This window comes from Rhinolophus ferrumequinum, chromosome 17 (genome assembly GCF_004115265.2).
Source record: "Rhinolophus ferrumequinum isolate MPI-CBG mRhiFer1 chromosome 17, mRhiFer1_v1.p, whole genome shotgun sequence".
NCBI lineage: Eukaryota > Metazoa > Chordata > Mammalia > Chiroptera > Rhinolophidae > Rhinolophus > Rhinolophus ferrumequinum.
Window position 1 is genome coordinate 12,801,904 of NC_046300.1, and position 71,312 is coordinate 12,873,215.

The 71,312-nt window shown below is 43.8% G+C and overlaps 2 protein-coding genes and 2 long non-coding RNA genes across 6 annotated transcripts; all 4 read right to left on the bottom strand.

The window, feature by feature from the left end:
- Positions 1-3,082: 3,082 nt before the first annotated feature.
- ENTPD3 (ectonucleoside triphosphate diphosphohydrolase 3) lies at positions 3,083-31,470 on the bottom strand. Of its 2 annotated transcripts, none has more exons than XM_033133231.1 (11): positions 31,387-31,470; positions 30,555-30,606; positions 26,865-26,992; positions 20,919-21,036; positions 13,977-14,127; positions 11,676-11,835; positions 10,406-10,639; positions 7,673-7,945; positions 7,391-7,501; positions 6,824-6,952; positions 3,083-4,412 (listed from the first exon to the last, which is right to left on the bottom strand). In XM_033133231.1, the coding sequence occupies exons 2-11, from the start codon at positions 30,592-30,594 to the stop codon at positions 4,176-4,178; spliced, it is 1,581 nt and encodes a 526-aa protein (XP_032989122.1). In that variant the 5' UTR covers positions 30,595-30,606; positions 31,387-31,470; the 3' UTR covers positions 3,083-4,175. The 2 variants fall into 2 exon arrangements, with proteins under 2 accessions (XP_032989122.1, XP_032989123.1); XM_033133232.1 differs by lacking the exon at positions 31,387-31,470 and adding an exon at positions 31,285-31,379.
- A 24,477-nt stretch (positions 31,471-55,947) lies between these two features.
- LOC117037243 (uncharacterized) lies at positions 55,948-57,757 on the bottom strand. 2 transcript variants are annotated; one of them, XR_004425479.1, is made up of 3 exons: positions 57,653-57,757; positions 56,299-56,468; positions 55,948-55,993 (listed from the first exon to the last, which is right to left on the bottom strand). It is a non-coding gene; the product is annotated as an uncharacterized LOC117037243 (long non-coding RNA). The 2 variants fall into 2 exon arrangements; XR_004425478.1 differs by having other exon boundaries at positions 56,299-56,506; positions 57,653-57,755.
- Positions 57,758-59,059: 1,302 nt separating this feature from the next.
- On the bottom strand, positions 59,060-63,158 carry LOC117037244 (uncharacterized). Its single transcript, XR_004425480.1, has 3 exons — positions 62,818-63,158; positions 61,947-62,085; positions 59,060-61,563 (listed from the first exon to the last, which is right to left on the bottom strand). It is a non-coding gene; the product is annotated as an uncharacterized LOC117037244 (long non-coding RNA).
- A 2,017-nt stretch (positions 63,159-65,175) lies between these two features.
- On the bottom strand, positions 65,176-68,009 carry EIF1B (eukaryotic translation initiation factor 1B). Its single transcript, XM_033133096.1, has 4 exons — positions 67,722-68,009; positions 66,559-66,722; positions 66,043-66,144; positions 65,176-65,640 (listed from the first exon to the last, which is right to left on the bottom strand). The coding sequence occupies exons 1-4, from the start codon at positions 67,750-67,752 to the stop codon at positions 65,596-65,598; spliced, it is 342 nt and encodes a 113-aa protein (XP_032988987.1). The 5' UTR covers positions 67,753-68,009; the 3' UTR covers positions 65,176-65,595.
- Between the last annotated feature and the right edge of the window lie 3,303 nt (positions 68,010-71,312).

Here is a 71,312-nt window from a genome sequence, read left to right on the forward strand (position 1 = left end):
CTTCCCTCCAATTTAAGAGTAATAATTTCCTTGCTTTCCTTTGGAGTTTACCTTCTGTGTTTAGTTTTGCCTGCTTTTAGACTTTATGTGAATGGAGTTATACTATACAAGTGTGTGTGTGTGTGTGTGTGTGTGTGTGTGTGTGTGTGTGTGTGAGACTTGCTTTTTACCCTCAACATTATATTCATAAGATCCATCCATATCGAACATATATTTGTAGTTCTTCTGTTTTCATGTTGTATGGTATTTTCTAGTACAGAGGTATCACTATTTACTCTTCCATTTTATGGGATGGGCATCTTGGTTACTGGTAAGAACATTCTTAGGCATGTATCCTGAAGTACATTAGAACACATATTTCTAAGGTATATACCTTGGACTGGAATTTCTGGGTCATTTGGTATGTATATCTTCAGCTTTTCTAGAGGATACCACAGTTTCCCACAATGGTTGCATTAAATGTACGTTCCACCAGCAGTGATGAGAGTTCCACTTTTTCTACATTCTCACTAACACTTGGTATTGTCAGACTTCTTGACTTTTGCCAAAACAGTGGGTATATTGTGTTACCTCACTGTAGTTTTCATTTGTATTGCCCTGACCTATTTGATGAGATTGAGTGCCTTTTCATATTTATTGGACATTTAGATTTCTCCTTTTGTACAGTGTCTTTTCAAGCCTTTTGCCCATTTAGAAAAATTGAATCGGCTGCTTTTTTTCTCACTGATTTGTAGGAATTCTTCATGTAATTTGGAAACTAGTCCTTAGTCATACATGTTGCAAATATCTTCTTCCACTCTGTGTCTTGTCTTTTCACTCTTTTAGTGGTGTTTTCTGACGAACAGAAGTTCTTAATTTTAATGTAGTCAGGTACATCAAGTATTCTCTTATGGTTAATGCTATTTAGTGTAGTGTTTAAGAAACCCTTTCCTTATTCAAGACCCTAAAACTTTTCTCAAATGTTCTATTCCAGAACCTTTATAGGTTTATCATTCACACGGAGGTCTTTAACCTACGTGGACATGATTTTTGAAAATGGCATGAGGAAGAGGTCAAATTTCCTTTTTCCTCCATATGGAAAAAAATTGCCCCACATTTTTTTCCCACTGCTCTGATGTGACACCTCCGTCATAAATCAAGTGACTCTATATGAGTGGATATGTTGGACTACACAATTCTAAAGACAAACTCTTAACTGCCACGATACTGCTTTTCCCTGTGAAAGGAAATAAGGTGGATATAATGGGTTTTAGACTCAACCAGGCCAGAATCTCAACTCACAATCTCCATCTCCAAAAATGCTTACTTAGTGGCACAAAGTTAGTGGCCTACAATAACACCCATTTATGACCTTGAAATTTTAAACCTCGGAGTCCCGGTGCGCTCACCTGGGTTCTCTGCTTAGGGCCTCACAAAGCTGAAATCAACGTGTTAACTGGGTCAAGCTCGCATCTGCAGGTTCTGGGAAGATCTGCTTTCCAAATTCATTCAGGTTGTGGGCTGAGCCCCGTTCCTTGCAGGTGTAGAATTGAGGTTCCCTGTTTCCTGCTGGCTGTCAGCCAGGAGTTCCTTTTCGTTCCTAGGAAATGCTCTCAGGCCCTTTCCACCTGGCCTTCTCCATCTTCAAGCTGGCAACAGTCAAATCCTTCTCACGCTCTGCATATGACTTCCTCTTCTGGAGAAAATGCTCTGCCTTTAAAGAGCTCATGTGATGAGATAGGCCTACCTAGACAATCTCTCCATTTTAAGGTCAAGTGATTCGTAATTACATCTGCAAATCCCTGTGCCATGTAACAGCAATAATCTGGGGAGTAACAGCAGAGGATGAAGGTCATGGGGACCACCTTAGACTTCTGCCAGCAGTACTAGATACGTAGATTTCATGATGGTCCATCTGTTAAGAATTCTTTGATAAATATCAGAAAACCCCAAATACTTCATTGGCTTATTTCAAATTCCCAGTAGGCTAGAAACGCTGACTACGACTTGCCTTCAGGAGCTTTGGCCTTCTTTCCTGCACAGACAGATCCTTTTTTTTTCTTGCAGACCCTTGGTGATTTAGATGCTATTTTTATCTGGTATCTCTATCATTTATTGCCCACCCCTCAGTCATTTATGGAAGCATCAAACAACAAATATGTTGAGTATACATAACACATTCATAGCACTCAACCAAAACCAAGGTCACACCTGGCAAGGTGTTAAGCCCACAGGTGTTTCTTAGATGTCCGTTGAATGAGAGAGTGAGAGATGAATGACAAGTGTTGTCCTTAAATGGCCTACCGTGTTTCCCCGAAAATAAGACCTAACCGGAAAATAAGCCCTAGCATGATTTTTCAGGATGACACCCCCTGAACATAAGCCCTAATGCATCTTTTGGAGCAAAAGTTAATACAAGACCTGGTCTTATTTTTGGGGAAACACGGTACTACCTAGTTTAGAAATAAGCCATAGGCACACACAAAGATAAATAACAACGTAAGAAGTTATGATGCAATTAGTTTTTGGAAGGTAGTCCAGGAGATAGACTGTAGTGTGTGTGTGTGTGTGTGTGTGTGTGTGTGTGTGTGTGTGTGTGTGATTAAGGAAAGCTCTGTGGAAGTAGAGCTAGAAATGGGCCTTCACGTTCCAACCAACTGAGCCACCAGGCTGCCCCCAAGAAATGGGCCTTCAGAAAGATGCATTATTTGGATAGATGGGTGGATGACCCACAGTCTAGAAAGGGAGAACTGTGTGAGAAAAGGTGCATTTTGGGATGGAAGCAGCTATTCTGGGTGGGAATCAGATCTGAGTGGCAGGGTTTAGTCTCACAGAAGCTTTGAATGTCAAATAAGGTAAAGAAATATTCAACTCAATTATCTCAAGGCACCAAACGTTTATCAAAGCGAAGCCCTTTGAACTCTCTGGAATAAAGGTGATATTCATGCATGATTTTCTTAATTCACTAGGAAAGTTTTCTCAAGAAGATGTTCTGAATTTTTAAAATTTCCTCTCATAAATACCACCTTGGGTCCCTAGCAGAAAGAGTACCACATGCAAGGGAACAAACACCACACTGCAAGTCAAAATAAAATAAGAGTCCTTTATTCTGTCTTCAGCTAACAAAATCTGAAATAACGTTGATTTTTAGTGTGTAGCCGTTGGACTTGCTGGAGTTCTTTCCCATCCCCCTTTGGAGTGAAATGTCCCTGCAGCTTCCTTTTCTTTCCCCAAAGTCAAGATCAATGACTGCTGTGCAGAGAAGCCTACCACCTAGGAAAGTAATTGGTAAGCATATCGTAGAACAGGATGTCTTGCAACAGCATGTACCTGTGAGAACGGTGGGCAGAATGTACACACCATGCTAAGAATGGAAAGACAGCCCTACGCAAAATCCTAGCAAAGGCAAAACGATCGAGAACACAACAGCCTTGCTAGGAGTACATGTTTTATAGAGGACAAGAGCAAGATGAACGGGAGGTGACAGTGATGGTACCACTGGCTGTAATCTAACAACCAGAGCCCTGAGCAAGAATCCTGTTTGGGGAACAGCCAGCAGTTTTCTGGGAAACTTTCTGTGTATCTCTGTCCTTCAGGTTCTGCCTGCACGACAGAAGCCTGACTGTGGCCACTCTCCTTGGGGGTAAAAGGGTCTTCTCCCCCAACTACTGTCTTCCACCAATCTGAGGGAGCTCAGTGGTTATGGGATTGCTAAAGGAAAGTCTTAAAGTTAAGGGTCAAAGGGAGGAAGCCATAAATGAGACAGCTGATGGGGCCAAATGCTTAATGGGCACCCGCCAGCTTCCATACTTGCCAGGGGGAATAGGGCATTTCAGAGGGAGGAAAAACGCAAACCGGGCCCTGAGGTCAACTCTTCAATGTTAACCTGTCGTATCCTCAGCTTCTTCCTCCTCTAGGACACTTGGAATAAAGAGCCTCACCTTGATGGCCTGTCTCTCCTCTGTTCCCCAAGAGGTCAGCAAGTGGGTCGTGGGGTCTCTGGAGGAGCAGTGTGCACAGAACAGCCGAGAGACTCCCCAAGAAGGGCTTTGGCATAAATCAGTATCTGAGAGGCACACGCCTAGGTATTTGACTTCAGTTGTGTTTCCCGAAGATGGGCATTTCTCTTGCATTGTCTGGTGCCACCCAGACTGGATCTGGACAGCCCTCGGGCCCCAGGAGCTGCTTTGCAAGGCTCAGTCAGAATCCACTGTGTGGTCCAGGGTATGCCGGGAGCGCCTCAGGTTCCTGGATGACACACATAGGTACACAAGAAACGCCAGACACAGCAAGGCCATTCCCGCGAAGAAGGCGAGGGTGCCTATAAAGGTAGGTGGCTTCATGGGCAGGCGGATCAGGGGAATTTCTGCTGGGATCTGGTTGGTCAGGCTGAGCATGTAGCCAAGAGACCAGGCTATGCTGCTATTTTCCACCTGTGGAGTAGAGGAGATGGCTCAGTTCTCAGGACAGGGCTGAGGTGTCGGTTATATGCCCGGGGCACACCACTGTCATTCTCGTGAAACACCTATAGGAAACTGTGCCCTAAGGAGGTCAAACAACTTGCCCAGGTTCAGACACTGCAGAGACTGGGCTAGAATCGAGGTCACTGGGACCCAAAGGCTTGAGAGCTCCACCTCCAGCGCTGCAGATCAAAATCAGAAGAAGAATCCTCACAACCTCGCCAGAGCCAAGTGTGAAGAGGGCAGTTAATAACAGTGAACATCTTTCTCTTGTCTTGGCTAACGAGGGGAATGAGTGCTTTACCGAATCCAGGACCAGTTTCTAAAAAAAGGGCTCAGTCCAAATGGGAAAAAGATTGTCAATTTCTTCTGGTTGAGTCGTCCATTTTTGTTTACGTGTTTTTAGATGTACAGATGTTTTGAATTTGCAATCTTTATAATGCATTGACCTTTTAATGATTATGTTGTAATCCTCTCTATCTTGAATGATGCTCTTTATCTTAAAGACTATTTTGTCACATATTAAATAGCTACACCACTTTTCTTTTGGGTGATGTTTGCCTGATAGTTCAAAATTTGTTTTTAACTTTCAATCTTTCCAGGTCCTTATGCATAAATCCTAAGTGTTTCTTTAAAGTGTTTCTCTTAGGAACAATATATACTTCATTTTTAAAAATTCAATCTGAGAATGTCTGTCTTCTAACTGGTAGGTTGAGTCCATTTATGATTATTGTGATTATTGATATATTTGGACTTCTTCCTAATCTCTTAGTTTTAAATTTGCAATTAATGTTATTTTCTTATGTTTATATTTTTTACTTTCTCACCTTGAAATCATATATATACAGAGGATGTCAAAAAAAATACACACATTTTAAGAAAGGAAAAAAAACTGTATTAATATTGTAATACTCAACATATACCGATAACAAAAGATGAATACAAGTCATGTTTGACTTCTGCAATTACAAGAGGTGCTCAAAGTGGTTACCATCAGAGTAATTTTAACACAGTTTTTTCCTTTCTTAAAATGTATATACATTTTTTTGTCACCCTCTGTATATATGGTCCCATTTACAAAATGAACATTTTAGGCCACTCTTACATCCCTGTATACTATGGCCTTCTACCCTATCCCTTCATAGTAGATATTAACTATACTTGAATTCTGGGTTGTTATGGATGAATTCTTTTCTTTGTCTTAGTTTTCTTTTTTAATATAATTTTTAAGCCACAACATTATTTACTTTTACTTTCTATATTTTTAGAACATATCCTGGATTTATTTCTCTTCTTATTTGATTACCTCCTCCAAAAATATTTTTTGATGTAAGTCTCTGTTTGGCAAATCTTCTGAAATCTTTTATGCCCTCATAGTTGAGTACGAATTTGGCTGGATGTAAAATTCTTTATGAATAAAGGAAAGGAAACTCGAAACCTAGAATTCTGTATCCATCCAAGCTGGTATTCAACGGAAAGTCATTCTCCGGTCTCATAATGTACTCTCCTGTAATTAGATTCATTAGAAGCAAAGCCTAGAGAGTACATGCTACCAATAGTCCTTATATGTCTCCAGACATCCTTATTTTGTATAGATGATTTAATTTTATTTATGTAAAAGTAGATAGTCACTGGCCTCATATCAGATGTTGATTGGTTTAATCTAATTATTGCCAAAGCTAATAGTGAACACACTGACGCCAGACATACTTCAGGCTTTACACCAGCTAGTCCTGAAATGAGAAAACCCTCCCAGAACCCAGGGAACATAGTGTTGGATGAACTCAGCAAGGCTGAGTCCTGCCTGAAACAAGGTCCAGTGGCCCCTTCACCAAACAGTCCCCTAGTGACAGCTGTTAGTGCAGCTTTGGACCATTCTGGACACTTGACAGTAAATGTAGTGCCTCAGGCTCATTCCAAGAAAAAACTCGCATTTAATGCTGCTTCTAACTGAATCCCCCATGCTCTGAAGCCTGTATCTCACTCTGACATCTGTGTTAAATGGAGAGCAATTACTTACTACCCGCTTTTTAAAAATTATTATATTTGAAGCTTCTTTTCAGGAGGAGAGGTCTCAAATCCTTAACATATTTATTTATTCATTCAACAAACATTTAGTAAGCATCTTCCACGGTCTCGCCCCTGCGCTGGATGCTGGGAATACAAGGATGATAAAACAAGCCCTGCCCTTGTGGAGCTCACATGGAAGGGTCCAAGGTGAATGCCTCTTCTGCATTCTCCATCATCTCCCAAGAGACAGGCTTCCATTCAGCAAATTTAAATCACCAACACACTTTTAGCTTCTACATTTCTTACACACATACACACACACACACCCTCTATTTTGAGAGGAAGAAGAGAAAACAATTTGTACTCTGACTTACTTCTTTTTTAAAATGTATTTGGGGCCAGGTCTCCTCGGTGAATTTGTACCCACCTACAAGCAAGTGGTAGATATAGTGGGCTGAAAAGCAGTAGGAGCGGGCGTACACCTCCTCAAACTGGGGAAGCAGCTGTGGCAGATGAAAAGGAAATTCAAAACAGGTAAGAGGCAGGCCAGACAGGCATGTTTTAAAATGCACATTTCGGAACACCTTAGATCAACAGTCCTATTTAAGGAAGCTCATCACCCAGAATTTCATAATAAAATTACTATAAAATAATACAATAATATAATATAATATTGAAAACACCCCCATACAGCATCACATAAGAACAAAGTCTAAGTTTATAGAATCCTTAGTACGTGTCAAACACTGTTCTAACCACTGTGCTTGTGGTTATAATATCAATCCATAAAGGGGGTATGAGGTGGGTTTCCTTATACCCCCATTTTTATAGGGGTGAAAGCAGAACAGTATAAAGGCCAAATTTGGAACATACACACATATGAACAAATGGAATATACTCTGTTTTGTACTGATATTGATCCTTTCTCTCTAAATACTGACCTGACTCCAATTCTGTGAGCAGAAATTCCAGGTGTTGGAGTTGAAGTTGTTCAGGGAAAAGCTCCCTGAAAGATTTAAAGCAGTGGCTGTGTAGTAGAATCCTGCAAAAGCCTGTAAGGACGCAACACAAAAGGAAATTTATTCTCAGAACGGGCTATGCCATGGAGGTTTCAGGGTAGGGAATGAGAGACTGAGAAACAGGTCAGCAGAAGAGAAACAGAAAGGTGAGAAATAAATATCCAACAGGGAAAAGAGGAATCAGTCAGTGGTTTTTGCTCTTACCACAAATGACCCTTTAACTTTTGGCTGATAAATCCCATCAAAGCAGCAGACTTCTTGGTCATGGCAAGCTTTGAAGGTAAATAGGGAAGCCACCTTTTCCCTACACAGCGATGGGTCCCCAGTTCCTTCAAAAGTGATGATGTCATCAGAGTTATAAATTCGAGGCCTCAGATCTTCCGTGCACAGGCTGTCGAATATGTGGCCCCCAGGGAAGCTGGTGATATAATTCCGAGGGTAGCAGGGATTGGTGAGATTGGTTCCGGTGGTAGAATTCTGTAGGTACAAGAGTGAGCTGTTAGAAATCACTCTTTTGTAGAGGACCCAATATTTCCCTTTTGCAAATTCTCACAATCTCTACCCTCTACTGCCAAGAGGCAAATGGGAAAAATGCCACTCTTTGTCAGTGTGGACTTGAAGACACCGTCCAGGTTGTCTGGATAACTCCAGTGGTGGTGCAGGGACAGTTAGCCCGCACCAGGCACAATGCTAGGTTCTCGCTCACGTTACCTGGTCGAGCCCTTACGATAGCCTGTGAAGCACGTGTTATGAACTCCATTTTGATAAGAAAACAAGATATGTTTAGATTAATTGACCATTTTGAATAGAATATTATCTATCCACCTAATAAAATAATCCAAAAGGTACAAATAAACAGGAAAATTAATTCTCCCTCCCACCCCCCAGATCCCCTTCCTGGAAGTGACCGCTACTGCCAGTTTTGGGGTATTCTACCAAAGATTTGTACGTACTTTGTGTGTGTGTGTGTACCGTGTTTCCCCGAAAATAAGACCTAGCCGGACCATCAGCTCTAATGCATCTTTTGGAGCAAAAATTAATATAAGACCAGGCATTATATTATATTATATTATATAAGACCCAGTATTATGTTATATTATATTATATGTGGTATTATATTATATTATATTATATTACATTATATTATATTATATAAGACCCGGTCTTATATTAAAATAAGACCGGGTCTTATATTAATTTTTTTTTCTTATATTAATTTTTGCTCCAAAAGATGCATTAGAGCTGATGGTCCGGCTAGGTCTTATTTTCGGGGAAACACGGTACTTCTTGTATGCCTATGCAAATATATTTTCCTTTCTCTTTTTTTACTCGTTCTTTAACACACATATTCCTCAGGGCCAGCCAAATTTAAGAGTTTAGACTTTCTGACCCCCATTCACCCTGGGAAAAGGATGACTTCATCCCCCCTTCTCCTGTCAGAAGTTCAGAAGAGCCCCCCGCCCTCTACCCCCGCCAGGGCCAGAGCTGGAGAAAGGAGCATTAAGCATTGCTAGAGAAAAGAGGATTTTCAGAGCTTCTCTCCAGGAAAGAGGCATGTTAGCTGAAATACTTTAACGAGCAAGTGTGGAGGAGTGGTGGTTATGGAGACCTTGCTAGGGAGAGTTGATCAGGTTCCTTGTGGGGTTTGGTTTGGCTGAGAAGGGTAGACAAGCATATCGGGTGGAAACTGAGTCTCCTGAGCCATGAAGAGTAGCTGAAGGCTGTCTGCAGGTTCTCCAGGAGGAGTGGTGGTTATGGAGACCTTGCTAGGGAGAGTTGATCAGGTTCCTTGTGGGGTTTGGTTTGGCTGAGAAGGGTAGACAAGCATATCGGATGGAAACTGAGTCTCCTGAGCCATGAAGAGTAGCTGAAGGCTGTCTGCAGGTTCTCCAGCTCTGCCCTCCCCAGGCATTGTCAATTTCTCTCGACAATATATGTCACATGCAAGTGTACTGAAGCTCCAGCCTTTCCTGTGAGGCTGGAAGAGATTTATCGGCAATGGGCCAGAACCAGAAGGTCAATTCTTATAACTGGCCCGGCATGACTACTTAGCAAATGCAGGGGTCCGAAGATATGAGTTCTGTCGGTGACACGTTTGTGAGCCAGTCCAGTTTTCCTGCAGGCTGGTGTCTGGGGAATGCTGCTTCCTTCCTCAGTTACCCAGGTAGGTTGGAGGGGTGCGGATAATTCTAATGATCCCGTGTCCACTATGTTCGCAGGCTGGTCCAGCCCTTGTCCCCAGTCCCTGGGTCTGTGGCCTCTGGGTGGCCTCACGTCGCTCTAGGTGGTCAAGGCCCCTCCCCTTCTCGGCCATGGCTGAGATGGACGTCCCCTGAGCACTGGCGTTTGGCTCTGGGGTGTCATCCATGGAGCTAGTACTCTCTGACATACTGCACTAACATCGAGTTTATATTAGTGACAGCCTTACAGCTGATGCCTGAAGCAGCCGTCTGTGCCATGGAACAGTTACCGTGTGAATTACTGACCGCTGGGATGGAATTCGATTGCTCTAAAATCCCACCATATAAAGGGCATCAGGCCTGCCTAATAAAGGCCTATCTACAAGGAGGCTGAGCCTGGGAGAGCTCTGTCCTCTCCCCTGTCAGCGAGCATTTCTCCTGTGGCCACTTCTGTTATTTTGTCTGCACACAGGGGAGTCTGTAAATTCTTGGGCTTATTTAGCTACTGGTTTAAAACAGTTTGTGTCCATAAAGGGACCCCAGGATGTGAATCATTTATAAAACATCTGGAGCTCTGGAATTTCCCTGGACTTCTGATTCAAGTATACTGGAAGTGGTCAACACAACGTGGGGGTGGGAGGCTTGGACCCCCACATGTAAACCGGAAAATGCTGTGGTTTTCATCCATCTTCTAATTGGAAAGGACAGACCCAGAAGGCAAGGCACCAGCTCTCCTCCAAGCCCCCCACTCAGGTACCTGAAGGAGCATTGCCAGAAACCTCTTCTCAGCCTCGTTCCGGCCATAGCACTGGAAACTACGCGTGTAGAGCGTGTACACGTAGCCATAGAGGGACACCTTCGTGATGTCACTGGTGTTCAGCTCCACCTTCTCTCCCACCGCAAAGGATATTTGGGTGGAGGCGCCGCCCAAATCCAGGGCACCGGTCGTCTGCACTCCATTTGGATGCACCCACATATGCCACAGGTCCTTCTGCACAGTGGGAAAAGGAAGCAGGAAAAAGGCCAAAGTCGCCATTTCTGTTTGCCCGGGGCTCTCCACCCAAGCCCCATCTCTTACTGCTAAGAACTAGGACATCTGGGGAGCATTCAGGACCACACCTCTCCATTATGTCAGGGGTGGAGAACTCAAATGCCTATAGGGGCTGGGCAGGCAACATCCATGACTGAAATAGATTAGGTGTAGACAACAGGGAACAGTGGGAGTGCGGCAAACTGGGGAGTGCATGCGCTGCTGCTCACTGTTCCAGCTGGCTGTGGCCATGAATGGAAGTCCACGGTGACCAGCACTTCCAGCTTTTGTGGGGTAAGGGTCAGGAGAAGCTCAAAGTGTGAATTTTTTATGTGAAATTTCTAAAATATTAACTGTTGGCAATGTATTAAAACAATTTAAATATATTTGAGGAGGAACAGAAAAGGTGTTGGGCTGGATATGGGATGGGTAGCCTCCGTTTATGCCCTTTGTACCACAGTGATTGTCTCCTAGAGTCAGCTTTTCTCTGCACCAAAGGAGCAGCGAGTGTGGGGTTGGGGTGTAAAGAGACCTGGAGACACAGAATGAGTTGGGAAGCAGACTTCCTGCAGGCTCTGTAAATTCCAGATGGCTGTGGAACAGCTTGGAAAGGTCATTCTCCAGTTGCCCTTCACATGACCCATAGCCCCGTGTTAGATTTTGGTCCCCCCTGCCTCCAATATCTCATTAGGTAGTAAAGTGATGTTATGCCCTCTCCCCTGTGCATTTGGTCCTGTTTACGATCCAAGGTTTTGCCCCAGCTATACGTGTCTCTTCTTAGCTATTGTCTCACAGGTGTTTCCCTCATGCATTACACAACAGGAATGACACAGGACAGATGCTTAGCTATTGTCTCAGAGGTGTTTCCCTCATGCATTACACAATAGGAATGACACAGGACAGATGTCCCTGTTGGCATGCACCTCTGCTTAATCTACTACCCACAAGGGACGGGATAAATAGCAAGATTAAAAACCATGCATTTGTTTTCACACACCTCCAGGAAATTTCCCATTAAATAGTTGGCTGTAATCCATCCATATATCCCTTCCTCTTGCCCAGAAATGATTTGAGCACCCCTAAAATCAAAGGGCTGAAACTTGAAGTAGTTTTGGATGCTTGCAAGGACTTCATTAGCTGTTGTTTCATTTTGCAACCTATGCAAGGCACAGAACACAAAAGGCTGAGTGCCCCGACAACAGAGCCTTAACATAATCTCCCTTAGGTGAAAATATAACCTCCCCCACCCTGCTGGCAGGAACGGCTTTCCAGATGTGTGCAATACACGGCAACCTCTTCTGTAAGCTGAAACCTCCCGGGCAACCGTGATGGCAGGATGCACTGGCTATCTGTCAAACTGCCGAGCAGGAAAACAGCTTCCAGGAAAAATACCACTTGTTCTCTCCTCCCCGACCTGTTCCTGTCCCACTCTCTAGCAACCAGCTAATCAAAAGAGCCTCTTGCTTAATCACTACTGCTCAGCCTCAGCTCAGCAGAGCAAAGGTGATTGGTGCAGGCATAAAAGTGGTGTAAGTAATCTCTTGGAGACATCAATTAAAAGAGCCCCTCATCAGGCCAGAAGGAAGGGGTGCTTAGGAGGAGAGGGGGAAAGGAAGAGGGGTGAGTTTTCCACTGTCCTTGCTTCGCTTTTGGGAGGGCTTCATCCTGAGGGGATATGATGGCTATCATGGCTGTCATTGGTTTGAATCAATCAGTGTGCTGACCCATGGAGGGGTGACAACATCACATTCTCGTGTCACCCATGACATAGTGTTATTACATCATTCATCTGCTGCCATTTTACCCTGTGGAAGAAAGCTTACTTGGGAGATTATTTTCCCTTTCATCACTGGGTTAAGAAAGCCAGGGGCATTGGCTCACTCTTGGTTCAAGAAGAAGAAAGAGTGATGCTCCAAGCAGAAGGCCATTCCCAGTCAACAGCAAATTATCAACACTTGGAAAATAATTCAGTTTTCCTAGTTTTAGCAGTTCTCATCCCAGGTGATTCTCATTGACTTTTTTTTTTTTTAACATTTGACTTTTCTAGCGATAGAAATGTCAGCTGGTTGCTCAGATGAAACAGATCCCCATCAGAAAGTCTTACGAGTAGAAGTTAACATTTGATTTATTCAAATAGAACATTCATTCACTTCTTTCCCAAGCGGCTATAAATTACAGAGCCTTTTTAATTATTTCTCACTCAGAGAGGCCTGGGGAAGAAAAAAGCAACTAAGGAAAAGCTGGGTTCTTTGTTTCCGTAGGAAAGAAAGGGCAGAAGGAAGGACTTTCTGTATCATTTCTATTTCACTTAAAGTCGGTAATTTTGAAACACGCTGCAGATTCCAAGCGTGAGCAAAGAAATCCAACTTTCTTCCATATTCCACTTGGTCAACCAGGACATAGGAACAGGAACAAGCACAGGAAAACTGCAAGGAAAGGGCCCAATCCAGCTGATGTGCTTCGTGATTTCTTTGTGACGATCATGTAAAAGTGGCCGTTTGTTTGTTCCTTTGTGTTTTCTTCATGCCCACGCATATAATTTGACATTACTGGGATCACTGACAAAATGGTTTTGAAGCAGAAGGAGTGTGTCATCTTTTCAGGATAAAGCCTTATTTTTAAAGTTGGAAGCAGCCTCTACCCTAGGTAGATTTAAGTCTGATGTGTTTTTTTAAACTTTTTTTTTTTTAATTTCAAGGTCAAGAAACTATTATAATAGGGAAAAAAAGGAAGAGAAAGGGCATTTGAAAACAATGCAACTGAGCTAAAAGTCATGGCTGGAAATTTAGAAGGAGCTGCTTACTTGAGTGAAACGAGATACTGGTTTCACAATGACTCCACAGGCTTTGACTGGGGTGAGGTGCAGAGACTCCATTATTTTAAAGCAGATTCCAGTGACATTTTGTACATGAATCCAAGCTACATAGCTATGGGTTTCACGTAGTAGAGCTGGTTGCACGTCGGTGTCGAAATACCAGGTGTCGAAACACCAGGTGTCAAAAACAGTTTCTACCTTTCTAAAAACCTAGGGGTACATCCCATGAACAGATTTCATGTTCCTCTTTTTTTCAGAGTTCTCAGTAAAATCACCAAGGGCAAGGGAATCAATTGTAGAACTGTTTCTTCCTGGGTATTAAAGACTAAAAGTTTCCCAACTTTTAAAGCTTAAGTTTATGGCAGAATATGGGCTTCTTTCTTTCGGATTTGTTCCCAGAAATAGACTTACATTCTTGGCAAGGTTTAACACAGTCTTGGCTATTTCGGGGAAATGGTTCCTTTGTGCCATTCCAGCCCTTACCTCAGCAAACGCATCCCAGCCGTGGCCCCCAGGTACATGCGGGTGGATCTATGGAGGTGGGCTGGAATCTGCTCCTTGACTTTTTGCATGCAATCCTCGAAGGCTTTGGGGGCATCTTGGGGATTTTTCCCATAGCTGGAGATCCCAGAGCCTGAAGAGCAAGCAGTTAGCGCTTCTTAGCATCCCCGGGAACCAACAAGAGCAGTACAACGTTCAAACAAGAAACAGATCGACTTTGGAAATTAGTGGGTTTTAATAGGGAGTTGAAAACAGGTGGGTATGCTATGGCCCATAGGGTCACAGAGAAGAGTCAACTCCAAAAACACGGAAGGAAGGATTTACAAAGGCGAATAAAAGGAGCCAGGACCTGCTTAAAAAAAGTTCTCACTATGGAAGTTTCAAATATAAGTAAAAGTAGGGCAAGTAATACATGTAAGGAACCTGTCTCCCTGCTTCAACAATGGTCATCTCTTACTTCCTCTGCACTCTCTCCCCTTCTCTCCTCAAAAGCAAACTGCAGACACGGTGTCATTTCATTCTATAAATATTTCAGTATGTATCACTAAAATACAAGAATTCTTTTAAAGAGACATAACCACAGTCCCATTATTATACCTATAAAAATTAAAAATAACCCCTTAGGATAATCAGATATCTAGTTAAGGTTCATATTTCCTCCATAGTCATATTTTTCTCTCCGTCCTCCTCCCCCACCTCTCTCTTTCTATTTAGTTTGCTTGAATTAGGGTCCGATAAATTCCACCTATTGCAATTGGTTGGTATGTCTCTTAAGTTCCTTGTAATCTACAGGTTCTGCCCTCCCTTTCTATCTATTTTTCTTTGTAATTAAAAAAAAAAAGTTTCCTCATACCATGTTTCCCTGAAAATAAGACCTAGCTGGACGATCAGCTCTAATGCATCTTTTGGAGCAAAAATTCATATAAGAACCAATATTATATTATATATTATATTATATTACATATTATATTAAGACCCAGTCTTATTTTAATATAATTTTAATATAAGACTGGGTCTTATATTAATTTTTGCTCCAAAAGATGCATTAGAACTGATGGTCCGGCTAGGTCTTATTTTCGGGGAAACACGGTAGTTTAATTTGTCCTGTAGAGTTCCCACAGCCTAGAGTTTGCTGGATGAATCACCATGGCTCATTTAACAAGTTATTTGGTCCTGGTTTTTCCTATAAATTAATAACCAAATGCAGAGGCTTAATTAGATTTGAACTATTAGATTTGAACTATTTCAGAAACCATTTTGTAGGGATTAGTGTGCACTGCTAAAAAGAAACACAAGTGTCTGGTTGTTTCTGTTTTGGTGCAGACATTAATGATCACTGCTGAGATCCAGTAGTCCATTAGGGTTCATAAAAGGGTGATATTTTATGTACACCATTCTTGCTTCATTTTTTACCTCATATGCTTTTATGAGAGAAAAACTTCCCTATTATTGACTATTTGGTTACCCTACAGGACAGTTTGTACAGAAGGCAAGATACGTGCTTGATTCTTTTCCTTCATTTATCAGCTTAAAAACTATGGATTGCCTCTCCAAAATCTTCCTAATTTAACCAGTGAGGGATTTTGTTTGCTTTGTATCTTTAGGAATATGTAACTTTAACGATATATTTGATGTGTTTAAATTCATTGCAGTTATTTTGCTTATTGAGGTCCCATCTTTGGCTAGTTGGGGGGTCCGTTCAATTGGCCCTTGTGTCCTTTTGATATGATCCCAGAAACCTTTGAGAGCTCTTTGCTTTCTGTAAGATACGATGTACCAGGGACCTTACACACTTTCTGCCCTAGATCTGGACTCAGCCATTTCTCCAAGGAGTCGTGGTTTCTGGTCAGTAATGGTATTTAGCGTCCAAAACTGGGAAGCTAGGGTGCTCCCTGTAAGCTTTTTCAGAGGACAGACCAAGGGAAAACTTTATTTCAAGAAAAAAATACATCATGAATTCTTACTGGTACTTCTAATTCAAAACTATAGATTTTGACTTAAATTCTTTGATCTTGTATCTTTACCTTCTTCCCTATGCTAAAATCCCTATTTGCGGGCACTCCAACTGAATACCTTATTTGCTTTATTTCACACCCAACAGTCTCAGCACGACAATTACCAGCTCTACCACCGACTATATAATTGTTGAAAACAGTTGAAGATTTTTTTTTTAAGTTCTTTTTGTTCTTATGGTCTATCCCATTAGGCATATACAGTGTCCAGAAATAAATCTTTCTTGGAATACATACATGCTAATTTGTCTGCATATTGTCTGCAGCTGCTTTCATGCTAAAGTGGCAGAGGTAAATATTTATGACAGAGATCATATGGCCAATAAGTAAAACATATTTATCATCCAGCTCTTTACAGAAAAAATTTGCTAGCCCCTGACTTAGATGATTTATAGGCATTTCCAACTTACCGTGTCTAAAACCAAATTCCTTAATCCCTTGCCATGCCCCCAGTGGACTCCCCTCCCAGTGCTCCCACGCTCAGGAAATGCTGCCGTCACATCACACACACTGTGACCCCAAGCAGAAGTGATGTGCAGGCACCATCAACCTACCTGCCTCACATTGCCTCAGTCATGACATCTTGTTGGCTCTGTTTTCAAAATACCTCTCAGATCTGAGCACTTCCCAGAACCATTCGAGATCAGAGTTTCTTAACCTTGGCACTACTGACATTTTGGGCCAGAGGACCATTCTTTGCGGTCCTGTGTGTGGTGCGACACTTAGCTGCATCCCTGTCCTCTACCACTAGATGCCAGCAGCACCACCAACCCCAGTCGTGACAGTCAAACATGTCCAATCCGGAGCAAATAAAATATATTCTGCTAGAGCTGGACTCTGGATAGGGATCGGTTAGGAGAGTCGCTAGAATGTCGACATTTGGAATATCTGAGCATGTCACCGGGGGGTCTTTTTGCATAAGGTCCCTTAAGCCTTGTAGTTGGAAAAGAAAGCTTATAGGCTCATGAGATACTGGTATTCCCAACCCCAAGAACAGAGAGTTAAAACTGCTATTGCAATCTGGGGACAAAGGATTGGGCAGACGGCACAAATGGGTGGGATAGAAGTATGAAATACGTGCCTGAGCAGAGGATGCTTTCACCACTGCAGTGGCCTGGTCCCTGGAGCAACTCTTAAAGCTATTTCAGTGGAGGAGATGGCTAAGCTGAGGCTCCAGTGAGTTCAAAACATTTTAAGCACTGATTTAAAGGGAAAACATGCATGTCCCTTATGGGAGAAGGCAGCAGCGGGCATGAGCATTGCACACTGCAAAAGAGAGGAGCGACAACAGGAACCAGTCCTCTCCAGGGAATGGCCAGAGCTACAGACACCAGCCCAGGGGCCAGCAGGAAAGACAGCATCCAGTGAACTCACAGAAAAGATTAGCACCAAGGACCGCTACTCACCAGGGACCCCCTGAGAAATACATTTCTGAGGGCCTAGCCATTCAGGAAACACTGCTGGACAAGCGAGCCTTCACCACCCCCTCCAACTAAGACAGGGGCGTCCTGGGGAAATGTGCAATTGAGAAACCAGAAACCCAAATTATCCTTGTACAAGCAACATGTCTTCAAAGGGATGACACTTACCAAACTTTAACTCTATAATTAAGGCTTTAGTTTGTGGTCTTTTGGTCATTCAGAGTATATTTGGATCCCCAAGGCTACTGTGATCAAAGGAGGGAAGGTCCATTTATGGATGCGGTGTGGGTTCCATGACCCTGCCCGTCCCCTAAATCACATGCTGGGTGGGCCAAGGGCGCCTGCCCCTGAGAGACTGCCTGTCCTCCCCATGAAAGTCCCATCGGTCCCTACAGTCAGAGCGCCATCAGGACTGACTTGGCTGAATTGCTTTCCCGAGTCTAAATAGAGCTCGTAACTATGGGACAGAGTAACCTTTTGGCAGGAATATCCACCAGGAGCTCTAAAGTGTGGGGCCCTATGAATAACAATAACTAACACTTATAGAGCACTTACTGTATGCCAGGCATTTGCTACCTGCTTTACATATATTGTCACTTAACCTAATCTTCAAATCATTCTTATGGGGGAGGTATTACTATTAATGTGCTTTGTATTTTAGAGATGAGGGGATCAAGACTCAGAGCGGTGAGACAATTTCCAGAGCTCACACAGTAGGGGTAAGGTGACTCACTCTCCCACACCATCCTCTCTTTTCTTGAAATGGGAGTGTCTCTTTTCTAAACAAGAATCCTGCTTGGAGGTGAGGAAATGGCTCAGAAGTTAGGAGAACAGAGATGGAGTCTCAGGCTGAAGTCACAGCAAGGCTACTGCTGCCTGTGTCTTGTGACAACAACGCAAGTGATACTTAGAAAAATCCCCGTCTCCTGCTGTGATGAGCCCAGAGAGGTGCCACGCAGATGCCCTTCAAATAAAGACTTATTGTCCCAGCTATCAGCAACTTGAGGGTTTGCCGCAACTACAGAGAGCTGCCCTGCTCAATGTCTTGCTCTTCCCAGGATGACAACATCCAATGACTGAAGGTGACAGAGGTATCACAGCCCAGCCCCTTCGGGCTATCTCAACCCAATGAAGCAGAACCCTGATTGGCTGAAACTTTGTCAGGCCTGCATTGCAGTTTAACATCTCCTTCTGTCCAATCCTTCCTCTTCTTCTCTCCTCCCACAGGTGTGGATCTCTAGTAACTACCTTGAATCCCAAACTGTCTCAACATCTTCTAGAAAAGCTAATCTGTGATACCTGTGCACTAGGGTAGGTGAGCTCTAGCCCGCCCTCCATGGGGAGGCAGGTGATCAGAACTCACCCTGGCCGTCCACAGGAGACCCCTGGGAAAAGCTAATTCTGCTTCTCAACTTTTTCAATGCCATGACCTCCCAGAACTTATAATATTTAGGCAGCTCATTGAGAGAAATGAAGGAGCTGCTTGGGGCTGGGAGGACTAGTCAGGAGTCTGTAACCTGTTGTCTTGTGGGTACGCCTGTAACCCACTCAGGATACACTGGCTGGGAAGCTCCAGGCCAACTCAAAGATCATAATGTTCTGAAGACACTGGCTTTTATTAGTTTTATTAAAGCACAGTTGGCATACAATACTATATTAGTTTTAGGTGTATAACATAGTGATTCAACATTTATAGATCTTAAGATATGATCACTATACTAAAGTCTAGTAACCATCTATCACCGTACAAAGTTATCGTACGACTATTGACTATATAAAGAGACTGACTTTAAAAAAAGCTCACACATACACACACTCACTAACTTGATTATGCAGACTAAAGACTTCACTGTAAAAGGCAAAATTATAAAACTTTTGATAGAAGAATATCTTTACGAGCACAGGATAAGAAAGAATTTCTTGAATAAAATATACAAAAGAGCAAACCATCAAGGAGATTGACAATTGCACTTACATAAAAATTAAGAATTTCTATTCATCAAAAGATATCATGAAAAGACTAAAAAGACAAACCATAAACTGTGCAAGGACAGTAGCAACAATATAATATTAACACCAGAAGGGCATTCATATTCAGATTATCTACAAAGAATTCCAACGAACAAGAAAAAATCAAGCAACTCAGTAGAAAAATGAGCAACACACAGGGACATATATTTCACAGAAAGCAGAGATGGTCATAAATATACGAAAAGATACTCCACCTTATTAATTGCCAGGGAAATACAAATGTCCATTAACAGGAAAAATGAATGAGACACTCTTACTCATATCAACATAGAGGAATCTTAAAACCCAAAGGTAGGGAGCAAAGCAAATTACAGGTGAATAAATGTTTGATTCCATTTATAGAAATATGTATTTGATTCCATTTTCAAAAGCCGGAGAAACTAAATACATAAGGACAAAACTATAAAGAAGAACAAGGAAACAGTTAATAAAATTCAGGCTATGTTGTGGGCGAGACAGGGAGTTGCCTGGAGGGTCGTTAATGGTAAAAGTGCTGATAAGATCGATTAGGTTGGTGCAAAAGTAATTGCAGTTTTCGCAATTTTTAACCTTTCAAACTGCAATTACTTCTGCGTCAAGCTAATGTTTCAGGGGTTGGCAGCTCATGGGCCAAATCTGGTTCACTACCTTTTCTTGTACCACCTGTGAGATAAGTCAGTTTTTACATTTTAAAATGGTGGGAGGAGGAATTAAAGGAATAGCATCTTGTGACTTGTGAGAATTATATAAAATTCAAAATGTCAGGGTCCATAAGTAAAGCTTTACTGGAACAGAGCCACGCCTATCTGTTGATATGTTGTCCATCTCCCTCCAGCCTATCTCTCCCCCACCTACATATACCTGTTTCCAGGAGCCTCTCATGTTTCCACATGTTTTATGAGCAGAGATACTGACTGCCTTTGTTCTGGATTATCTTCTCAAGGTGAACAGGCTCAGAAGACAGAAATAGGTTTCACCCCAGAGCAAAGGGCAGGTATGCTCAGTGCCCTTTATAAATGTTTCAGATTCCCTAATCTCTGGTTTCTCTTCCGTAATACAGCCCACTGTGCGAGCAGGTACTATCTGGCCCTTTTTACTTCATCCTGTGCAAATTGGGGCTCAGAAAAGCAGAAGAACATGCTGATCCTCTGGCTACTTCTACTGCTGTGCATCATAAATGGTCCTTCATTTCTGACCCACTAGTCTGTGTCTTCTACCAGCATCCAGGAGAGAGGGGCAGGATAAAATCTTAGATCATACACAGTTCTTGACACATACACACACCCCCACAGCAAGTTCTACAGATGAGAAAACTGAGGCCCAGAGAAGGGAAGTGACTGGCCCACGGTGCACTGATAGCATAAGATCTCATATTTTCTACCCAGTCCAGGCAGCTTCTCGGGAGGCCTCTAGGCCTCCAAAGAACATTAGGATGCTACCTGGCTTCCCTTTGGGCCTCCCAGACTCACTCTGGGCCTTACCTTTCACGTTACATTTGCAGGTTTGGCTGACCACTCCAGTATTATTCTCCTTCTCCGCTGGCCACTGGTATACGTAGACTGTCGTCCTGGAAGAGCCGGCATCGAGCACGATTCCATACTGAATACAAGGGAGAAAGGGAGAGTCAGAAATGGGCGGGGCCTCTCGGAGGACTCCTTTCCCCATGGACCACTGAGAACACCAAGTACTCTCAAGAGCTTAATCCACACTGCTGCACTTAGGTCGGGGCTGACCAAGAAGAAAAAGCTATTTCCTCCAAACCAACGCTTTCTCCTTGGGCTGTGGGGGGTGGGGTAAGATGGATCAGGGGTTCTAGGGCATGGTTCTCAGCCTTGGCCACAAATTAGAATCACCTGGGGAACTTCGGAAACTCCCAATGCCAAGGCTGCACCCCAGATCCATTCAACCAGGATCTCTGCGAGTGGACTCAGGCATCAATGGTTTTCAAAGCTCTCTTGGTGATTCCAATATGCAGCCAAGGGTGAAGATTAATTCTCCAAAGATCTTGCATACAAAGACAGGTCCCCTGATCCCCCCTCATCCAGACCACTGAGGTGGGGGTACAGAAGCCACCTGGGTCTCAGAAGGGAAATGAATAATCAGTCACCTGCCGCCCTCTATTCTCCAAACTTCCAGGCCTATCAGCCTTGGACTAAACAACCAAAACGAAACTATAGGTAAGAAGTGCTCACACGGGAGAGAAACATTAATATCTGCATCAGCTCTCAGAATTAAAGCATTCATAATTAAGGAGGGGAAACCCCAAATACAAACTAATGCTGACATGTGGTCCTGCTTTGGTAACAGATGGACAGAAGAGTGTTGCCAGGGCAATGATGGGACTGGCTGTGCACAGCAGAGTAGCCTGGGAGAATCCCAGACCATCTCGCCCAGCTGGAGGCAGGTACCAGGGAGCTTCACCTGAAGGTGTCGCCCAGCCCAGGCGCTGGACCAAGCCTCACCAGGGGACAGTATGTGTTAGGAGCCAGTGGGGATTGGAATGTGTAATGCTGGCCCAGGTCAGCATCCAGTCGGTCCAGGGCATCAGAGGATTCTACGCGACGGCGTGGGTCAGCCTAGCTTGTCCCAGGGAGAAAGATAAAGTCGGGTTCTGGAAGCAGGCTGACTTGGATGATGGATTCTTGAATTTACGACCCTGGGTAAGAGGCCTAACCTCTCTGGGTTCCCTCATCCTTAGACAACTTCCTTTGAGACGTAAAGAGGAGACCATATGCCTCATACTTAGTGGCTGCTCAATAAATACAGGCTATTATCATATACAGAAAAATCAGTAAAGCAAAATAAACAAAATCACAAAGCAAGAAAAAAAGAAAAGTAAATAATAACCCCTCAAATCTACTGTTTTCACACCTATTATATATCTTTTCTAACGGTCTTCTATGCATACAGCTATATGTAAACATACGTGTTAGACATGTTTTTAAATCAACACAGGACCACGCTGTACATAGCTTTTCCAATGCTTTTTTCATACTTAAAATGACATCACGAGCATCTCTCCCTACCAGTAAAAATAGTCTGATATCACCATTTTCAACACATTCATCACATCTACTGTGAGATGTACAATAATTTATTTCATCAGCTTCCTGATTCTAGACATTTAGGAGGTTCCAACTTTCTACTATCACAAGTTCTTGCTTCATTTGAAATGGACCCAAATAAAACAAAATGTTGCTCCAGCTCCTGAATCGCAGCTTCTCCATTATATGAGATAGAACATCCTGTGTTCATTGGTATTTGAACTTGGACAGCCTCTTAATCCCAGCCCTCCAGTCTGATAAATGTTGGTCGGGATCCCGACACAACACCTCCCCTGGCGAATAAGGGAGGCATTGTTCACAATCCATTCCAGGCAAAGGCTCGCTGTGAGATTAAAGTACAGGCGGAAACTGAAGGCAAGAAGGAACCCAGGCATCAAGAGGTCTGAGCCACCACATCAGCCCCTGGCTTTTTATCCTCCCTCCAGCTACCGACCTGATCGGCACCCCTCCATGGGCCCCTCCATGCCTACTCATGACCCATGAAACAGGAAGAGGGAGACTAAGAGGACAACAACTCCAGAGGGTACCTGCCTTTCCCCAAATCTTTATCCCAATTCTACACAAAGCATGCATTCTCCCTGTGTATGAAGCCTTGGGCTGCTGGGTCAAGGTCAGAAAGAAAGAAGAATGTCCATTCTCATTTGTGTCTCCGGCTGGGGTGCAGCTCTCACCAGGGTGGGAGGCAGCCAGAGACTCTGCTCTATGAGCCTGGAGAGGTGGCAGCCCGCAGGGCACCTGATGATGTGCTGACAGGGGCCAGCTGTGAGGCCCAACGCCACCTCCGCCACCATTCACTGACGTTTGCAGAAGTGGACAAATGGGTTTTTAACCAGTTTTCAGAGCTGTTTGCCTAGAACAGTGGAATTCAATGTGGTTCCGTGGAGGGACAGGGAGGGGAGAGTGAATTTCATTCAGTCCCGCTAGGTGGGTGGCCTGCGGGGTCTCAGCTCCCGCTGCCCGCACAGGAACGCAGGATACGGAGAGGCCAAACAGGAACAGCCACGGAGCCGTGGATGGGGGTTCATACACTATAGTCTCGCTGGGGCTGGGTTGGAGATACAGGAAGCAGGCTCCACGCGATGCGCAATCCGCCGTCCACTTCTCTGCCAACCAACAAGCCCCCTAGCGTAGCCACGGCAGTTATATCAGTGGCCAATGGCCAACTAGTCACAGCTGATGGTCATCTACTACCCGAGCCAGCACCTTTCCACGTGAGGTCGAGAGCCTGGAAACTGCTCTCTGGGACTCTGTCCCCACAGTGGGTGATGTTGGGATGAGAAGCAGTAAGTAACCCTCTGCCTAACACAGTGTCGGAAAAAAAACATGGCTCGAATATGGAACTGAAGACACATTCAGAGGGCTAACCAAAAGTAAACAGTCTTCCATCTGAACCCCGTGGTCCAAAACTTAAGGACTGTGTGAGCTTCTGACAAAAGCAAAGGTCCTAAGATCAGCTTTCTTAGATTTGTTTATCATCATCATCATCATCACTATTACTATAATAGTAGTAGTAGTAATAAACATTTATTGAGTACTTATACTATACCAGGCATTGCACAAAGTGCTGTAGTATTATTGTACTTATAAAGCAGATGTTGTCATCATCCCCACTTGACAGATGAGGAAACTGAGGTTCATAGCTGCCCATGTCACAGACCTGGGATCAAGCCTGGGTCTAACAGGCTCTCAAACCTGTACTCATAGTCCCTGTGCTTTCACTGAGTTCCAAGGAAACCAAGTCTAACGGGGTGATTGTTTAGTAAATAAGGTGCCTGAGATGGTCTGCAGACTTTGTTCAGACAAAAAGTCTCTGGAAAACAAACTCTTAGTTAAGTGGTGTGCAGATCTGGCTGGAGAGGAAGTGGACCAACTTGAATAAGGAGCCCCCTGGAAAGAAAAAACCAATTATCCAACACTTGCTCTTCAATGGGGGAGCCCAGAGTGAGCCACACGGCACCAGAGATCCAGGCCGATGATGCAGATTTGACGAAGGTTAGAAGGGAATGGTTTCAACACGTGCTGGCCCAGTGGTCCTGCTTTGGAGAGTAATGGCCAAGCATGGGAGAGTTTCCCAACATGGGGAACCAATGTGAGCCGAACAGGTCACAGCAGAAAAACCTGGCCCCTGAAACCCCGAGACAATGCAGGCCCCTCTGCAACAGTGATATCGTGTGGCTTCAAGAGGCAATGGCAGTGGGGTATTCATCATATTGAACTGAGAAACTCCTGGGCTTCTGGACTATTACTGATTGAAGGTGGGGACGGTGGGGCCTAAGGAGGAAGATATTGGACTTAGTGATAAAAACGCAGGTGGGAGCCTGAGTGAAAAATAAAAGTGATGCCATCTTATTTACTCTTCAAGCTGGTAGAGCAGGTCAGACCGGTAACAATGAAAAAGGGACAGGGGACATTTCAACCCTTGACTAAGTTTTAATAGTTCTGCTCTCAAACTCAAATAAACCAAGGTCAGGTAAGCCGAAGATGGAATTAATTGCCAGATATCATGACCTTCCATGAGAGTCTTCAGGAACATTCCAGGACCCTCCCCCCCCCCAAAAAAAAATAGGCCATTGTGGAGCTGGTCCCTCGTAGCCAACTGTCAGGTGCACACAAAGCAAAACAGGGCTCATGGTATGAAAACTAACATGGCAATGAAAAAGCCCTCATATTCATTCAACTTCACCCCCAAAACCGCCCTCCCCCCCTTAGCACACACTGCAAAAGGAAAGAGGTCTCAACACCCTGAGAAAAGCTGCATGTGGAGTGTTCTCTTCCAAGGCTATCATTCTGTTCGTAGTTCAGCTGGTCCCGAACATCTGTTATTTCTCACATGTAATCCACCCAATTAGACAGATTGGGCCTTCTGAGCCAATATTCCAATGTTATACAACTTCCTGTCCCCCACAACTGTGACCGGGGCCTGACAGCAAGATTCTGAAGAGATTAAAAATCCCCTCTTTGAACTGTCTGCTAATTAGTAATGGTGTGTCTTCTGGTCCTTCCAACCTCTTGCTTAATTAAGGCCAATGTTCTCTGCTCTCTTTTCTCCCTGCTATGCCAGTTCTGCTCTTTTCAATCTGTAGAACCGTGGGAAGCTATTTGCTCTTTGTGTTTTTCTGTTCCCTCGTCCGCAAAATGGGGTGAATAATAATTGTATCCACATGGAACAGTCACGGAGGGCTCCCTGCCCACAACCCCTCAGACCTGACCAGCATCATGTCCCACCATGCACTTCCCACCCCCCTGAACATTTCCTCCAGGGCCTGAGCCAACCTGAGCACACGATATGCCAGAAATACTGGCGAGTCAACGTTCCCCGGGAAGCAGCCTCTCAGCCGATGACTGATGCAAGTTGGTGTGTAAATACGCTCTGGAGTGGGATAGCTGGGAGGCAGATGTTCTCTACGCCCCTTGGTAGAGGACAAGCCTGAGGTGAGTTCTGCACTGACCAGCGTTTGAGGCCCAGGTGCCCACCGTGGTAACCTGCTGGGTAACAGGCACTGCAGAGGCTGCCCACCCTCCTGTCACTTCCCAGCTGAGAAGGGTTTTTACATTTTTAAAGAATCCTAAGACAAAAACAAAAACAAAAGAAGCTATGTGCAACAGAGATTTTAAATGGTCCTCAAAGCCTAAACTATGTGCTATTTAGCCTTTTACAGAGTTTGCTGACCTCTACCCAAAATGCTTGAAGGACTCACTGACTCTCTTCACCTGTCACGTGACAGTCCCTCGTGGGGACTCACCTCCCGTCATCCTTACAGCCGAGGCTCGGGTGATAAATATGATTCTCATCCTACCAGAGATCAGCAAAGAGACCGTTTGGGGATGGACTTACCAAGGGCTGAGAGGGGCCTCTGGAACTGAGCAGCAGGTCCTGAGTACTTTTGGGTGAGCGTGTGGGGGAAGTCAGAGGGATCTTAGCACATTTCTACCCCTAAGGGAAGTAGCACAAATACAGCTGAAGGCGAACTTTTCAAGTCCTTGATCTTTTGTTCACCCAGGCGAGGCCATAAGCAGAGCCTGGGTCTCCTGATCTCCATTCACGATCAGGGCTGTATGCTCTGGGGGAAACGGGTAAATCTTTGGTAGCCATCTGTACTTACTGGCTACAAAGTCTAGCTTTGATTCCAACAGTCAGGAGGCAAAGCAAGGGCACACAGTCCTTGGAGAAGGGGTCACCATTCTCAATCTGTAGCCTCAAGCATCACAAACCCAACACGTCCAGACCTTCTCCCTTGGGTCTTACACCATCCTCCCTGGCTCTGGCTGGACACAGGGGAAAGGGTTTTCTTGTCTTCTAACTCATGGCTGTAGAATAATTGATATTGTTCTTCCCTTCAATGCCAATCCCTTCACACTTACCTTCAGTCCGGGAAGAAGAACCTCTTTCTGGTGAATCTGGATGAGTGTGATGGCCACGAGAACCACAACGCTCAAAAGCAAGACCACCAAGGCGATGATGGCTGGAGTTCGAGAGAGGGCCTTGAGGCCTAAAATGGGAAGACCCAGAAGACACATGAGAGGAAATTAGGAGCAAAGCAGGGGCCTTCTTTGTTCCATGGGCTGAGTGCATAACGCCACATGAATCACTTCCTCTGAGACTTCAGTGAGATGCACGCGTTTAAGGCAGAGCAGCAACTGGGCTCCAACACCCATTTATCTTTCCTCCAAAGAGTGGATTAAAACAGTATTTGCAGGAAGGTGTCCACAGTTTAGCTTTCTGGTATTTCCCAAAGTGTGTTACACATATTACTGGTTGTCTCTGAGATGATTTATAGTAACATTTGTTTCAGTGTAAATTCGAAAAACATGGGATGATATATTCAAAAAAATAAAGCAGGTGATACAATAGTTCATTTAAAAATAATCTCACATAAACTAAAAAATTAATACTGTAATTCAGATATAATCAATGATTTACTTTATTTTTTGAATTAATTAATGTATTTTTTGTAGGTGTCTCCTGGCTGAAATCTTTAAATCCATGATTTACTTTAAAATTCATTACATGGTGATTTATTATTAAAGAAATGGTGACATGTCTGAATTTCTAAAGTATTTGGATTCCCAGTAAGAACTCACAGTCATTTTTCCTGTGTCTACAATGAAGGCACAAGGTCTCACCTACATCTTCACAAATGAATGCTAACTAGACCCCACTCTGCGTGTTTCCCCCCAAATGGGTCATGCAATCTCTGGTATTTGTATGCTAATTATAACATATAAAATATCTTTATCCATTTAAAAGCAAAAAATAAAATAAAGCACGTGAATAATCTTAAACTAAATATATAGAGCCTGAGTAAAGAAAATTATGTTATTCTCTATGTATTGTATAATAATATATAATATATAAAAAATAAACTATGTCTGTTTATAAAATTTAAACTAATATTACTTAACTAAATGATTAAAGCAGACATTTACTTGAGTCTTAAGAGACCAATGTGGGCTACTGAAAATTTTGTAGATAAAGTAGCAAATAGATTTTTAAAAAGAAAGAGACTAGTACTGTACTACATTGAAATGATTCCATTTATGGGAAATTCTAAAATTGACAGAAATCAGAACAGTGATGGCCCGGGGGTTGGGAACAGGGATTCATGGGACACCTGGGGCACTTTCTGGGGTAAAAGAAGTACTCTATATCTTAATAGGATTGTGGGTTAGATGGATGTATGCATTTGTCAAAATTCATCAAACCTTTCCAAGGCCTTTGGGGGGAAACCTGAAAATCAAAGTAAATCAGCTCCTTAGGTATAATTTCACTTGAAAAAAAAAAAAGATTCTTATAAATTGCCCTTATCCTAAAAATATATCATTATGGAAGGCAAGAATACCCAACTTAGGTGCACAACTTAAGATCTAGCCATTTCATTGTATATAAATTATACCTATTGTTTTAAAAAAGATAACAAGACATTCAACTAAAATTTGACTATATAATATTCTTGGTAGAACTATTATGACATAAATATAATGGTGACACAAAGTGGCTGAAATATGATGAATACTGGCATAATAGAAAGATCACTAGATTCAGAGAATTCCAATATGTCTCTCACCATAGGGTATTTAAATATAATTAAAATTAAATAAAATTAAAAACTCAATCCCTCAGTCTCACTGGCCACAATTCAAGTGTTCAACAACCACACATGGCTGGTGGCTACCACATTGGACAGGGCAGGTATAGAACATTTCCATCATTGTGGGAAGTTCTATTGAACAGAAATGGGGTAGATCCTGTCCTATTCTAGAACATTTACTCTAAGATCATCATGACCTATGCTTTACTCCTTCATTACTTTCAGGAGACATTTTCCTGGAAGGAGAAAAGGGCATGTGTATACCACCATGATAGAATAAGATTCAGCCCCAGTATCCAATCACATCACAATACTCACTACTCTGAGGCAGTCAGTCACGCAGGTGCGTCTCAACGGCTCAGAATAGCCAACCTTTCTGTCTCATCTGATCCCTCTGCAGTATAGATGCTGCCACAGACATTTCCTAACGTCAAAAGTGGTCACTTAAGAACTTAATTTTCCTACCTTGTCATGGGGAGTGTAAACTGACACAGCATCAACGGAGGGCCACTTGTCAATGTTGATTGACAGTGATTGCAAATGTGTAGGGATATCATCTGACTTACAATCCCACTTCTGGGAATTTATTCCACAGAACTAGTCCCACGTGTGTAAAATGACACACACACAGCTACTCACTGAAGCATCGTTTGTGATAGCAGCTGGAAGGGGGATAACCACCGTGGAGTTGAACTTCAGAGCCTCTGTAGGGGTCCTAGATAACGCTTCTATGATTCCGGATAAAAGTACATGAGCCAGCCAGGAACCAACTGATTCACAGAAGCAAACTTTTGTATCAATTTTTAAAGATTCCATATGTCAATGTCAATTTAAAGGACTCTCCCCACTAACAAGACATAGCAGAGACTCGATCTGCCAAGTTAAAAGAATGTAACAAGCTTGTATGTATGATGTTTGCAGTTTATGCATTAAAATTTCAAAGTGTTGTGGGGAATGCCTGGAAATCAAATCAAAGCTCCTTAGGTACAACTTACCTTTAGGAAAAAAAAAGATTTGTATAAATTGCCCCCACTACCCTAAAATCATAATCTTTGGGAGATAAGAATACCCAGTTTTTTAGGTGCCCGACTAAAAACTTCTGTCCACGACTAAAAAACATCTGATATGTAAGCAGTCTCCCGACCGCAGCCATGCAGCTGGCCTCCGAAGTCCTCCACAGCCATGTTTCAGCAGTTTTTAGGTAAAAAGCTATGATTACCTGAAGAAACCCTTGCCCCAGCAGAAAAGCCTATCACAAAGCAAAATGGATTAGACCAGGACTCACTCATTTAGGGGCCGCGCGGAGAGCTGTGCTGTCATTGGTTGGACAAACACTGTAATTACAAAGTGCCTACCTGAGAGTGGAGAGGCGGGAGCCTTCTGAGCTTCCACTGAGCAACTGCAAAAAGTGCTCCAGAGGCAGGCAGTGGGGGCAAGCTTGGAAGTGTGTGTGTGTGTGTGTGTGTGTGTGTGTGTGTGTGTGTGTGTGTGTGTGTGAATTCTGCAAGTGTGCCTGCAGTATCAGCGGTAACAATGCCGACCCATGGGGGGGATGGGGGATGGGGTGGGGGACGCTGTAGGTGCTGTGCCAGCAACACCACTTGGATGGAAATAGAGCCAAGATCCACGTATTTTAAAGTTCATCACAAAATCAACAATATTCTAAAGCAAACCTTAGGCACAGTTGGGTAAGGGAAACACATGGGCCAAATTAATGGATTATACAAACCGGAAAAACCATTTAAGTGAAACATACATGTTAGTCCTTGTTTAGTGTAGCTTTGATGAAAAGCATTACTTTCATCTGAGGAATGCCTGTGGTGAAAGTGCGGTGAGCAACTGAGTCTAAAACCAAAGAAGTTAAACAGTCATGGGCAGGGGACACGGGTAAGAAACTGTGGCGTGAAGCTGGGATTCTCATGTAATTAGACAAAATCATGCGGGCCACTGCTGAGATACTAACCTGCTTGTTCGCAAGGTTGACGGGTCAGCACAGTGAACATCTTTCCTTCCGGCTGCAGGTGACAGGACACAGAATGACAATTAGTCTATGGCCCCTGACTTAAGTTAAAAAAACGTGCACACAAACCCACTTCTAACAAACCGAAACCTCACAGGGCAGGGTTGGGGGTTCGGGGTGAACCTAGAACTTCAGTGATAGACCCAAAGCTGGAACTTAAATTCTAGTGTCACCGCGCCAGATACAAGGAAAAGAAGAACGGGTTTGCTGAAATTTTAAACTGAAAAAAAAAAAAATCAGAAATAAGTCTATCTTTTCCTGCAGACTTTCCCACCTGTCCGCAACACCCCGGGGCAGAGCAAATCCTGCACCTGTTATTAACACGCACCCACAGGGGCGGAGGCAGGGCTTTGCTTCAAAGCACAGCAGCAAGGAAGGTTTCTGTGTGTGGTCGTGCCCCTCGAGCCTGGGACCGCCCTTTCAAGATCCTGAGGGGTATCTTTAAGCTGCTGGTTGGAAACAATTGCTAGAGGGTGTCGGGGCCCCCCAGGCGCCAGCGCCCCGGAATACGGGAGGCCCCAGTCTCCACACAGTCACATCTAAGCACACAGCGCATTTCGGGACCCGCAGAGGCGCTCGGTAAAGACACGTTCACCTCTCGGGGCATGGCAGGGACCACCTCCCCGCCGCCCGAGCATTTGGGGCTCGCGCCCATCGGTCCCCCATTCCGGACCTCCGCGAAATCCGATTCTGTTTCCTTCCCTCCCAGCTCTCAGCCTCACGAAGGTTCCCGATCCTTCCTTGGCCGCTCGAGAGCGGGGTCCACTGTCCTCACCTGTGCGCGGATGACCCGAGGAAGGCGACCGGTGCTGCCGCAGTGGTAGCAGGCAGCCAGCGTGCAGAAAGCTTCTGCGGAGGCGCCCGGGGGGGGCGGGGCGGGGCGGGGCGGGGGGCGGGGCATTCGTGGCTCGGGACCGCCCCCTTGGCCGCGTCAAAGCTGAGCACCTCCTCTTCACCTTCCCTCTTCTAGTTTTCTCCATCATCGCCTCAACCCAAAGTACAAAGGGGTGAGGCTTGCGAGGCCTCGGCCCCCCATCCTAATCCGCCTGGCCTACCTGGGGAAGTGGGGCAGGTGTCCACTGCCTGCCTCCCTCTTCCATAGCTGTCAAGGACAAGAACCTTTTGATGTCTCTTCTAGTTTCCTCCGCTGTCACCCCAAGCCTAAGTGGAGGGGAATTGGGGGGCAGGGGAGCAGAGCAGAGAGTGGGCACTCCGTGGGCGTGCACAAGTGGGCCCTGTGCTCAACTTTCCGTGGAGTGGAGGCCAGTCAACACCTGCAATGTTGGGTATGAGATGAGAGGTGGCAGGCTTATCCCTGGGTCACCTGGGCCAAAAGCCCAAAGTAATGCAGAGATATCCCCTCTCAGAATTTTAGCAGATTTGCCCTGGCCACGCCCACAGGCATTCTCACTGCTTATTGAGCAGTGCTGTCCTCTACCCCATTGAAGATGGGTGTCATTAGGCCAAAATTTAGGACAAGTACTCCTGGAAGAGGCCAAATAGGATAGATGATGAAAATGCAGGATTCACATGCCCCAGGAGTCTGTTCTTAATGCGGCAGCAGGTAGCCTCCTGGCCCCCTGAGTGGCCCCAGGGACCCTGGGAATAATCTCAGCAAGAGGCCTAAAGGGGCTTCTGTGGGACCATCCCTCCTTATGGCTCCTGCTTCTCTGGAAGAAAGAGCTGAGGCCCCAGCTACAACCTGGGCAAGGCTGCCCTCTCCTCAAGAGCTAGGCCGCTGTGCCTCTAAGTCCAGAGAGGAAGGTCTCAAGCTAGGTGTGTGTGTGTGTGTGTTTGCCCCAGACAACCTTAATTCCTTCTCTCCTGCAAAGCAGTCCTCACCTCCACCATTTCAACCAAACTTAAATTCTACTGAAATTCATTACCTCACTTTTCTTGAGACTCTTCTGTTGATCCAACAAAAAATAAAGTACAAGGAACAAACAATTTTTCTCCAAATCTATGGTTTTGTAACATTTTTGTAAGTGGAGGCTTGTAGACAAAGATCGTTTCTATTTGATATTTCTAAAACTCTGCATTAGTCTAAGTTCTCCAGAGAAACAGAACTAGTAGGATATGCACATAAAGAGATTTATTATAAGGAATTTGTCTGTGTGGTGACGGAGGCTGAGAAGTTCCAGGACCTGCAGTTGACAAGCTGGGGACTCACGAGAGCCATAATGCTGGTCTGAGCCGGAAGGCCTGAGAACCAGGAGAGTTGATGGTGTGAGTTTCAATTTGAGTCCAAGTCTGAAGTCAGGAAAAGACTGATGTCCCAGCTCGAACAGTCAGACAGAGTGAATTCTCCTTACCCTGCCAGTATCTGTTTAACCAGATATCTGGGCAATTCGTGATGCAGTGAAGATGACACATAAAATTAACCGTTACAAGATCCAATTGCTTTTCTTTAATTCTATGGTTCTGGTCACAGATCTAGGTCTTGTCTGTGTGGTGTCATATAGGGCAAGCTGTCCCTTGCAATAGAAGTTCTGGGCTAGGAAAAGCCTTGTCCCAACGTGCTTTTGTGGAAGACATTCAAGAAGACTGACAAATGTGCTTTGCAACAATGGCTCAGGCACCTCATGTATGAAAAAGAAAAGGCAAGTTCGGAACAATTCAGTGAAATTCAAAACTAAGTCCAATGTGTGATTCTGAACTTTTCGGAGGCTCATGTCCTTTACCTTCGGTGGGCTCTCTGCGCGTCTCCATCCTCCCATCCCTGCTCTAAGGCCAGGCCTCATGGAACGAAGCTGGGTTTGACTTAACAGCTTCTATCCCCTTTGACCTTTCCGTCTTTCTAGTCTCATAAGCCCACTCACCAGACCAACCCAGTATATTCCATGTCACAATCACCTCCCACACCAGTTTTGTTTTCCATTCACTTACCACATTTGCCCTGGTGGCCTGTATGTTCCAGGCACTGTACTAGGTCCTGGCGCTGGGCAGGAAAGGAGTCAGACACTCAGGACACTGAGCTTCCCCCCTGTCCTTCACACCTCATCCTGGCGGGCCCCGTTACCACCAGCTCAGACTTCTGCAGCAGCCTCCAGGGATCTGCTCCCACCTTCCCCTCTTAGCCATGGTACTTTTCACTTTCTGTGCCACAGACCCCTTTGGCAGTCTGGTGAAGCTGATGGACATTCTCAGGATCATTTTTTAAATATATAAAACGAGGCACATAGAATTACAAAGGAAACCTTTACTTTGAAATGCATTTTCAAAATGTTTTAAAAATCAAATTGGTGATGTAATCTATATGTGCTTTTTTACTAACTCATGAAGTAATGAGATCCAGCAGCAGATCTAATGCAGTGAGGAATGTAAAGGATATTTAAAGACATCTACTGTAACTGTAATACGATCTGAAATATCTGTGATTTCTATTGGCGACAGTCACAGGTCCTGCCAATACCACTGAGCTTTGTTGGCTACTCATAGTTGAAGGAAACCTTCCATTTCCTGAAAATAAAGATGTATTTTTTTTCCCTCATGCAAGGACACAAGCCCCCTGAATTCTGTGCATGGACCCAGGTTAAGAACCTGCTAGACTGATTTTCACAGCAGAGGTGTGGGTTTCCTGCTCAAAATCTTTTGATGACTCATTCATTCAACAATGAGCTCTCACTGTCTACTGAAATAAGTCGAAATTCAGCCTGACTCTCAAAGATCCATTTCCACCAATTAATTTTTTCTGTCTTAAAAATTTTGTACAAATGGCATTGTGTACTCTATTCTTTTCACCATTTGCTTTCTTCATTCAAAGGGTTTTTTTCCCCCTGACATTTATCTACGTTGTTATCTATAGATTTTGTCAAAAATATGCTGTATCGTATTCTGTTGTATAAATAAACTACAGCTGACTTACGCTTTTCTGTATTTGTGGATATTTGGATTGTTCTCATTTTACATTTTTTTGGTAAACAATGCATTGGATTTATTCTTGTTTTTAAATGACTAAACTATTTTTAATTTCTAGTTTTAAATTTGAATGCATTCATTACTGGTAGCTAAAACCCATGAAAGTAAAAGCTCTTTGTGCTCCCTAGAACTTCCGTTTTAGGCCAATTCTACCTGAGTCACAGACGGGCACATGCTAAGCTCTTTCTTAGAATTGGGCCCTGTCTATGCCAGGGGCCTGGCAGCCATGGGCAGACCCAACCAAAGCCTTTCAGGCGGGCTGAGTTTCATAAATGCCGCCTCACGTGCTCCCTGGGCACCAATTTCAATTATAAACTCTTTCCATTTTTCATCATCTGATTTGGGAGAATGAAATTCTGTACTCCTAGCTGGAATATGCCTAATTTCCTTCTCCACTTGACTGGCTTCAATTTGTGGTCTTCCGTTTTTTTTTTTTTTTTTCCCCTGCCTGATTGGAGTCTGCATTCTTTTCGTAGTTTTCTTGTCTGTTGGCCACAATTCTATTGTCCTTTTATTAACAGGCCTCTCTACAGTGTGCCTTTGTTTGCAGTTGTGGCTAATTTTGTTCTTATTTTTATTTCCTTCTTTTCACTTTTTAAATTTTCATTGTTCTTTTCTTAACTTCTTGAGAAAAATGGTTACATTTGGCCTCCTTTAACCTTAATTGCCTCCCCAGAAGCACTGTCTCCAAATACAGTCACACTGAGGGTTAGAGGTTCAGTTTGCGGGGGGAACAATTCAGTTCATAACACCTATTTTTGTACCTCTGTCACTCTCTTTCTCAGGCACTTTAAAAAATAACTATGCCTGATACATTCACCCCCATTGATTTTTATGTAAGGGACCTGGAGTCAGTATTGCTTTGACTTTAACTTTATGTTTGTATTTTTTTTTACTTCCTCAGAAGTTATAATTTATTATTTCTTTGGTAAACTTTTTACTTTACAATAGTGTTAGTTGCCAGAATATCACAGAGTTTCTGTACACCCTGTATCCACTTTTCCCTGTTGTTAACATTACTACGGCACCCTTATCACAACTAACAAATTAATATTATACATTATTATGAGTTCAAGTCTGTATTTATTCAGATTTACTTAGTTTTTACCTAACGTCCTTTTTCTGTCCCAGGATCCCATCGTATCTCTTTTGGCTTCTCTAGACTGTGATAGTTTCTCAGATTTCTCATATTTTTGATGACCTTGGTTGAGCAACATTGGTCAATATCTTGCAGAATGTCCTTCAGATTGCATTTGTATGATGTCATAGTTAAATGGAGCTTATGGGTTTGGGGGATAAAGACCACAGAGGCGAAGTGCCATTTGCATCACATCATATCAAGGGTACATACTATCACCATGATTTGTCACTGATGATGTTGACCTTGATCAAATGGCTGAAGCAGGGTTCATTAGGTTTATCCACTACAACGTTATTCTCTCTCCTTTTCCATTCTGTGCTTTCTAGAAGGAAGTACTATGAGTGTCCCACATTTAAGGGGTGGGGAGTTATGTTCCTTTTTATTCTTTCATAAAACCCTTAATGGATTTGCTATTGTAGTTGATTTGTTAGGCAATTTTTAAAAATTTCTCAAAAGAGATTGCTCAGATTTTCATAAACACTCACATGGATGCCGGATTCACCCTGGGAAAACTAGATCTATAGCTTCTCAGAAATATCTGGGTATGAGGGAAGTGAGGCTAAATGGTCAAAATTCTTACTTGACAAGTTCTGCTGTTATACTTCCCAAAGCATGCGCTTGTGTATATATTTTATGGTTACTATTATTTGGGGACTATTTCATGAAATCAGATGAGACTACAACTCTCAGAAGACTCTTCACTGCAATCATTAATACATCTTTCAGTTCCCTTGAGAATAAAAAGGCCTCATTATAGTGGAATCCTATACTGCCTGATTAGTGATTCTAACGAGGGAGGAGAGGAAAGTAAGCTTATTGAAATATACTTCATATATAGTAAAATGCACAAATCTTAAGCACTTAATGTGTAAACACCACTAAGTTCAGGATGTAGAATATTTCCATCATTCCAGAATGTTCCCTCATACTTCCTCCCAGGGGTAATCCCTTTGCTGACGTCTGTCACCGTAAATAAGTTTTGCCTGTTTTTGAACACTATATAAATGGAATGGCACAGCCCCCGCTCTCAAGTGTGGCTTCTTACTGTGGGTAACGTAACGAGCGTGTGCATGCTAGTACGTGCTTGTGTGCAGCTGAGTCTTGTTTGCCCTTCTTGGTGACACACCAAATACAAACCCAGAAATAAATGACAAGCACTGTGAATGGGTGTGCTGAGTCATGGATGTTCTCCAGGTTTGGAGTAAGGCACCGTCTTTCATGAATTAGCTACATTTATGTCTGTTTTGGGCACAATAATGAAAATCATTGCCTTGGTGAACTTTCTCTGTTTGTTTAATAACTTCTGTTCTTCAATCACGCCAGCTGTTCATCTGGAAACAAAATGAAGTCCATTGGGACAGCACTGGTTGAATAGGTACTTTATCTCACTTGATCAGAATTGTAGATAGTAGCGGGTATGGAAATGTCAAGCTTTTGAAGGATAAGGGCCAACCTTACTTCTCTATCTCTTTATAGCGCTGTGCTGGGTGAGAACACACCCAGAAGAAAAGAGAAGTGCTCTCTACTCGTCTTGACTTGGGCAGGAGGAATCTTGCTTTTCCCCTTTCTTTTCTGTCCTCTTTCATTATTCTTACCATAAGTATTGGTACAGGCAGAAAAGATAAATACTGCATGTCCCACAGGCCAACTTGTCCTTCATGCCTTAAAGGCAGTATAACTGAGTGGTACCAATTCAGGCATGGCCATTTACTAGTTGTGTGACTCGTCCTTTTTGTTCCATTTTCTCAGCTGTTGAATAGGGATGGGAACCGTATCTGTGTCACAGGGCTGGTGTGACTAAGTCGCACATTTATGTACACATATTAAAGCTTCTATACAGTGCTTGGCATATAACACACTACCAGTAAATACAAACTATTATGATTATAGAACAGTGTACAAGGCCTATGGCTCTTCATGCAAATATTTGTGCTCAAAAAAACAACAAAAACATTTATTGGCTCAAAAATAGAAAAGAAAAACTGCAAAATAAAATCAATAAATATTAAATAAGTTTTGGGCAGGGACACTTACTGCAAAATAACATCAATAAATATCAAATAAGTTTTGGGGCAGGGACACTAACTACTCATAAATGTCCCTGTATTTCCTAGTTCCCTTGCAGTTAGGCAGGGCCTTGTGGCTGGTTCTTGCCATTGGGTATAATTGGAAGTGGTCTCTGTCCCCTCAGGTCTGGAGGAGCATTTTAGAGCCAGTGCATGACTCTCCAGCTTACTCCTTCCCAGTTATGGAGACTGAAGAAGTCACATGTTCTGACTGGTGCAGCTATGTGACGGTGACTTCTTCTGAAGCCTGGGTTCCTAGGTGACTATAAGGAACACAGACAGAACCTGCAACCTACACTGGACATGCAATGAGTCAGAAATAAACCTGTGTTCTGTTAAGCCACTGAGATTTGGGAGGTTGTGTTACCTCAGCAGAGTCTAGCCTAACCTGACTAATAATACAAGTGTCTACTTAATGTAACATGCCAACCATTCAATTATACTCAACCTGACTCCTCTTTAGTTGGGTATGAATTATATTGGATAAAGGATCCACAAACGTAGGGGTCTTAGTTTTGTTCACTAATGTATGCCAATGTATTGCACTAATGTATTCCTAGAACAATGCCTAGGACAATATAGACATTCAATAAATATTTATGATATGGGTGTACCTTAAAAGATTTGATAAGAATGTAGGTGGGGCTTTTATAAGTAAGAATGGTTAGGCGCTAAAAAGGTATTAAATAGCTCTGGTGGGTTTGGATATAATCAGGGATGCTGGTTGTGTTACATGTTGATGAGACCGAACTCCAATAGATTCTTTAGGGTCCCATCCTAAAGTCCAGCTGATGACACGAACGAGAAAAAATTTGGAGGTGGATGAACCACATTTCATCCTCAAAGCCTTTCTTGTCTCTTCCATTTTTAAATTTCTCTGTCTCCTATTGTTCTTCATAGAGAAGAGGAAAGAGCTAAATGCATTCCTTTCAATAATGTAATTTAAAAATTATTCTGGAGCAAAGTCAGAAGGTGTGATGCGTAGCCTGCTAGCCTATACTTTTAACTTTCAAATTTTTAGTTTTAATTGTGAGGCAGTATGTTGTTTTTAAATATAGAAACGTCAAGCTCTAAAGCTATCACAGTTAAGATGACATCGGTAATTATACTGATAGTGCAGATATTAGCATGAACTTGATACCAAAATAAATCAGATCATGGATAATGGGAATCAAAGAAGACAGGCAGTAAGAACAAAGAACTGAACATATTTCTGCTCTTCTTTCTTTGAGTTAGTTTTTATTTTGAAATTGTAAGATTACCTTGTTCTTCTAAGAAAAAAGTACGATGGGCCAAAAGAAAGGCATTTGTTGGCTTTAGAAAAACCAGTGAAATGATGAGATCTGGGGAAAATTTTAATTTTGTAGCATTTATTCTTATAACAAAGATAGAATGATGTCATCCTATAAACATTGACAATAATTTTTAGTATCTTTTTACATTTTATTGGCCATTTGCTGTTTTTGTTTTGGTGAACTCTGAGTACATATCATTTACTCATGTTTTTCTATTAGATTGCTCATCTTACAAAGGAATGGAAATCAGACTGGTATCAGACTTTTAATAGTAACACTGAACACTGAACAATGCTGGAGGTATCACACTCCCTGACTTCAGCTTGCACTACAGGGCATCAATAATCAAAACAGCATGGTATTGGCAGAAAAACAGGCACACAGACCAATGGAATAGAATTGAGAACCCAGAAATAAACCCACGTAAATATGGACAGATAACATTTGACAAAGAAGTCAAAAACATACAATGGAGAAAAGACAATCTCTTCAATAAATGGTGCTGGGAGAACTAGAAAGCCACATGCAAAAGAATGAAACTGGATTGCTATCTGTCACCATGTACCAAAATTAATTCAAAATGGATCAAAGACCTAAACATAAGACCTGAAACAATAAACTGCATAGAAGAAAACATAGGTACTAACCTTATGGACTTTGGGTTCAAAGAGCATTTCATGAGTTTGACTCCAAAGGCAAGGGAAGTAAAAGCTAAAATAAACGAATGGGACTATATCAAACTTAAAAGCTTCTGCACAGCAAAAGACACCATCAACAAAACCATGAAGCAACCAACTGAATGGGAGAAGATTTTTGCAAATAACACCTCTGATAAGGGGCTAATATCCATAATATATAAGGAACTCACAACTCAACAACTGAAAAACAAACAATCCAATTAAAAAATGAGCAGAGGACCTGAAGAGACATTTCTCCAAAGAGGACATACAAATGGCCAATAGACATATGAAAAAATGCTCAACGTCACTAATCAGAGCAATGCAAATAAAAACCACAATGAGATATCACCTCACACCAGTTAGAATGGCTATCATCAACAAGACAAATAGTAACAAGTGTTGGAGAGGCTGTGGAGAAAAAGGAACCCTCATACACTGTTAGAATGCAGATTGGTGTAGCCGCTATGGAAGGCAGTGTGGAGATTCCTCAAAAAATTACAAATAGAATTACCATATGACCCAGCAATCCCTTTCCTGGGTATCCACCCAAAAAAATCTGAAAACATTTATCCATAAAGACATATGTACTCCAATGCTCATTGCAGCTTTTTTACAGTGGGCATGACATGGAAACAACCAAAATGTCCTTCGACAGATGAATAGATAAAAAAGTTGTGGTATATATACACAATGGAACAATATTCAGTGGTAAGAAAAGATGAAATAGTACTATTTGTGACAACATGGATGGATCTTGAGATTATAATGCTAAGTGAAATAAGTCAGACAAAAAAGTAGAGAACCATGATTTCACTGATATGTAGTATATAAAACTGAAAACAACAAAAGAACAAGACAAACAAATGAAGAAACAAAAACTCATAGACCCAGACAATAGTTTAGTAGTTACCAGAGGGTAAGGGGGTTGGGGGTTGTAGAAGATGGTAAATGGGGTCGAATATATGGTGATGGAAGGAGAACTGACTCTGGGTGGTAAACACACAATGTGAGATATAGATGATGTATTACAGAATTGTACACTTGAAATCATATAACTTTACTAACAATTGTCACCCCGATAAACTTTAATTAAAAAAAAATAGTAACACTGAATACTAGAAGATGGTGAAATTGTGTATTAAGATTCCCTTCTATCTTTATTTTACCATCACCCAAATAAAATGGTGATGGTGGTACAAAATAATAATTCCAACATACAAACAATAGCTAACATTTATTTACCAAGTGTCAGGAAGTTGGCTAAATCTTTCCCATTGATCTTCTCATTTAATGCTCACAATAAATTTATAAGATGATGTTTATTATTATTTCCATTTTACATATGAAGAAACTGAAGTGCAACAAGATTAACTAAGTCGTTAAATGTTGTGCCGAGAGTATGGAGGCAAAATGAGTTTCCCAAAATGAGTTTCCCCCAAAATACCTGGATTATGCAATAAGATGTTAATGTTTTATCTGACATACAGGGTAACAGAGAAAAGAGACAGAAGAACAGAACAAAAAAGGAGAAAATTTGACAAAGACTACTGCCTTTAAGGTGTGAATGAAATATCAATGAGAGACAGAAAGGGAAAAAAACAGTTTTGTAGCATCTATTAATTGTTAGTTCTGTTCACCCCCATGCTAGAGGAGCCTGACTGCAAAGTCTCTGCCCTCAGGGGACATGTCTGATACTTTGCATCCACTGTGATTCTAGGCCCATGAACAAATACTTGCCTGCTGATGAAGCCAGCTTGTTAAGTTAAATGAAGCATATGCATCTTGGGTCCCACTTACCTTGTGAAGCAGGAGAGGGAGTCCAAGGGAAGGACATTTCGGGAGTTTTGGCAGCCTCTGGACAGGCAAGCATGTCCCTGGAGGAAACAGAATTTAATTTACCTTTTTCCAAGTAGGACTGTGCTGGTAACAGAGTCCTGGTGAAAAGTTAGCGTGAACAAAGGAGGCTCTGAGGAAGGGAGTGAACGCCCTGCCCGACGCAGCTGATAACCAGCGCTGATAATCTCAGGACGCGCAGAGGAAAACAAACAATTCTGGGGGCAACTCGGTGTGCCTGGGTATTTGGAAAAAAGCTACTGTTCAATACACAACAGATCTATTGGATCACTTGAGAAAATCTCATAGAAAATTAAGCAAATAAAAACTGGGGGAAAATAGAAAAGTGTCAAAAGCAGGTGAAAATCATAGAACCAGTTGACTCACCAGTGAACAATATTTACGTTGGCTATTTTTTTTAAACCAAAAAACTGCGGTATAACCATATTGCGAAGGTGAAGAAAGGGAAAGAGATGGTTATGATGTGTAAGAGAACTAAATTCTCCAATGCCATAATTAGAAATGAACAGACACTCCCTAAAACTGATAAATCTAGAAGTAGCAATGAGAAAACAGCCTACTTAAACATGAGAATAAGTAAAAGAAACAGCAGCTGAAAGAGTTGAAAGTGCTTCTGAAAGACAAGGTGGGGGTGGGAGAGGAAGGGCAGAGGGTTGTCTTTTCATACCATTAATTTTTAAATTCTGTGCCTGTGTTATTTTATTATTCACTGTTTATCACAGAAAGTATTTTCACATGTTTCAAAATGCAAACAGCACAGTAAAAAGTCAGCGTTCTTCTCTGCCCCTCCCCATGTAGCTCCCTCTGCAAAGACAACCAACAGTTTTTTTTTGGTTTATTGTTCCAAATATAATTTGCTTATATTGTTTTTATTACAATGACTATTAGTTTAAAAGGAGTTAAGGCAGAAAGAAATCTGCTGAGGTATGTAGTTCTCATGGTCCCATAAAATAAATTTAATCTCAATGCAATAAAGTGACTTTTGTGGAAAATTAATAGGACGTCATAATTTCTTGACATCATCCATAGTCATCCATACCTTTGCTCTAATACGTTTTTTCTGGAAAAAATAATCATGTCGTTAAATTAAAAATCAACAAATTTACCATAACTGCAACTTCTTTTTCCTTCTCAGAGGCATGGGCCTTGGATTTTAAATTTCTTGTTTTTGCTGACACTTTGAGAATGGTAGGAACGCTGACTTCAAGCCAAATGTTCTGTCCTCACACTTGACAATAACGCTCTCTCTGTCAGAGCTAATGGTGACTTTGGCTGCTGCTTTGCCTGAAAGTCAATTACAGATAATGGTAAAGGCAAGATGCAGTTTGGGAGCGCCTAAATTTTTATGAAGCAGAACGTGTTTCATCGAGGGCTTGTTAAATCCTTCCCCCCAGGGCTCTACAGATTCATTCCCAAGCATGAGATCCAGCAGGTAGAGAAGGCTAAGGGGGGTGGGGGTTGGGGAAGAGGAATGAGATTGTAGAGGCTGCCCTGTTTAATTGTAGAGGAGCTGAGAGAAACCAGTCCTCATAATTCCGTGACCGTCATGTCATTTGCCACATCTATGACAAAACAGGTTCCAGAGAGTCTGTTAAAATCCTCTGCGTATTCATTTATTCATTTATTGAAGCATCAAAAATGTTGACTGCCTACCATGTGTCAAAGCTGGTCCAAGTTCAGGCACGATAGAGAGGAGTGAAGCTGGCAGGGGCTCTCTGGGAAGATGCTCTATATGTTTTGTGATGCCATCTAACCAAAGGACTTGGTGGAATTATTTTGGGGCTGGAAACGCCCTTAGAAGTTAACTTTTCTAGTTGGGGTCCAGTGAAATACCAGTGAAGCATCTGATCCAGAGTCTCACTGGTATTTACAGAACTGAGGCGAAAACCAGCTTCCAACCTGGTTGGGTCCATGCAATGGATTATGAAAGGCGTAAAAGAGCTGTCGGCAATGATATTTTGCAACATTTTTCATAGTAAGTTTCTGGAAAGGTGACTGGATGGACTCCATGACTTTTTACAAATTAAACAACTCACTGAGCAGCTCTGCCAAGGAGAAGGTAACTGTCCCGAAGGGTGAGGATCCTCCCGACCCCTCAAGCCAACCATGTGGTCTGTATGAACAGGTGTGTTGGCAGGAAGAGCCTCAGGCAGTGATGGGAGCACAGCAGAAACTGGAGGGTGGGGGGGGAGAATCAGGAAGTGCAACAAGCAGAAATAAAAAGTCCCTATGACATCCCTGGCCAAGGTGGAGAAAAGGAAGGAAAGTATGTGGAAAGGAGGGATGGAGCTTGTTGTGCACTTAGGAGGAAAGCCCCAGAAACCGCTGTGTGGGCAGGTTCTAAGAGAATGCAAAGCATCATCCTCCTGGGAAAAGCCTATAGTTTCCCATACTCGAGACAAGGACTGAAGTTCTCTTGTCTTGTCAAGAGCTTCCGATCCACAGGGAATAAAGCAAGCAGGCATCTTTCAGAAGCAAATGGTAGCTGAATTACACTTTTTGAAAGAGAAATAAAATACATCTCACACAATATTCAGAAGTAAGAATTAGGAACCTGAAGAACAAGAACATGCAATTAATATTTGATCTTAGTCCCAGGTGGACTGATACTGCGGGAATCATAGCCCCCCACTTCCTAGGTCACATGCTTAGTGCTCCTGGCACGTCCAGCCCCCACCCTAAAATAGTGGAGTGTGGCCAGCCTGCACCCTGAATAGAGACATTCCTATCAAGTATGACATAGATTACCTTCCAGATGCTGAAGGCAAAAGCCACACTATCTCTGGACAAACCCAAATTCTTTGGTACACAATCCTACATATACATTCACACATATGCAAAATGACACACATATAAAGCTAATTAACAATCAGTATTATTTGTCATAGCAAAAGTTTGGAACAATCTAACCATCTCTCAGTAGAGTGTTAGTTGGATAAATTTATGATGCATTTATCTCATGGGATGCTTTTTAGCCAGAAAAAAAAGAACAAAGAACAATAGATTGCTAAGGAGAAGGACTAGTGTTTACTGTCATTGTATCAAAAAAATACAAATTTGCTTGCAAATGCAGACTAGCGTTGGAAGGATGACCAACAAAGTCATAATATTTTTGTCTCTAGAGAGGGAAACTGAGTGACCGGAGGATGGGCTGGAAGAGATTTTCATTCTATATCCTTTTATGTCTTTTGAATTTTGAAACATGAAACATTATCTATTAATAAATTACTTAAAAATTAAAAAAAAACTGCTTCTTTGAGTTTTATGCTATGGCTAATTTCTCCTCCCATTCTTGCTGGCTGAAATTTCTGGAAGATATCTATTAAGCAAAGGGAGTTTCCTTTAATTTCTGTTTTGCTAGGAGATGCTTTTTTAAAAAAATTAATATAAAAATGGGTGTTGAGTTTTGTTAAATGGTTTTTCAGCATCTAGTGAGATAATGATATTTCCTCTCTTTTAATCTCTTACTGAGTTACAGTAATGATATCTTAATGTTGAATCATCTTTCCATTTCTGGAATGAACCCATAATATATTCTTTTAATCCCCTCTGCACTAAATTTGCTAGTATTTTATTGGAATATACTTTCATGTATATTCCTAGAATCAACCAATCAGTTTCTTGCAATTCACTACTTTTAGTATCAGATTTATGCCAGGATCGTAAATGAGTTTGGAAGATGTCCATCCTTTTCTGTGCTGTAGAACAACTTATGTAACATGGAAATTCTCTTGTCCGATTTAATCATTTAGCTCCCAGTATAGTTTAGGGCAGATCGTTAGCCGCCTTTTCTTTTCTGGTACTGGCGCAGGCCTCCAGTACCCAGCCCCAACTGTAGTATGGCTGCTGACTCTGACTCCCAAGTCTTCCTGTTCTCTTTCTAATGCCTGTAAAGTATTTGCAGTCAGTGAAGCTGCAATTTCTAATGGGCAAAGCCATTTTAAATTGAAGAAGGCCTAAGATACTGCTCATTGTTTATCTGTAACGGATGTCTCAATAGATATAATTTTTTTTTCCATCACTGACAAATTAGATTTGGAGTTTTCAACTTCCATTTTGTTCCGTTACAAGCTTTTAGTTACAAATGATTAGTGGCTGTAATTGTCCTGACTTTCTATCAGACAGTGCTTCCATTTTTAGGAAGCACAGATGTGGCACTCTCCAGCAGCCAAGCACAATTTACAATTTTCAACCTCTTTCCTTTAAATTCCCTCAATACTCCGGGCATTGTGGAGAAAGACTCAGCTTACAATGTGGCCTTAATATTGTTATTATTATTATTATTTTCCTAAAAGAATCACCAAGGTCCTAGGGAAGGCTTAAAGAGACTTTGAATTTATCTCCTATTATCTTCCCTTTGAACCTATCCCCATTCCTGTAACAGCCTAGGAGTTAGGCTGAGAGAAGATACATTTAAGACCTTCTGATTTTTGTCACCAATTGAATGATGCTCATTCAGGGGAGGTATACGTCCTCAGGCATCTTATCTGATGATCTCTGTATCTTTGATGAGCACCTGAGAAAACTCACTCAGATCAAAAAAACTCTACCTGACCTCTGGGACCAGAAAATACTGCACAGAATCATCCAGCAACTTTCTTAGAGTTTACTTCAGAGAAGAAGTAGGAGTCATATAGCTCGAATAGATTTGGTTTAAATTGTTCAGTAGATCAAGATGTTGATGGTTGATGTTCAATTATTAACAACAAAATCTAGAATTGGTCAGTAAAGTTTGGCCATAAAAATGTTTTTATTCTTAAGCTTTCACGAACTGTTTTTCTCTCTAGGTAAGATGAACCAGTGGAGTCCAGTATAGTTAGCCCTCCATTGGTGTAGGTCTCTGGAAGGAATAGTGAACGAGCCACAACCCTTAATTCTGATGTGTCAGCCATGGTCCCCTTGAGTTTCCACATGGATTTAACAACTGAATATAAAGAATGGGGCAGCAGCAGTTCAGTTCTAGTACACGAGGAGTAATCCAACTCATATCTACTGGGCACCATGTCCACTGCACATTTCATTAAGAGTCCTGCATTGAGGTCAGTTGTGGGAAAAGAAATTGGGTGGAGACAGTGCCACAGATTCTTTCTTTGATGTCTTTACTCTAACATGAAGATGACTGGCTTCTTTTCCCTTTTGGTTAAGTGATTATCAAACCATATGGAAGGACCAAGGAGAGTCTGGAAACCATTTATTTGACCCAAATTTCTCCAGCTAAATCAGAAATGTCCGCTAGAACACGAGAGCTAGTCTCAACTACATTTGAATATCTTCTTTTAAAGCCTATTCTATCAACAACAACAACAAAAATTGAGTTGCCTGATAAACTCTATGGGAAGTTTTTCTTTGCTTTGAAAGTAAATGGGAAAAATTGATTGCAAGTCAGGTAAACGGAGGGCTTCGATAAGGAATCAAGTGGTTTTTCAGGGTGAATTACAGAGTGATGAATATTCCTCAATAATTGAGTCAAAGAATTTGTAAAGAATTCAGCCAAAGAAGTGACAAGGAATGACAGTATTTGTGGGACAACTTCCAATAGATGTATCTTGTTAAAAAAAGGAGAAGAGGGCTGGCCCAGTGGCTCAGGTGGTTGGAGCTCCATGCTCCTAACTCCGGTTCGATTCCCACATGGGCCAGTGGGCTCTCGACCATAGAGTTGCCAGTTCGATTCCTCAGGTCCCGCGAGGGATGGTGGGCTCAGACCCCTGAGACTGGGATTGAGCACAGCACCTTGAGCTGAGCTGCCTCCCGAATGGCTCAGTTGGTTGGAGCGCGTCCTCTCAACCACAAGGTTTCCGGTTTGACTCCCGCAGGGGATGGTGGGCTGTGCCCCCTGCAACTAGAAAACGGCCACTGGACCTGGAGCTGAGCTGCGCCCTCCACAGCTAAGACTGAAGGGACAGCAACTGGAAGCTGAATGGCACCCTCCACAGCTGAGATCAAAGGGACGGCAACTTGACTTGGAAAAAAGATCCTGGAAGTGCACACTGTTCCCCAATAAGGTCCTGTTCCCCTTCCCCAATAAAATCTTTAAAAAAAAAAAAAAAAGGAGAAGAAAGAAACAACCCAAATGTTCATCAATGGATAAACAAATTGTGGCATACCCGTGCAATGGAATATTATTCAGCTACAGAAAGGAATGGAGTACTGATACACGGTACAATGTGGATGAATTTCAAAAACGTGCTGGTAAGTGAAAGAAGCCAGACACAGAACATCACATACGGCGCGATTCCATTTACATGAAATACCCTGAATGGACAAATCCATGGAGACAAAAAACAGATTGGTGGTTGCCAGGAGCTGCGGGGAGAGGCCTGGGGGGAAATTCTTACTGGGAGTGGGGTTTCCTTTTTGGGAAATGAAACTGTTCTGGGACTAAGTCGCAGTGGTAGTTGTACAACGTTGTGAATTTTGTTCAAGTACCACTGAATTGATTGATCACTCTCAAATGGTTAATTTTATGTTATGTGAATTTCATCTCAACAACAACAAAATAAACAGGAAAGAATATTCCCACCCTTATTATCAACCCCATTTAGGAGCAGGGCAGGGGCGGGCATATTGGCTGGGTTTACTGTTGTGGCTGGAGCTGCTCTCCAGGTTCCACCGACCAGGGCAGCGGAGCCTCTGGTCTGTGTGTGGTCAGCCTCGGCAGCCCTCCTCGGACCCCTTACTCTGAGCACAGTCGTGGCCCTCTGGCCCCCTCACCAGCACTTCCCGCCTACCATGGCCTGGAGCATCTCCCAACATGGCATCTACTGCTTTGTTGTTGAACCCCAGAATCATATACCTTAAAAAATGACCCACAGAGGTGGGACTGACAGTTTGAGGAAAAGAAATTTGACGTTGCCAGAGGAGGGTGACTAAGAATAACTCACAGGGTGCATTCGCACACTCTCATACACGGCTCAGGGGAATGTGAATTGACTCAGTCATTCTAGGAAGCAATTGAGCAAAATGTTTCCAAAGCCGTTTCCATGTTCACAGCCTTTGACCTACTAATAGCACCTCTGTAAGTTTACTCTTAGAAAATAGATGATTCATTAGGCAAAGAATCAGCTCTATGGAGGCCCATTGCAGTGTTATTTATACTAACAAGACATTGGAGACAACCTAAAGCCCCCAAAAGGGAAATTATTATATATTCATATAATGTAATACCGCTTAGTTATCTAACAATAATCATTTATTATGTCTCAGGGATTCAGACAGGACCGAGTGGAGATGGCTTATCTCTGCTCCATGATGTTTGGGGCCTTAGCTGGAGAATTTAAAGGCTGGAATCATCTGAAGGTTTGTTTGCTCACATATTGGCAAGTGCTGATAATTAGCTAGAGGCCCAACTGGGTACGTCAGCTGGAACATTCTCATGTGGCCTTTCCATGTAGTGTGGACTTCCTCCCAATATGGTGGCTTGGTTCTAAAAGTGAGAAGAAAGGGAGCCAAGCCGGAGCCCTATTGCCTTTTATGACCTTGGAGGTCACACAGCATCATCTATGCCACCTTCTAGTGACTGCAGCAGTTACAACAGTCTGGCTGGCTCCCAAAGAGCTCACCTTTTGATGGGGCATGTCAATATCACGTTGTAGGAGGAGCGTGTGGGATGGGATATATGCAGGCGCAGGCTTCTTTGGAAAATACAATGTGATTATAAATAATCGTATCTTAAAAGACTATCTAATGGCATGGAAAATGTTCATGATATGTTATGAAGTAAAAAAAAAATCAGATTACAAAATAGTAAGTACAGTATAATCTCAACTTGAAGGAAAAACGTATAGATGCAGAATATTAACAATGGTTATCTCTAAGTGGTGGGATAATTTTTATTTTCTTCTTTGTGCTTTTCTGCATTTCCAACGTTTCCACAATAAGCATGTTGTCAATTTTTTAATTAGATAAAAACAAAAATAACAAAAATATACCCAATACATGTTATTTTCAAAGGAGCGAGTCACTCTGCCTTGGGATACTTCAGAACATTTACTTTAGGGTGTCACATATCCCGTTCCCCTCACTCCCCCTGCCCCCATCTCAGAGACTGCTGGGCTTCCCTTATGTTGAAGGCCAGTCCCCCAGCTGGCACTCGAATCCATTCTTGCCCTTATTTGAGGGACTTTGCTCAATTGGTTACCCACCTTTCTCCTCTATCTTCAATCTCTTCTCCATTACTGGATCTTTCCTCTTTGTGCACAAGTATTCTCAGACTTTAAAAACTAAACCTAACTTCTTTGACCTCAAGAACTACTGCTCTCTTTCTGTCCCAGAAAGAACCGTCTATCCTGGCTTTTTCTATTTTCTCACTGCCATTTCTTTTCTCAACTCTCCATAATATGCCTTCTGGCCTCACCACTCAATTTAAACTGCCCTGGAGAACGTCACCAGTGGGTGCATGATTGACAAATCCCGTGGAACAAGAGGTTACCAGCTCAGGGACTGGGGTGCACTCTGGTCCACAAATAGGTTTCTCTTGACTTCAGAATGTTTTATAAATTTTGAATTTATGCCGACACTTAAAAATTGAGAAAGCCCACATAAAAATGCAGAATTTCAACCTCTGTTTAAAAACTGAAAGATCTACCGTGTTTCCCTGAAAATAAGACCTACCTGGACCATCAGCACTAATGCGTCTTCTGGAGCAAAAATTAATTAAAAATATAAGACCTGGTCTTACTTTAATATAAGACCGGGTATAATATAATATAATATAATATAATATAATATAATATAATATAATATCTGGTCTTATAACCCGATCTTACATTATATAAGACAGGGTCTTACATTAATTTTTGCTCCAGATGACGCATTACAGCTGATTGTCTGGCTCGGTCTTATTTTGGGGGAAACACGGTGGCAATATTGGCTCCAGCTCCTTGCATGACAATAGCCTCTTGAGTGGTATCACAGCTGCCTCAGAGGGAGGACACACTCCCCAGGACCCCTCAGCCTCCACTTGACCTTTTCTCTCATTGGCTTTGGCCTACAGATACTGAGTTTGAGATGCTCACTTGGAAATATCACTATTACTGAGGTTAAGAGTAAAATTGAATCTTAGTTGGAGTTCCTTCAAAAGCAGACTCTGAGACTAGGATTTGGACGCAGGTAGCGTATTTGAAAAGTGATTCCAAAAACCCTGGTAAGGGAGGGGGGCAGTTAGTCAGAAAAGGATGGATGCCAATACAGGGTGGATTAATGAGTGGGAGGCCAGGGTGGCAACTGGGGCTCCTTCCCACTGGGGACCCTCTGAGAGACTAAACAGAACAAGAGGTCAGGAAGCTGGAGAATTTACCCACCAGCTCCTGTCCCTCCTTGTAGCCCTTCCTGCGGGCATTAACTCTGTGGCCCTTCAGAATGTCCTGGTCACATGCCCCGAGCTCCCACTGCCAGAGAAGGCCCGAGAGACGCAGAGTTTAGGGTAGTAGAAAGCCGTGGGCAGGTGTAGGAACTGGAGGTGATCTCCAGGTGCACAGTGGGCGGGGCACTGGCAGTGGCTGCTGAAAGCTGATCTCATTTCCCCACAGTGCCTGGCACCTCATCCGTGTCAAAGGCTGGCCGCTCTTGCTGTCCTCCTCCTCATCCTGATGACTTCCATTAGAAATAAGACGAATTTACATGGGTGACTGCAAAATCCCAATTTGTTTAAATCTCTCTCTCTCTCTCTCTCTCTCTCTCTCTCTGTGTGTGTGTGTGTTGGGTGGGGGAGTTCCTGAAAGCATCTGTCCCTCCGCCTGTGCACAGCTCTGGGCTTCCTTTGTGAGCGCTCGGTGCGTCCCCCAGGGGGGCCCTGAACTGAACAGTCAGGAAAATCTATTTTTACCCTGGGTGTTCTTCTGCGAGGCCCTGGCCTGAATCCAGGTTCCTGTGGCACTGACTCCCAGCAGCATGTGGCCACAGGGACAAGGCATGAGCAAATGAGTTTAATCAAAGGTGAAACCCCACTGTGGAAGGAGCGGCCTGTTTCCACTCTGGTCGTTCCTTAGCCTGGGCGGGGCTTTGAAGGAGCAGCACAAGGACCCCCAGTGATATCCAACCTCGCTCTCAGGCTTATCTGTGATCAGTTTCCCCAGGCAGTTTTGTGGGACACCCTTCCTTCTCTCTTGCAGAGGGGATAAAAATGTTGAGGAATATGGTAGTAAAAAGATAGCCAGCCAGCGTGGGGAGCCCGGGGTAGCCAATGAAGTGTGGTTGCTCAGGTTTATACTCAAACTGGGCACCCTGACTTTTAGGCTCCCCCCGCTGAGCCCCTCAAACAGCCATCTTTGAAAGATCAAATGGAAAAGGTTTCTTGGGGACAGACCTGACTTTCATGGGGGTCAATGAGTATTTTGCCCGATGACCTCCGTGCTGCAGGTGTGGCCGTGGAGGAGAGGGAGGTCAATTCCCGCAGACCCCCTTACTGTGGAAGGTACCCTCAGTTCTGCAGCTTTGGACTTCCATCCAGAGCAGAACCAGGCCTGGGGGAACTGGTTCATGCTGTCCACATGCTCACAAACTGCCTAAAGCCAACTGAATTATTTGTAGTGGGAAATCTAATTGCTACAAGGCCCGGTGGGAGGGGATCTTCACTTGGTAAACAACATTTAGAAAGGGGGACAGGCACCTTGATGAGTATATAGAACCCAAGCCAAAAGATGCCACTGGAATGACCGTGCAGACTGCTGGGCAGAGGGGTCAGCAGAACCCAGCCCCCTCCCCCGCTGTTTCCTCTTTTCCACTATGCTCCCCCCAACTCTCAATAAGACTCCAAGTCTGACTTCCAGGGAAAGCCTCTGCTTCAGAGAGACATGCTCTTCCAAATCACCTTGATCCCATAATCAATGAACACGCACCCCTTTCTCTGCCTACCTGGAAAACCCTCATTCCTTAGAGAAATAATAAGAGCACAGAGAAAACTATCCAATACTCGTAACTGGGGCTGACAAGCCAGCTTTCCTATCCACGGCCCAGCTGACCTAACTACTCAGAGGAGTCACTGAAATATGAGAAAAACCACACTGCAGGTTCAGGTGACGTCCTCAACAGGCTGGCTCTGCAGCTCTGGGCGTGGCCAGAAGCTCCTGGAGCCCCCCCATCACCCCCGTCCCCCCCTCCTTACCTGCAGAGTGGGGGTTAGGTCACCTGCCCTCCCTCACCTGGAGGCTCAAGTGACAAAATGCCTGCCCGAGTTGGGCCTCTTCCACCGCAAGATGGGAGTTTCTTGCAAGGGTATGATGGAGCAATGAAGAAGGCAGACTTTCATGAAAATTTGCAAAAGAAACTGGTTGTGCCAGGCCCGAGATTGTCGGAAACCTGACCAGGCAGCTCCAGGGACCTCAGCAAATGGAACGTACAGATCTTCCCGGTAACATCAGCAGTGCTACTCATGCTCATGTAAGAATAATATCACTAAACGTGCGGCAAGCACTGACTCTGTGCTGAGCGCATGCACCTTTATACACATCATCTTATTTATTCGTGGGCTGCTCATCAGCGCCGTGGGAGGCTCTTCTGCCTGCACTGGAGCCCGCGAAACCTGAGGACGTCTCATAATTCCAGCTCAGGTGAATCTTAGGCTTGTCTATGGCTCCCACTCTCCTCGGGGCCTCTCACGTGCCTCCTCTCAGAAAGCTGCCACCGCCTGCTTCTAACTGCTCGATTAGGTCCCAGCTCAAATTGGTGACAGCAGGAACACGCTGATCTGCAGGGACCTGATGCCATTCAATTCTACAGACGCTCTTTAAGAAAGCAAAAATGAGGGGGTGGCCGGATGGCTCTGTTGGTTAGAGCGTGGGCTTTTGGCAACAAGGTTGCCGATTTGATCCCCACATGGGATGGTGGGCTGTGCCCTCTGCAACCAAAGATTGACGGCAGCGACTGGACTTGGAGCTGAGCTGCGCCCTCCACAACTAGATGGAAGGGTCTTGGAGAAACGCACTGTCCCCCAATATTCCCCAATAAAAATTAAAAAAAGAAAAAAGCTAAAAACAAAAGAAAGGAAAAATGAAACTTATGACTGTAAATCTAGGTTCAGGGGCCTGGGGGAGGTCTGAACAGGTAAGGGCAGTGAAGCTGCAAGTGTTTGTTTCAGGGTGAGTCAGCTGCTGTTCCCGTCTAACAATAAGTGTTTTTGGTGGTTGGGGTGGAGGGTGACATTTCATGGTACTAAACCTGGCTGTTAAAAGTTGGTGCCTTTGAGCGTGGCCCCTCTCTCTGATGTTCTCTCAACCCCACAAGGAAACACGGTGAACTTGGCCTTCTCTCCATCTCTTGAGTCCCTCTGGTCTTGGGCTGCGTGCCAGACTGCCTGAAGCTCTGCAGCGGGAGGGCAGGCAGAGCAGCCACAATCAGCTTCTTACAATCTGTCAGACTGCTCAGCTACTTAGAGCCCGTCAGTGCCCTCAGAATAACATGCTTCTCACCGTGGTTTGTGAGACCCTGTCTGATCCGCCTGCCTCTCTAACTTAAATCCTGTCATGCCAACCTCTCCTGTCCGCCCTGTGCTCTCATCACTCGTCAGCCACTCTCTCACCGGGGCACTGAACTCTCTGTCTGAAGCTTGCCACCTCCCACTCTTGGCCTGCCTACATCTTCCTCCTTGGTGGAATGTATTTAACCATTCAGTGTCCTGTTGGCTATTTTAAACATCTCAGTGTTACAAAGAACATCTGAATGCATTCGACTCTATCCCATTGTCTGGTTCTTTCCTTGGTATAAATTCCCAGAAGTGGAATTGCTAAGACGGAAGGGAATTCTTATATTAAATTTTGACACGATAGTGAAAAAAATGTCCCGCACGAAATTGTTAATAGCTCAGTGATCCTGCTGATTTCACCCCGTTTATTCATCCCCCAGGAGAAGCAGCAACCTGGGTGAGGACTGGGGTGCAGGGGTGCCCGTGCCGCCAAGCAGGAAGCTCCACCCCTGCCTTCCAGGGGCACAACATACTCTGGATGGAACCCCAGGCCTGTTCCCCCGCCAGACCTCGTCCCTCCGAGTTCAGGGGTCTGTGGGGCTGCCTGGTGACCCACTTCCTTCCTCCCCCATCTTTCACTAGAAGGTTGGGGCTGTCTCTCTAGGCTTCCTGTGACCCCATCTTTGTGAACGCTAACAGAAAAATGCTGCCGTTTCAGGCAGATGGAGGGCGTGTTTTCCTCGATTCCAGGAAGGAGGCAGGTTTTTCCCTATTTTTATATTCTGTACGCCAGTGTTGTAAACTTGCCTGCTCTTGTTAAAGATGTAACTCCCTCCCCTCCACAGAGGTCCTGAGGATCTGCGAGAGGAAGGGTTTCAAGAGTTTGGGATTTTTCACTGTGTCCCAGGTAATTCTAATGATGAGGCAGGTTAGGAAATGATTCCATAGGTCGTTTTCATGACAAACCAGAAGTGGCCCATGGTGTCCTGCACCAGTATTTAGAGTATCATCTAGTCCCACATTTCTTAAAAACACGACTAAGCTTCTTGAAGGGCAAGACACTGAGTTTGGTGCCATACTCACATCACTTCACGTCATCCTGAGTTACTTCGGAGGAAACCGGGGTTCTGAGAGGTGAGCTGGCTTGATCAGGTCACATAGCTGGAAAGTGGTGGAGCCTGGTTTTGAGTGCAGGGCTTCTGATTCCAAATCCTTGGGCTTCTCTGAAGCCACCGAATGGACTCCTGTCATTATACCACTGCCAGGAACCTTTGCCACTCAAAAGTGTGTCTGGCAGACCCGCTTCACCAGCACCACCTGGGAGCTTGTTAGCAATGCAGAACCCTGAGCACACTCTGGACCTCCTGCGCCAGAATCTGCGTTTTGATGAAATCACCTGGTGATTCTTCAGACCCCAACCTGGGTTTATTGAGCTACAATTGACATATAACATTGTGTCAGTTGAAAGTGTACAATGGAATGCTTTGATATACGTATATATGACGAAATGTTTACCACAATGAAGTTAGTTAACACATCTTTCACCTCAGACAATTATCATTTTGTTATTGTTGCTATGGTGAAAATATGAACGCTCTAGTCTCATAGCAATTTTAAAGTCTATAATACAGCACTGTTAACTGTGGTTACCACGCTGTACGTTAGATCCCCAGAACTTATTCGTCCTGTTATTGGAAGTTTCTACCCTTTGACCAACATCTCCCCATTTCCCCCACCCCTCAGCCCGCAGCCACCACCACTCTATTTCCTGGTTCTATGAATTCAGCTTTTTTAGATTCCACATGTAAGTGAGATCATGCAGTATTTGTCTTTCTCTGTCTGACTTATTTCATTTAGTATAATGTCCTCAAGGTTCATCCATGCTGTCACAAATGGCAGGATTTCCTCCTTTTTCATGGCTGAATAACATTCCATTTTATATATTCATATATATATCTCACAACTTCTTTATGCATTCGTCCATCGATGGACACTTCGGTTGTTTTCACAGCTTGGCTCTTGTGAATAATGCTGCAATGAACATGGGGGTGTAGATAGTGATTTCATTTCCCAGAAGTGGGACCCCAGGTGATTCTTAATCACATCAACACTCAAGAAGCCCTCACGATGCTGTGGTTTGAGTAGGGGACACTTGAGACAGAGATAGAGAAGGAGGGGCAAAGGCGGGAGGGAAAGAGGGCGAGGGAGGTGCATACATGGGGTGTGTGTACCTTGGAAAAGTCTAATCATTTAAAAGCATTACCCCTCAGATACCATCACTTCCACATCCAATTTCACTCTGGTGGAAAACTGTTCCCAACGAAAGACTCTCTAACCTTTTTCACTCTTGAAAGTGCGTTTTGGGAGGACTGCTTATCTTCGATGCCAAACAAGTCAGCCAGGTGACTGTGCCAAGGGAAGTACCTCCAGGGAATGGCTGAGCAACTCACTCACAGCAGGACACAGGGAAGCAAATGCTTCTTCCTCCCGCGATGTCACTGGACCTCTGGAATGAGAAGTCCGCAGAGGGACATTTTTCTGCACCTTTTAAACCAAAGTTTTAATTTATTATTTTTTTCTTGAGTGCTTGGAGCATATGAGAGTTTATTCAGTATTATAACCTCTCCATGTCTTCTAACTTTTGGGTCTTTTCTCTAAAACAAACTCAAATGCTGACAAATTGGATTCTTGTCGGAAATGTGAGGGCTGGTGTAAAATGGGTGAAGAGCATCATCTACTGGTCATCTTTGGGTACTGCACTTACTAATTTCCCCCCCAATTTAGTAAAATTACAAAATACACCTGGGGATTTGTGCGTAAGTCAGGCAAAGATATTCCTGCCACACTGTAACAGAGAGAGACAACAAAGAGAATAAGAAAGAGAAAAAGAAGTGCCACTATCCTCCAGAAAATATGTCAACACATGGTATCATGGTATCTCCAAAAGCAATGTTTGACGAGAGTTTGACACAAGCAATGAAAACGAACCAGGTTGAGGAGGATACCGGGAGCAGGTGTGTATTTCTGCAGATTTGAGCCCCCCAAGGAGTGGAGCACACCACATTTAACGGAAAGGGGAAAATGTTTCTCAGTGAGTGATAATGAAATGACTGACTATCAAAACCTGTGGACCACAGAAGGGAAATTTACATCCTTAAATGCTTACAGTTGGAAAGAAGAAAAGCTAAAAGTTAATGATCTGAGCGCTTAGCTTTAAAAGTTACAAAAAGGATACAACAAAGTAGAAGGAAGAAAATAATAAAGATAAGGGCAGAAATTAATGAAACAGAAAATAAACATATAGTAGGAAGGGTTAAGAAAGCCAAAGAAATTTTAAAGACAATACTGACAGGCGTCTGGCAATACTAATTAAGAAAGGAAGAGAAAAGATGCAAATAAGGATAAAAGAGGGGAACGTAATTTGGTGGTTACCAGAGCGTAAGGGGGTTGGGGGGGGGATGAGGGTGAGGGGGATCAAATGTATGGTGATGGAAGGGGAGCTGACTCTGGGTGGTGAACACACAGTGTGACTTATGGATGATGTGATACAGAATTGCACACCTGAAATCTATGTAATTCTACTAACAATTGTCACCCCAATAAATTAAAAATAAATTTAAAAAAAAAAAAAGAATAAAAGAGGCACCGTAACTGTGCTCCGGAGTTAAGCAGTTCAAGGTTGAAGCTCACCCTTTGTTCGTTCGCCAAAGGCCACTAGGAAACCAGAGCTGCTGTGCGCTGCCACCGACCTAGTGCTGTTTATTTAGTCTCCAGAATCCTGCCGGCCTGCCTTCTAAAGAGATGATAGAAATGCCACTTTAGATCTCACTCTTTCACATTTTCACATCATGGACCTCATTGATTTCCATCAAGTTACCATGACCAGTGTTTTCTCCTTCTGACAGGTGACAAGAAAATCTAACATTTGTTAAATGCTTCTCATGTGCCAAGCACTGTGCAACGTAATCCCCAAAATGGGTTCCTGAGATTATCCTCGTCATCTCCACTTTATAGATAAGGAGACAGGTTTGGGACCTGGAGTACATACAGCCTGGGTGGAGGTAGTGCCAGGATTTTGGCCAGGCAGTTGGGGTTTGGAGACTTTCCTAGTCACAGAGCAAGCAAAATCCCAGTGACACCAACACTGCCTGTGTCAAAAAGAGAACTCTAAATGCTGTTTATTATTATTTTTCTATCCCTCTCTAAATGGAGTAGGATGTGCTTTGTGACTCAGGATGAGTCTAGAGATGCAACTTTGGTCTCGGACGTGGGCCCTAACATGGCTGTGACTACCTGTGGGCAGGTCCCCACGGCCCTGGCAACAAGTGGCCTGTAACTCAGGTGTCCCTCACCTGCCTGTCTTGGAAATGCCTCTTTAACCAGGCTTTCACCCACTGTTCCTGGGCTACTACTACATTTTACGTTTAGGGTAAAAACCTGCTGCACCTGAGAACTGTGGTTCTGTCAAGGCCATTTTGGAATGAGCTGCGACCAAACTTTCTGGGTTCAAGGTGTGAGTTCTTTAAGCGCTCTGATTCCCATGTCACATCAAATTAGGATCCACTAACGATGGACCAGATCCAGCCTGTCGCTTGTTTCTCCATGGCCAGTTAGTTAAGAAAGGTTTTTCCAGTTTTAAATGGTTGAGAATAAAATCGAAAGGAGAGTCGTATTTTGTGACATGTGAAAAGTATATGGAAATGAAATTTCAGTGTCTGTGAAGGAAGTTTTATTGGATCACAGCCACACCTAGGCTCTCGGGTCAGTGGCAGCTTTCCTGCTTCAATGGCGGAGTTGAATGGTCGAGACACAGCCCATAGAGCCCGTAGTAAATATTAATATGACTATGAATATTTGCAGAAGAAGTTGGCCAATGCCTGCACTAAATTATCATTATAGAACTTGGAGGTAGAGTCCTCTAAGCAAGGAAAACAAGAAAAGAAAATTGTATTTTCAAAATAAATCCCTTTTTCCTAGCGGAGGGAAAACCAATCGTGAGAATCTGCAACATGCAGGCAGCTCACTAGCGTTTTATCCTGGATTGGCTCGGCCCTCAGGCATCTGGGGGGATGCTTCTGGTTCTAGCTGGGATTTCAGGAGCCAGAGTGGGTGACTGTCGGGTGACACAGTTTAAGATACTGGTATTGTCCGGGAGGAAAACAACTTCTTTCCTCTACTCTCGTTGGTTCTCCTCTGGGACCCCATAAGTTAGACTGACAGAAGACGGATTCACAAGAGAACCACACACAGAAGTTTATTAACATGTGTACCGTGCATACACTGGGAGTGCATAGTGACAAGGAACGCAAAAGGGTGGTTAGAACTCGGACCCATGAAGCATATCGAAAGAACAATGATGTCGTAGAGAAGTGAGAAGAAAAAGGGAAAGGAGTTTGAGCTTCTAGGGGCAGGAAACTGTGGGAAGGCAAACGTGGAAACCAAAGGGGCAAAGTCTGGTTAGTAAGGTTTAGTCGTAGATTCCTCTGGTGCTGTCTCCAGGCTGATAAGGGCCTAGTTATCGCGCATCCTCTCAGTACAGAGGGGAGACACCTTTGTAATGTCCTGCATGTAGGCAAATTGGGGCAGGGCAGAGAGCTTTTCTTGTATCTGCTTCTTCTCAATTGTCTTCAGCTCAAAATAATCCTTACGCGAAAGTGGTCTATTTCAGTGGGGCATATTCTGCTACCCTTCATTATAAAGATGAAGTTGGGGTGCTATCGGCTGGGAAATTGCTGGTATTCAGTCACCCTGAAATCATAAGGTCCCTGAAGGAGATGTGTACACAGGACAAAGCCTCAAACACGGGAGGCAAAGTAATATTTCATAACTCGATGAAATTTAAGGGACCTCAAAGAGCCAAAGCTATCTTGAAAAAAACCAACAAATTTGGAGGACTTACACTAATGAAGACAGTGTGGTTTGGGCATGAGAGATACACAGAGCAATGGAATAGAATTGATAGTCTAGAAATACACTCTCATTTATGGCCAATTGATTTTTGGCAAGGGTTCCAAGACCATTCAGTGAGAGAGAGAATCATCTTTTTAAGAAATGATGCAGGGACAACAAGACATCCACATGTAGAATAATGAATTTAGATCTCTAATTTATACCAATATGCAGAAGTTACATAAAAATGGACCAACTTAAATATAAGAGCCAAAACTACACACTGCCAGAGAAAACCATAGAAATAGGGAATGACTGCTAATGGGTGTGAAGTTTCTTTCTGCTAACGGGCAATGATTGTGGTGATGGTTGTACAACTTTGGGAATATACTAAAAACCCAGTGGACTCTGTACTTTAGATGGTTGAATTTTATGGCATACAAATTCTTAATAAAACTTTAAAAAGACAGCTTGGCAGGGGCCTGGATCTGAAGGACCATGATCAGCCTGGTGCTTCTGTGTGAGGCGTGGGGGCTGGGGGAGCGACAGAAGCTTCTATAGGGTAGGAACCCGAGAACTCAGGTCTTTCCAAGGCCCTGGTAGAATATGCCTCTGCCAGGCATGCGTCCAGTGTTCTTTCTCCTGAAACGGAAGCCCTCTCCTCTTATCCCACTCCAGGGGAGATAGCATGGAAGGTAGAAGGGGTGAGAAGATGGCTTGCCAGAAATAATTGTGTTCAAACAATCCTGATAAAAATTCGCACAGGCTCCAGATGCTTTCAAAACTGAGAACGGCCCATGGCTGTGTTATACGATAATCAGACTGGAATTTCCCAAAGGGTGAGTGGAGGTCAGAGGAAGAGAGACTAAGTCATTTTTTTCAACAAATATTTACTGAGCACCTACTGGGTTCCAGACCCTGTTCTAAGCACGGGGGGTGAGACATACAGAGGTGTCCTTGGCTGGGTTCCTCAGAGGCTGTGATAAGAATGTAAGTGCAAATACTTTATCTGAGAGGTGATCTCAGATAGCACTGGTAGACGGATGGGGGAGTGAGCCAGGAAAGGGAAGGAAGCCAGTGAAGGCTGCTTTATGGACAGGTCACCGTTATGGGAAACTAGCTGCAATCTTGCTGGAGAACGCTGGGAGCCAGCATAGAAGATGCTCCCGAGTTTTCCCAGCTGAGTATGAGGGAGCTGGGATACATACATACCAACTCCCATCGGTCCTCCGTGGAGCAGGGGCAGGTGCTAACGCCCTCGTACTTCCCCTGTGCCTGGCATGGGCCCAGCGTGCTCCTGTGGCCAGTGAAAACCCTCAAGCACAGGTCACAGATGCCTGCAGCTGAGCACCCAGGGACCACGCACTGGAATGGTGAGTACCAGGGCCAGGAGCGAGGCACTGCCCGCGTCTCCTATATTTGCCTCCTGCATTCCTGACATGTTAGGCGGTGGGTGGGAGCGAGATGGGAAGTAAACCAGCAAAAGCAAATAATAAACAAGATCATTTTGGGTAAAGGGAAATATTATGAAGGAAACAAAACATAGGGTGCTTTGTTAGCAATGGATGGGAGGACCTTATTTAGACAGGGGAGTCAGGGCTGGCCTCCTTGCGGCTGGAGCTTTATCCCTAGGACAAGATTGTGAAAGTCTTTTCTTGTCTCAACCAGGATTTCAATGATAAAGGATTGGCTAGATCCACTTCTGCATAACACTAGAGGGATGACAAAAATGAAAGCAGTCAGCTGGTTCTTTAATGATGCCTGCAACACCTTGAACCTCACGTTCACTGACCTGCCAGGAGCTATCTAGTTTTTAAAGTGACCACAAGGGGGTGTGAAAGGACTGCATACTTGCCCTGATTCCCCTCTTCCCCCGCCCCCCAGCCCTTTCAATTCCTTAACAGTATCCGTCATTTCTTGGGTACCCTATATTGTTTCATTTTGACAACCTTGGCGTACTAAGTAGGTTGCTAGTGGTTCCCATAGTCTAGTCTGAAGATTGGGCTAAGGTTTCCTGTTTTAAACAAGTCTGACTTTAAACAAGTCAGACTGGACGTCTGTGGCCAGGGAGTAAATGGGCCTTCAAGGTATATACCTCTCTCCAAATCCTTGCTGATGTCACCCCCACAGAATTCGTCATGGTTGACAGATTGGAGTATGTCTGATTCTATCTCTGCTCGCCAGACTGTCTGCTGTTCCTTGCCCAATGGACCGGGGTGGTGAGGCCTGGGGTCCTGGTAAAAATGGGTGAAGGACACATGGAAACAAACCCTGGGGTTACAGCCCGCCGTTTGGACCATTCTGTAGGCCTAGAGACCCTTCAAAACCCTCCAGGCTACAGCAGAGGGCTGCAGCTGAAGCCGTGTGGGGACTCATCCCTTAAAAGAATCCCTACAGATTTTCAGCTTGTTAGTCCCCTTTCTGTCTTGAATGAATGGTGCCTATCTCTGTGTAATTGCTTTTGCGTGAAAAAGTCCGTAGGCTGTTCACTAGTTTGAGATGCAGGCACCACGATTCAGGTGCTGCCCTCAGTTCCCTGGGAGAACAGCTACAGACCATGGCAGACTACTGCTCCTCCTGCCGGGCTCCAAACCAGACCGACTAACGAGCTGGTGAGCCACCTGACCCACCCTGGCATCCCCAGGACCAACAATGAAGTTAAATTGCCCTTGAACTTCTCCAGGGGAGTCAGAGAATCCCCACAGGCCACATGCAATCTCACACAGTGAGGAGTTTGGCATTCCCTCCTCTGCTGGCACTACCTCTACTCTGGTGTCCCAGGAGTGAAGAAATGCCTCCGATTTGCCTTTCCTTTTTCCAAGCCTTCATTATGCAGATAAAAAGGGGAGTTAAACATCTGCACAGGCAGGAGAAAGGAGCTGCCAGTGCTGAGGGCCCGACATGGTTTTTCTCCTGCTTAATTCCAGCTGCTTCACTTGGCCCCCGGGCCCCAGAGGAGCAGTCACCTGGCTATCTCCTGCCTGTCATGCGAGTGCAGCTGGCCGCAGTCCACTGGAAACGAGGAGTCCCTTGGTTTTAGTTACAGCACAGCCAGGCCTTCTTCGTTTCCTTCCCACATGGAATTCTCGTTTGGTACAGGGAGTCCTCCTAGGCCCAATGGAAAAGGTTTGTGTGGACCGTCTGAGGGGGACTTTTCCTGCGCTGTAACTACCCATTCCTTTAGGGGGAGCCCAACTGGGGACAGGCAGCACACACACTGGTCTGCTAGCATTCTGTCCTTTTCACGCTCTTTTGGTGACAGCTATCCTGACTGGGATGAGAACTGTTCCTTCCCCGTGATCAGAGCCGACCCCTTCCTAGGATGGTTCAGAGAACCGCTAGTACTTGAGCTCCTGGGCAGGTAGAACAGGCTGCATCCCCAGGAGGTCAGGATGACCAGAGGACGCCCTTGCTGGTAGCAGTTCACACCAGGCTGGGCCTCCACCCAACGTCAGCTTCCTAATGGCTTTGCCAAGACCTCAGCCAAGTCTCAAGTTCAGGGACAAATCTACTTGTGCTCCACTTGGTATTTTTCATTTTGAGCCGATAGTACAGATCAGTAAACAAAAGCGCAGATCAGAATCTTCCCACACGGGAGGCGCTGGGACCTACCCAATGTGGCTAGTTATTTTTGCTGCATTTGCTAGTCCATCTTCCCTCCTTAATCATATGCTGCTTAGTCCCTTTCACCCCTGTGCAGACAAGAGCACTTTGCCCTGTTCTCATACTTAGGTACCTGAGGCTCCCAGACAGCTTTCCCACACCACAGTGATGATTCCAACTTGGACTAGTTTCAGTAAAATTGCAGAAATACGTATTCTTAATTATGTCCTTTTTTTCCATTGCATTGCTCAAAGACAACAAAGGGTACATGATCTGTTCTTGCTCTAAGGACGGGGACTGCCCTACAGGGGACAAGTGCAATCAGTGTCTGGGGCTCACAGGCTGAAGGATCGGGACAGGTGCTCCTCACAAAATGCAGTTTTGCTCAGAGCTTTGGGCCCCATCCAATGGGAGTGACCTAACACATGAAGGGATGACCACGAGCTTACCTATGGGTGCCAAGTTGAGGGGCCTTTTCCCTCCCATCTACGAAGCTTCCTTTGTCCTTCTACCTTTATTTAATCCTCATCTTAGCAGACACTTCTTGGCTGGGCATTAGCTTGGCTCTCAGTAGACAGAGAGGCAACACTAATTACGTTAAGTTTCTCCTTTATCATTGCCATAAACTATTTCCACAGCACTTCTCAACTAGTGGTGAACCATTACAAAATGTTACAGGTAGGAAAGTGAGAATTTCTCAAACTGGGAAATTCTCCCAAACCTCTTGATCTTTGGTCAAATTATACTGTTTTCAGAAATGAGCTTACCAAATTTGGCACTCTATTCTGCTATACCCAGCAGTCCCAGTCTTTCTTGACTGGAGGTAGGACGGGGTGAGAAAATAAAACCTATTACTTAAGTGTCTTTAAGAGGTAAATCTGTGGGGGCTGTTTTGTTTTTCCAAGAGCAGTATCGACCAAATAAGGGCAGGGGTTCAGCTGGTACAGAATGTAGTCATCCAAGTGATGGACATTTTTCATACCCTCATTATTCCACTGCATTAAGCTAACAGGTATGCACTTGTGGATGCATTTGTCTTGGCTAAATGGTTTTAATGACATGGCTTCTTTAACTGAGCAAATAATTACGGCTCAATATAAAGCAGAAGTTTGGAACTCAAGATGAGCCGCAGAAATCTAATTAAGGACTGCAAATCCTATTATTTCTCACACCACCCCCAGACCCCATGCATTATCACCCGTGACTCTCACTTCCTTTGGTAGAACACATACCAAAACCGTGATGCAGTGAAAGAACATGGCTTTTCTGGCTGCTGGAAGCCCTGGGCTGGCATCCCAACTCTGTCCCTTTCCAGTACTCAAGGAAGTTAACCTAAACCCCAATGTCTAAGGTGGTATCACTGTCACCCACACTTGCAGAGCAGTGTCTGTGACTAAATTTATGTCAGAAGCCTACTATATTATCTGGCACTTAGGGAAAGACTTATGCTGGCAGCCCAATAACAGAACCAATGAAAACACATAAAATAATTCTATGTGCTAATACTTAAGTGTAAATTATACCTCACATTATTTTAAAGCATTTAACACTATATTCTGACAGATTCTTGGCCCCGGCTGAGTTTATACTGGTTTCTAGTCTTATTTTTAAGTCATAAATGAAGAACACAAGCTACATAGAACAGGTTCTCTTCTAGCTTTGGGTTTAACAGTAGCTGACTCTATTTAGAGAGAATACTCGCACATGAGAACTCCAATTATGAAAAACAAAATATATGAGTATCCTACTTGCTTAGATTTGGGAGCCTAATCGCTCACAAAAGAATTCAGAGTTCTTTTTATTGTTAAGCTGCAACATACATGGTTTAATGCAACAAAAAAAACATTTAATCAAGTAAAAAGTAATAAACTGAACAATAAACAAACACTCCAAACAAAATATTTTCCATTGGAAACATGTTAAGATGAATATGGGGTTTCGTTACCATCTTACTGCAATTTTCTTATGTGTTACTAACCTACATACCCCATGTTTTCTGTAATCATGCAAATGTGAATGGAAGTTTGAATGATTAAATAAATGAAAAGTCCGTTTACTGCAGAAAATCATTTCACAAGGCAGCCAAACTGGATTTAGAGAACAAAATTATTCAAGAAATTCTCCACGTACTTAGGCTCATTTTAGAATCCATGAACCTTAAGCTGTTCCTCCTTGACAATGCCCACCTGCAAAATAAAACTTAATTTAGCAGAATCACTTTAAGGAATACATACATTCATCCTTAAGAACACATGGAGCAGTCATTAAAAAGAATTATTAACAACTTATTGCAACAACATATTGGTGGCATTAGCTGTTAATACCAATTCGACACATATTTGAATACCTTGACATAACAAAAAACACCTTGTGTAAATACAGGAACGATCAGGTCACTCTAGCGACAAAATAAACCCAATAAAGGCGGACTGTCTTCAAAGTAAGTACCAACTCTGCGTTTCACTCAATTAGCGAATTCACTTCATTCACATGCTTTTTCACTAAGCAGGAACTATGTCCCATTGCCCTCAAACACAATTTTAGAAGCAATGTCAAAGTGCACATAAAGTACCTAGTCAGTCACTCACCTCTAAGAGAAACTGGCAAATGTTTTTCCTTTGGTCACCTTGAAGCTGAATAACCTCTCCGTATTCGGGATGTTCAATCACGGTACCATTACAGGCAAATTTCTGAAGAAGTATATAAACATTCAATGGAGCCGAGTCAAATACAATGAGGTTTTATTTTCACCATTGAGACCAAAGTAGGCTTGATTAGGTTTGAGAAACAGGTCATTCTCCTGGAATCCCCAACACTTCCAAGTTAATTTGAAAATGAATCAGCAGGTCACATAAAGGAAACAGATTTTACTTGGAACATCAAGAACTAAATTATTTCACATTTTGTTTGAAAGTCATGTAAATCTTATTTTCAGATGGGAGACCAGACATAAACATCTGGTGGTTAATTCAGAGAGTAAACACACCTTTCTTGGATCCAATCATTTTCACCCACTCTGAGGTACTCAAGTAAAGGTGTGAACCTTAACCAACTCAGAGCTGTGCACCAATCACTATACTTTAACCTCTTCTTCCTACCGTTACCTTTTTGAAAGCTTTCACAAGTTTCTTTTTGTCATAATCATCTGCAATGCCCTGAACAGTAGTCAGTGTCTTCCTGCCGTTGCGTTGCTGGATTCTTATATGGATGTAATCCTCAGTCCCTGCCGGGAGTAAGTCGTCACCCTTAGTGGCATCAGCAAAGGGGTCTGCAACGCGGTACCGAAAAAATCAAAAGCGGAAAATACCTTTTAATGAGTAATTTCCAGCTATATGGCACACTAGTCTGGACAGTGAGCAAAGAAGGTTCTAGCGCCTCTGCTCTTCGGGTGGAAATGGGGGGGGGGGAATGGAGGGGCATTAATTAATCCTCCAAGTACTCTCACGAAAAGAAAACAATGTAAATCGGTATGTTCATTGATATTTGAACAGAAAAAGGTTGTTATAGGTAGATAATGTTACTGTTGAGCACAGTCCTCTCATGAGAAAAGAGTTTTAAAACCTGAATTTTACAGCCACGATAAAAATGTGCGTCATCTCGATTATATTCTGATGACAACAGGAACATTCAAATATGCCCACCCCAATCATTTCAACGCAACGGTGCAACATGTCAAAAAAAGAGATCTATACATATACACAGATGTCTGTGTAGATATATATGGATGTATCTCAAGAGGCGTCATTTTTACAAATTACTACGCAAGTAGAGAAAACTGGAGCACGCGCTGCCCTGTGACAGACCAGAGGTCTGCATCCGCATCTTGCACTAAACGCCCCCCACCCCCCCAAGAGCTGCTCCCAAACAGCTCTGAGCACTCAAGGATGCCGATCGCCAAGCCCCTAGCCCGGCATCGCCCTCGCGAGGGGCAGGGCAGGTCTCGGAGCCGCGGAACAGGGTCGCAGCGAATGTCAAGGGGCCGAAGCCAGCAGGGAGCCGGGGCAAGGACCGGGCAGGCGGCGGCCCCGCGCCGGGGAAGCCGGGCTCTACCGGCCGTCCTCGGGGAGGGGGTCGCCAGGGGCCCAGTCGCCATTTTCTGGGAGCTGAGACAAAGCCCCACTCGGGGTACCGGGAGGGCAGTAAGGGGGGTTCCCTGGGAACGGTGGTCAGGGCGACGGGTCCCGGCGAGAGCGGGCAGGGCGGGCTGCCAGCCGGCCGAGCGGCGCGCGGGGGAAGGGAAGGGACCGCGGCGGCGACCAGATCTTACCGAAAGATTGGAGGTTCTGGATAGTGGACATGCGATACTAGTGTGAGGCCGGTGAAGGGATAAAATTCCTGCGGGGCCCGCCCCGATCACCTTGTCAGGAGGCTGCAGTGGCGAGAAAACGGAAATAAATAAGGAGATGCTTCGCCCCGGGGCTGGGATTCGGGGGAGCGGCGGCGGCGGCGGCGGCGGCGGAAGCCGGGAGGAGGCAGGAAGAGGCGGCGGCGACAGACGCTAGGACGCGAGAGAAGAGGCGGCGCTGCGGCTTCTCCTACAAAATGGCCGGTGGAGACTATTTAGCCGCGCCCGCCGCCCCTCCCACGTGACCCGCCCGCGTCAGGCACCCTGGGACTTGTAGTTTTCTGGGGGGCGGGGCGGAGGGCGACAGCGCTCGGAAAGCCTGGGGCAGGCGGGCTCCCGGGACCGCAGTTGCACGCAGGGAGTTCGCCGCCCAGCGCCGGCCGGTAGGACCGGGAACGGTCCAGGTGGGAACAGATGTGTCCGGCCAGAGCCCGCAGGTCTGGGGCTGTCCCCACCGCAGGCTGTCCCCACCGCAGGCTGTCCCCTCCGCAGGCTGTCCCCACCGCAGGCTGTCCCCTCCGCAGGCTGTCCCCACCGCAGGCTGTCCCCTCCGCAGGCTGTCCCCACCGCACGCTCTCCCTCGACTCGCCTTCTCTCTCCCTACAGTGGCGGTGCCGAGGGGTTGGTGCTGGTGGATAATCTCCATCAGTCACCCTCGAGGCCCGGGGTACTGTAAGTAAAATCGGGGTGCAGGAATACAACAAGCCCCTTGGCCCCAGCTTTGGGCTCCACACTCGCCCATCAGCACCTCCTGCATCGAAATTCCAGCCTCCCCCTCCCCCACCGCGTTGTAGGACCCTTGTTAGTCCCCACCAAGGTTCCCGGTGGGAGCCTACCCCTCAGTGTTGGGCCGCCTTCCGATTCCCCAGCGCGGTGTTTTTCAAACTCCAGCGTGCATCTCCCGGAAGGCTTGATAAAACACAGATCGGTAGACCCAGATTTTCTGTTTCAGGAGGTCTGGGGTGTGACCATAGAGTTTGCAAACCTGGCAAGCTCCCAGGTGATTCTGGTACTGCTAGTCTGGGAACAGGCTTCAGAACCACTGCTCACTTTCATCAGGGCCTAGCTCAGCAAATAGGTTAACTGTTGTAGAAGCAGGTACCAGAACTGTAGCATCTTCCTATGAAGCTACACCCAGAAAAGCAAACCTGAGGCTTTGGCTCACCCATGCAGGGCTCACTTGATTGACTTTCTGGAAGTGTAGAAATAGACTAAAACTTAGGGATTCTTAAGCTTTTTTGGTACTGTAGTAGTCTTGTGAAGCCTACAGACCCCTTCTCAGAATAATGCTTTAAGTACATGAAATAAAACATCTAGGGTTACAAAGGAAACCAATTATATTGAAATTAAAACAATACATAGATAGCATAGTATTGTTTCTTTACTAATGCATTACTGAACAAGATCTAGCAGCAGGTCTAATAACTACTAGAATTTCAAAAGGTGAGAAAAGATATTTTGAGATGTCCGAAATATTAGAAATGTAATATGAAAATGTCTGTGACTTCTCTTGGTACAAAGTGACAGACGAGTCCTTCTAATATTACTGTGCTGTTGCCAGCATTCATAATAGAGGAAATGCTAAACTTTGCTTAGAGATTAGTGAAAATGTAGGTGTCATCTTTTTTCCCATCCAATTTTAGGAATCCCCCACCTCCCACCCTGCAGTTTATCCGTGGACCAAGGATATGCAGACCCTAGGTTAAGAATACCTGGATTTAATAATCTTTTGTGATTAACAATGATGATAGGTATTGAGTGCTTACTATTTGCCTGTTGTAAGGCTTATACACAATATTATTAATCTTCATAGCCATTCTATGGTGTAGTTATTACTCTATTTAACATGTAGAAATGGAGGCTTTTGAAGGTTAAATAATTTGCCTTAAAAAAAAAAATCAAATTCTTAACTCCCAGGAGTCTAACTACATTTTTGGTCTTCTAGTCCTGACTTAAATGAGTAGCACAGGTATTATCCAAACTAAGGTATAAAGTTTTAGAGCTGGTTTCCAAACAAGGAGAATCAAAACTTTTTTGTTTTGGTGGTTACAGCTACAGTGGTTTCTGTTCTTTGCTCTTATAGGCTTATAAGCACCCTTGAAAGTAATTTTTAATACTCTTCTAGATGAAGTACAGAATAAACAAAATGCATCTCCATTTCTGTTTTCTTTCTTAGCAGATGTCCAAAACCATTTTATATTACATTGTTTTTTAGAAAGAGCCAAGGGTGGTCTATTGAAGAAAAAAATAAAAAACATGGAAAAGTTTAAAAAAAAAATCCAGAATTCTTATGTTTTTCATGGTCATTACCTCTGTCAGGAGAACTCCTCCTTTCTTAGACCTACTGTTTACACTGGAAACCCCTAGGAGCTCAGAAATCTTCAGTCAAAGCCAATGATGACTACAGTTTAGATACAATTGTGATAATTGTCTTAAAACCTCTCCTGGCTCTGGTCATTCATAGATTTTGTCTTTTGACCTGCACTGTCCAGTATAGGAACCATGAGCCACATGTGGCCACTGAGCACTTCCCACGTATCTGGTCCCCACTGAGATGTGCTCCAAGTATAAAGGACACGCTGACCTTTGGACCTACATTGTCTCAATTTCACCTGCTGCTTTTTACTTTTTAAAATGTGGCTACTAGAATATTTAAAATTACACGTGGCCCGCATGCTAGCTCTATGAGACAGCACTGGCTTAGAGGGAAGGATTTGACCTATATGTAAAGTTATAAAAGGAATACATTAGAGCATGTAAAACCTAGTCTTTTTAGTTCTACATGGCACCAGCCTAGTTTAAGGTGATGATTTCCTGCCTGTTTTCAGAAAGGAGTTTAGATCACTTGCAGATAACTGTACTGTTGACAAAAGGAATCAGGGAAGATTGAAAAAGAAGAATAGTTGAAAAATAAAAGCCCCCAAAGCTAGAGATAGGCCCCAGGTCTGGCTCCTACTGTCCTGATAGTTAAGACAAAGGAAATCAGCCAGGAAGTGCACGTGTCTACAGGATGAGAACATACCTGTCGCGCAGGAGAAATGTCTTTGCCTGGCCCTGACCTGCAGGAGATGCTTTTGTTGGGGCCTCATAAAGGGGACACTGTGATGTATGAGACAGCATCCCAGCAGTCTGCCGACCAGGGAGACAGCGGTGGGTTAAGCAGCTGTTTCTTACATCTGCTCGTCATCAAGACGTGCCATCAGGTTAGGACCTCGGGGCGTCCTCCATTCGTAGGTTGCCTGCCGTGGAGGGCATGTGATAATATGCCACTCAGATTTCCTGCTTCACTGAGTACAGTGTGGGGAGTTGTCGGTGGTCCATTGTGAGAGCTTTTATCAGAGCAGAGGCCCACGGGCTCGCGGTGTCTACCAGGTACATGACTTCAGGACTGTAACTTCTCATCTGTAAATTGTGAAAAAAAGGAATATTTGCCAAACCGACCTGCTATGAAGATTGAATGAAATAATGTATGGGAAAGCCCTTTTGAAAGAGTAAAATGCTGTAAAAAACAAA

Bases quoted from the DNA above. Each gene is read 5' to 3' on its own strand.
- ENTPD3 (XM_033133231.1), bottom strand. From the start codon at position 30,594: ATGTTCACTGTGCTGACCCGTCAACCTTGCGAACAAGCAG. The intron at 26,993-30,554 runs GTTAGTATCTCA...TTCCCATTTTAG, and splicing joins TCAACCTTGCGAACAAGCAG to GCCTCAAGGCCCTCTCTCGA. The intron at 10,640-11,675 runs GTGTGTGAAAAC...CCCACTGTGCAG, and splicing joins TAATGGGAAATTTCCTGGAG to AAGGACCTGTGGCATATGTG.
- EIF1B (XM_033133096.1), bottom strand. From the start codon at position 67,752: ATGTCCACTATCCAGAACCTCCAATCTTTCG. The intron at 66,145-66,558 runs GTAACGGTAGGA...ATACTTCTTCAG, and splicing joins TTGTGAAAGCTTTCAAAAAG to AAATTTGCCTGTAATGGTAC. The intron at 65,641-66,042 runs GTGAGTGACTGA...TTTATTTTGCAG, and splicing joins TTTGCCAGTTTCTCTTAGAG to GTGGGCATTGTCAAGGAGGA.